Source organism: Adiantum capillus-veneris, chromosome 13 (assembly GCF_014529385.1).
Source record: "Adiantum capillus-veneris isolate H3 chromosome 13, ASM1452938v2, whole genome shotgun sequence".
NCBI classification, from domain to species: Eukaryota; Viridiplantae; Streptophyta; class Polypodiopsida; order Polypodiales; family Pteridaceae; genus Adiantum; species Adiantum capillus-veneris.
This window is the reverse complement of record NC_140943.1, coordinates 123,004,664-123,065,611: the sequence shown is the minus strand read 5'-3', so window position 1 is coordinate 123,065,611 and position 60,948 is coordinate 123,004,664. Positions and strand designations below refer to the sequence as shown.

The window sequence follows — 60,948 nt, the reverse complement described above, 5'->3', positions numbered from 1 at the left end:
GAGTTAAGTGAGAGAGCATAGGAAAGAGTGATGCGGTGGTGGCCGAGGTGAATTGAGACGTAGCAAATGCAGGCTCCCATTTGTAGCAAGCATAGGAGAAGAAATTGGAGCATGCTCCCATGAATAGGAGATCAACCGTGTAGAGCTTAGGTGGGTGAGTGTTCGAGAAAAATGTGTCTCAACTTAATATCGTGCCATTTTCAATTCAAAGATGCCCGTTGAGAGCAAGGGGAAAATGAGAAATTCCGTCCCAAAATAGAGAAAAATAGTGTAAAAACCTGAAAAATAACCCTAATTTCTTGAAAAATTTCCTCTTGCCAAATTCAAGAAAAGGAATTTTGTACGTTTGGAAAAATGAGAGCATTGGGTGGGTGCAACATTCTTGAATAACAGGTCTTGAGTTCAACTCCTCGTTGGCTAGATCTTTAAGGTCTCTTGGGATAGTTTCCTATGACGTTAAAACTCTCTTCTTCTTCTTCTTCTCTCTCTCTCTCTCTCTCACTCACACACACACACACACACACACACACACACACACACACACACACACACACACACACACACACACACACACACACACACACACACACACACACACACACACACACACACACACAAAATTAGTACTTGTTCGGAAAATGCTTTGATTCAACAAGGTTTTTGGTTTTGGAAACATGCAGATTTCGAAGAGGAAGATATTCAGCAGTTGAAAAACCCCTTGTCAGATTCTTTAAGACAGTAACTTCCGTTCGGAGACATCACCAGGAAAGACTTGAATTATGGGAATGAGGTGATTCAGGTTGGAGCAGATGGGAGCAAAGGGGGTGAAACAGGGTGGATATGCAGTAGAGTGCGGCGCGAGCAGGACTCAATAAGAGTGTTACTGTGTTAACAACTATCACTACGACGCACATTGATGCAACTTAAGGAGCAACCATGCTGCAGCCATACGGTAGCTTGAGGGCGAGTAGGGTGCAGCCTGTGTGTGTGTGTGTGTGTGTGTGTGAGAGAGAGAGAGAGAGAGAGAGAGAGAGAGAGAGCGACCAGGTGTTTCGGTTGGAGAAGAGTGATGGCGCTAGTGTAGTCGCATGCCTCACAAGCTCATGCAGAGCGTGGATAGACTCCCACTGTACGCGCACGAACACGCACTGCTGAGGCGCTGAAATTACGAAGACTGCACTATATTTGGACTGCACTGCTGCCACGCTGCGCAATGTGTACTGGCCAGCTTCAACTCGTCTCTCTCTCCAGTTTCACACACACGCACACTGCACGAGATGATGGACAGTAGGCCTTTGCACGCACGAACACACACACGCTGTATTGTCTACAGGTCGTGACTCGTCGAGTCTCTCTCTCTCTCTCTCTCCAGTTTACAGTGGCATACACTCCATGAACATGATGGACAGGAAGTCTTTTCGCATGCACGGACGATGCAGTCTCTTCCTAGCAGAGGTCTCGGGACTGGAGCACATCGCGATTGCTGTTATGCAGTGCTCCATGCGGAAGAAAGGAGAGATTGACACGTGGAGGGCCTCTTTGAGCTTGAAAATTTTAAGCTCAATTATATATAGTATAGATGGTATGTGTAGCATTTCCCAAAAAGGCTTGGTCATAAGCTATCCCATGTGGAGCATTTCTAGAGCATAATATCACATGTAAGAATCTTCTAAGGATGAATAAAACCCCTTAAATATGAAAATTTAAGATTATTGGCTCTTAGGTTAGCTTGTTCTAGGTTTTCATGCATGAGGTAGATCAAAGATGCCTCTAGTGCTATAGAAGTACTTCTTTTGTACTCATTTCAACCAAGTAATTTAATTCAATTTGTGCTTACATTCTAATCAATTTAAGTAAGCAGTGTTGTGATCACCATGTCATTAGCATGAAGGCTACTCTCTTTTATCCACCTTAATCTTAACAACTACATCCACTCTGAGTAACACTCAAACTTTCATTAACAACCTACCTCACATTCTCTCTCTCTCTCTCTCTTCCCCCCCCCCCCCCCCCCCACAAAAAAAAAATCTACACACCTCAAACCAAACTTCATACCCATTATGCCTAAGAGAGTGTGGTTACAAAAGACATGTGAAAGATATGTAGATAGAGAGAGAGAGAGAGAGAGAGAGAGAGAGAGAGAGAGAGAGAGAGAGATATTCTATTATTCAAATATGACCTATGGGACCAAAGAACATGTGATGTAGTATATATGGGGCTGATAAGTGATTCTCGATGCTCCAAAATTGTGGTGATGAGAGTCACAATGGAGAGCCCACATTGTAGTTGGGAGAGGAAACTGTGTAGGTCAAGTCATGGCTGAAAATGTGAGGGAAGCAAGTTTGGATGTGAGGAAAAGCTAAGCCCTCTAGTGCTGTGTGGTACTCAAGACTCTTGAACTTGCAATGAGCATAATGTTTAGAGTCGATTTGACTGTTCTCCATTGTTGCAACGCCCTGTCTTGCATTGAAGGAGTGGGAGCTAACCCAAATGGCTGCGATAGCACATATCCTCGACAAGGGGACAAGCTTAAGCATATATAAGGGTGAGTACGGTTTTTGCTTTTGGCAAAGAACATGGTTTTGTAGTTGGGGGCAATATGGGTGGTGTAATGTATGAAGCGAGACCCATCATGTTCCTCCCAAGCTGTAATACATTGGCATTGTAGAGAAACGTCATTCACTTGGGGGGAGTCTATTGAGGCATCATGTAGCAAGTATAATTCATCCCATCTTCCAAACCACTTCTTTATGTCTTGCATCCATCCCGTGCTCAAGATCTTGCTTTTATGCGTCTTTTGAACTTTTTTGCTTGCTTTCCATGCAATTTTAGGAAGTCGATGTGAGGGGTTTTGACACATCTTTATCATGTACTCCACAACCCTTTTCATGCATTTAACCTCATTAGAAGATATCGCATCTCAAGAAGTAAATGGTGTTTGTGTCTTAACTTGGAGAATTTTGTAAGGAAAAGCTCTTGAACATTCTCAAACTCTTTCCAAGTAGACTTTGAGATGCTCCTGCCCCACACTTCAACTCCATAAAGAAGAACTGATGTCACCAATGTGTCAAAAAGGTACTTCTTGAGAACCCAACATTTGATGTTTCCCACACTAAACATGTTCTCAAATGCATAGTATGCGATCTTCCAGCTTCCAATCGATGCATAGCACATTCATGCCATTTGTGATTGGCCAGAATCTTAAGGCCAAGGTACTTAAAGCTCTCAACAACTTCAACTGTCTCATTGTTGTACACATGCATGGCTTCTCCTTATGGTTGGTTTTCACAAGCATAACCTGTATCTTGGATTCATTCACGATCAACCCACTATGCAAGCAAAAGTTCTCAAGGACAACCGTAAGCGTTTGTGCATTCTCTAAAGAATATGCTAGAAGCACTACATCATCGGCATACAAAGAAAAACACAATTATTGCATTGCAAATAGTAGCCTCTTCAATCCCTTCTTCTTGCATAAAGTCAAGTACCATTTGTTCCCATTGATCAATGCATATATCAAAGAGAGTTGGTGACAACAAATATCCTTGTTTAACCCCAATAGTGCTTACATAAAATCATGAAATTCCTCTTCCCATGCGCAATTGACATAACACCTTCTCATAGGTTTGAGAAATTGCAAGCCTAAAAACACTTGGTACTTGGATTTTTTCCATTCTTCTCCGCAAATTGTTACGTAGAATCATATCAAAGGCTTTATTGAACTCCACAAAACAACAATACAATCGCTTTCCTTTTAACCGACTTTTCTTAATGAGAATACGAAGAGTGAAAAGATGGCATGGTGCTATGACGTCGACAAAAATCCACTTGTCCTTTTGCGGGCTTGTCATTCTTTTCAGCCCAATCACTCAAGTTTATCTGCATTATGCATCCAAATAATTTTTTCATAAGAGATCCAATCATTAAAGTCCAGTAGTTATTAACATTCTTTACATCCCCTCCTTATGCGAAGGCTTGACCCAACTAGTGCTCCAATCACAAAGCATTCCATGTAGAAGTACAATGCTGAATATATCACACAACCAATCATGTGTAAAATCTCTTGTCCATTTAATAATTTCTGGCTTGATACCTTGAAGCTCTCCCACTTTGTGAATGGCCAACTTTTCAAGCCTGTCGTGCACATCGTCAATAGTAAAAAAAAGAGGACATACATGAGAGTGAACCATAAAATACGATCTTTCCAGTAATTGTTTGGTCATATAGTTGCCTACAATGCATGTACATATCCATAAGGCTCAAAGCATTAAAACTCTCAACCCGCTTGCCCTTCAAGTTTCTCCAAAATTGTCCACATGCACATGCCTTTTCTTGGCATTGAAAAAATTAATGCTCAAATTCCCATGTTCTCTTCTTTTGAATCAATGCCTTGTATGTATGCAAATGACTTTGATAATAAACTTTGTTCATAATGGCATTTAACTTTATCAAGGACTTTCGAGCATCTTGACACTCTTTATCACACCACCTTTTACATGATCTACCTTTGTTGATACCATGGACATGCTTTATGCCAAAGAATTATTTGACACAAGAACAAATAACTATCTTAAAAGCTTCCCATTTAGTTTCCAGTGGTGCATCATATTAGTTGTTTTCTCCACATGTAAGGTGAATACATAAGGTCCGATTGTCTGATTTTGGGGTCCGTTGGCCAAGTGTAAAACTCTTTATAGGATACATGTAGGTCAATTCTAGAAGATGTGGAAAGCAGTTTTAGGGGTGCTTACAGATGTGTACCAAAAAGTCAAAGTATGTGTGAACACCCAATGTGGACAAAAGAGTTCGTTATGTCTATGACTTATGTGGCTATGTAGACCAAGGTAGAGATTCAATGCTTTAAATAAGGTTTTCATATGAGAAGCCTCTTAGGACATGCAAGCCAAATCGAGAAGTCAAAACCATGTGGTTAGTGACAAAAAGAAAAGTGTGTGTGGCTTATCTTGACTGCATGAGGAGCACCGAAAAGTTTCTTTATGTAATTTTTTTGCAAAAATTGTTTTTTTGTAGAAATTGGCCGCGTGTAGAAGAAGAAAAAGACAGTTCCAAACATTTATGTGTCTCATGTAAGTTGGCTAATTCCACACCATTTGAGCGATATTTTAGTTTTTGTAACTTGTTGTTTTTGAGGCTACGGGCAGGAGAGAGAAGGAAAGAGGGCTCTGAGAGAGCCTTTTTGTGTATGTTCCACCATAGCCAATCACTCGGGAAAGAAGCAAGCTTCAATTGCATCGTCTCCAGTGTTGTCTCCCCCATCCCTTCTTCTCTTCTCTTCTCTTGTGCAATGTTGTCGGCGTATGTAGGTTGTGGGTGTGCAAAGAGAGAGGAAGAGAGATGTTGTGTGTGCGGTTGAGAATCAAGAAGAAATTATGATGTTTGAAATGTAATTAGCTGTGATTGTGTGTGTGATTGTGTGCTTGGTGTGTGTAGAGTGATTACAATAAATTTTGGTTGTTCAATGTGGTTTTTCAAGAGGATCGAGATGTTGTGATTCCACTTGAGCTAAAGAGAGTCATGTGTGTGTTGTTGGGCGTGTCACCTCTTTTCTCCCCTTTCATCTTCTGGTGCCCCCATGAAGGAGTATCTGATTGCTCCTGGTTGAAGGTGAAAGTAGGGTTTTGGTGATATCGGATGTGCAATTTTTGAAGAGTGGGTGCTATTGAAGAAGATGTAGCCATGTTTTCACATCTTCCACCCCAGTGAAAACCCGACCACATGAGGATTATGGATTATTTCTGCTAAAGAGTAGTTTGTCACACGTCCAAAATATAAAATTCCAAGATAATGAACTATTGGAACACATCCTGTCCATAATCTGACCAACAACAATGAATTGGCTAGCTATCCATAGTGTTTTAGGCGTCTGATTGGTTCCCTGCCAGATGCATGTGCGATTGGTTCCCTACCAGATGCATGTGCATTGAACTCCGACCTACGGGTCCAAACACCAATAACTTGGAACTCCAACACAAGGGTCCAAATTAATAGGGAGCATGTGGTTGCCCCTCTCTGACACTTAGAAGCCTCTCTCTGGCTGAAGCTAGTGGTGACACTTGTCTTTTGACTAGAAATATGACGTTGAGGCCACTGTGGCCACCGCCATGTGTGCCATGCCGATCTCCTCTGTCAACTCTTTATTACCGTAATCTCTGTCTAGCTTGCCTTTATCCTTGTATTTTTGTGAGTTCCTGCTTTTGCCTTTGGCTTCAAACTCTCGAGCCAAACAAAGCGTTGAATCACATTCATGACTGTGGTCATATACCTTTCGTATACCGAGGCAGCTAACTGAGTACTGGTACTGCCATCCTTGTCCAACCGACCTTTGCCACTGTCCTCTAGTGAACTCCTCCGTTTTCTTTTGACTTTACAAACTCAAGCCAAACAAATTTCCGGGTTCCTTGAGAATTGTGCCGGTGCATAGGCCGCTAAATGGATGGTTGACGATCCGTTATCCATAGCTTTTGGTGCGTTTTTAATCGTTGTTGTCGGGTCTCAAGCAAGGGAATGCCTCGTTGAAGTTGCAAAACCTGGTATTTTGTACCTTCTCGCACTCCAATATACCCCAAGAAATCCCAAGTTGAAAATAACTCCTCCAAGCCACACGAACCACTTCTCTGCACTAATCCCAAGCTGCTCCGCACCCTCTGCAATCCCTCTCTTCAACTCCAATTTTCCCGCTCTGCAAGCTTTGGTCCCAAGGTGCAAAATATTTAACCCGGTCCGATCTACTCGCCTCCAAGGTGCTCCTCATGAAACTTGACACTACCTTTGCTAGATCTCCAAGCCTCTATCTTGCTTGCCACTGGCAGCGTTTTAAAACGCTGGCCAAGGAGAGCTTGTCGTTGTCTCCAAAGGGGAAAAGGGGGAGCGTTTCAAAATGGACATTCTCCACTACAAGTGCTTGTAAATCTTCACCTTATTTGTTTACGGTCTTTTGCAACGATATCAAGTATGCCATAATCATGATTTTTGATGTTTTTTGTGGAGTAGTTGTGTTGCTATCTCTATCCTTAAGAGATTTTGGATCATTTTCTACAATGGTTGTAGACCTTGTTGAAGAAGAATCATCCTTGCGAGTGCCAAAAGACATTGTTTGTAAAAGACGGAATGAAACTCAACTTTCTTGAATAGTTCACTTCAAAAATGTTACTTCAAAAACATCTTTCATTGCTAATTTTTTTTCTATTTTTACACTGTTGCATAGAGGCCTTTGTGCTCTTCAATAAAGGCTATAGATAACCCAAATTAGAAACATACTCTTATATGTTTGCTTTTATGGTAGGCCAATAGAAATATGTTTCAATCCCCTTTAGGGTAGACTGAATCCCTCTATGCCTCGCATAAGGAGGAGCATGAGATTCATACATTACTTTCTCATGGAGTGAGTTAGTAATGCATAGTCTATTACCATAGAGAAGATAACCATCTTGTAAAGTAAATGGTTCCTCTTTCTTTCCTAGTGCAAGGGCTGAAATCACATCTCTAAAATCGGGATCAATAGCATACTCATCTATCATAGAAGATAGATCTTTGTGAGTTGCTATGGAAACCGCATTCACGCTCGGTCTTCTTGAGAGTGCATCGGCTACTTGATTATGCTTGCCAGCAATGTGAGCAATATGAAAATAAAATTGCAAAAGAAAGTTTGCCCACCTCCTTTGTTGTCGGAGAGCTTGGTCTGCATCATGAAGTACTTAAGACTTTGGTGATCCGTTCGCAGAATGAAAGGAGTCCCCAATAAGTAATGCTTCCATGAGTCTAAGGCATGTAGAACTGCGGGGAGTTCGTTTTCATATATGCCTAGAGCTTGCTCAATAGGGTCGAGCCTTCGACTTTCATAGCCTATGGCGTGCCCTTCTTGGAGCAAAACAGCTCCAAGGCAATCACCACAAGCATCACATTGGACCTCAAATGGCTTTGAAAGATCCGGTAGTGTAAGCACAGGTTGAGAGATAAGATTTTCTTTAAGCTTTTCGAAAGCATCAGACCATGTGTACCTAGCATTTTTCTTTGTTAGGTCATGTAATGGTCTTTCTATTAGTGAGAACTTTTTTATGAAGCGTTCATAGTATGCACACATACCTATAAAGCTTCTTAACTCGTGAAGATTCCTTGGTTTAGGCCATCCTTTTATTACCTCTAACTTTGATGGATCCATTTGGATGCCATCTTGAGAGATAATGTGACCTAAATACTGAATCTCTTGTAAGAAAAATTCACTTGTCTTTTGATTAACATAAAGTTTATTCTCTCTTAGAACTTGAAATATTACCTGGAGGTGTTGCTTGTGTTCGTCTAATGAATTAGAGTAGATGATGATGTCATCAAAGAACACTCCAGTAAAGGTTTGGTGAGGCCTGAATAGCTTCTCTGTCAAGCGATTGAATGTGGCTGGTGCATTGGTCAAGCCAAAAGGCATGACAATGTATTCGTAAAGACCAAACGTAGTGCGAAATGCGATCTTTACAATGTCTTGATGAACTATCCTTATTTGATGATAGACACTTTTTAGGTCAATCCTACTGAAGTAGGTGGACCCTTGTAGCTTATCAAATAGGTCTTCTACCCGTGGAATGGGAAACCTATTCTTGATAGTGATCCTATTTAGTGCTCTACAGTTGACACACATACGATATGTGCCATCTTTCTTTTGCACTAGTAGCACAGGAGAACAAAATGGAGATGAGCTAGGCCTAACCATGCCCTTCTCAACTAGCTCATGCACTTGCCGCATAATCTCCTCTTGTTGAGCTTGAGAGACTCTATAAGGAGGTTTGTTAGGCGGTGAACTTCCTGGAAGAAGTTCAATCGCATGGTCATCATTGCCTCGTTTAGGAGGTAGCTCACAAGGGATGTCGTCAATAAAGACATCTTGAAACCCCTTAAGAAAATTGGATAACTCTAATTCCTTTTGGTTGTGTATGTTTTCTTTTGCTAAAACATTAGGTTCATTTTGAGAGTCTTTAACAAAAATCACGTACACGGAAATAGAGCTCTTTATTGACTTATTGAAAGCTTGCGTATGTACAATGGGTATGGTGTTACCCATTTCCTTAGCATCTATGTACATATCTTTTTCCCTGAACCTAAAGGAGATTCTCCTTGTAGGGAATTTAACATTGGCATCCATGCAATCAAACAATGGTGCCCCTAGGATTACATCCTCATGCTTGAGAGGAGAGATAAATAAGTCCTCTTTGTCCACATAGCTTTGGACATCGAGCCTCAATTTCTCAACTAAGGGAGTGACTGAAGCTTCTTGCCCCTTGAAAGCACCGTTTGCGGGTAGGACATCTCGCATCTCGTAAGCTTGTATGCCTATCTTGGTGGCGAACTTTGTGGATATAAAATCGTGAGTAGAACCAGGGTCAAAGAGAATAAAAGCATCATGTTCTCTTACCTTTCCCCAAGCATGGCATAGAGGAGATCCTTTGTGGTGAGTTTCCTCCTCTTGGATTTCGACCTAGGTAGCTCTAGGAGGTTCATGGTGGGTGTTCTTTTGGGGATAAGCGCGGTAAGCATGCCCTTGCTCACCGCACTTGAAACAACGGTTATCCTTGCGATAACGCTCATGCTCTTCAGGAGAGAGTTTGTTTTAACCTTTGTCAACTCCCTTCTCCTTAGCTTTGTTGGAGTTGCCCTTCGGAGACTTTTGGACATTGTCCTTCCCCTTAAGCTCATTGGAACCCTTGTTTTCTGTGGGCTTAAAATTTCTTTTAGCCCCCGTTTGGAAATTTATTCGAGAAGCCACCATAGTATGGTGTATAACCAACGATGGTGCGTGGCCTTTGGGAGTTGACATACTTCGCCATTTCTTCAGTTAAGCCCACACAAAATTGTTGCTTTTGCTCTCCAAAATCCAACTTCTTGAAGACAATGGCTTTGAGTTTTAAGTCCTAAAACTTGTATACATATTTGTGAATGGATTTGTAGGGAGAGAGCTTCAAGATTCGCCATTCGGTGAGTACTTTGACTTTGGCATCGGTGGCCAAAAACTGCTTCATAATGGAAGCTCTTAAAGCTTTTCACGTTCGTGGAGCTTCACCGTTGGCCCGTAGGCTAGACCACCATTGTCTGGCGGACTTTTGAAAGTGCATAGCTACATGGCATAGCTTAGAGGACTCCGTGAAGCCCTTATCTCCAAACGCCGCATTGAACTGTTGGATAAAGGCCAAGACTTTGTCTGTAGCACCAAAGGTGCCATCGTAGGTAAGGAAAGAGATGCTCTTTCCTCCGTCTTTGAACTTCTTGAGCTGGGACGACCTCTTCCACGCGGTATAGGATTTCCTATGGCCTCTTCTTTTTGATGGCTCAAAGGTTGCACCATCACTTTCTTCAGAAGGTGAAGAATTTGATGAAGATGGAGAAGAGGGTGACCTCTTCCTCGCCTTTTTCTTGCCTTGATCTTCTTTGTCTTCACCATCACTTTCATAAGAGGAAGAGGATGAAGAAGATGGAGAAGAGGGTGTCCTCTTTCTCGCCTTTTCTTCTCTTGCTTTGTGTCATCCCTCTTTGAAGTATGGTGTGGAGAAGTGTGCGATGGTCTTCTCTGTTTTGGAGGTGATGGAGAGCGTTTAGCCCGCCCGTCTTTGTGGAGCCATCTCCGTCGAGGTGGCAGGAGACTTACTTCTTTCTCGTTCCTTTGGTGGGGGGCTCTTGAATTCTCCTTTGAGAAGGAGATGCGTCATCAAGGAGAAAATTTTGGAGCCCTTCATATGGATCCTCTTCTTATTCCCGAATCGGAGAGAGACCTCTTTTGGAAGTCTCACAAGGAGGCTTCCTAGGTGTTCTCTCGTCATGATATGGAGCTTGGATAATCCCATGAGCACGAAGTTGCCGATGCACTTCACTTTGGAGGGAGGGATTGCCCATGGCTTGTTGAAGCCTAGAAACAAGATAGTTAACAAGCATCGGGGCATCATTAGTAGCCTGCTCATTAGCAAAATCAAAGTTATCAACAAAAATTTCACTCTCTAACAACTTTTAGGTGTACTTTGGCACTTCAAGCCCTAGTTGCTACTCCTATTTACCCCTTTAGAAAAAGCACTCAAGCTACTGTACCCGTGGCTCGAATACCATTAATTGTAAGGAATAGAAGAGAGGGTCGTTCAACACGAAAACAGCACCGACTCCTGTCAAGCTTCTAATAGCTGAATAGTGATTAAGCCGTAGGCAAGCCCCGTAGGACTCCACTATTAAGACCATAGCTCTCGACGGTGATGCCCCGTTAACTGCACAAAGGCAGGCGCACTACAAGGCTGAAAAATCCCTATTATAAATACTCACATGCAATTAATAATACCAACCATTTATAGCTAGCTTGAGGACCTCCCTTCTTGAGCAAGAAAAGAGAAACCTTGTGCTCTGATACCAATGTAACATTCAATGGTCTAGTAACTTGTGTGTAGCGGAAAATAGCATGAACATAGTGAGCATTTCATTAGAATAGATCCTAATGAGAATAACAAGAGTACTTGGGTAGAGAGAGCAACAAAAAACATAACACCTAGTTAGATAGCATGAATAATACTTCAAAAGAGAGAGAAATTATGCAATTGAAAACAGTTGAGGACCCGATTTGCATGGAGCCGGTCCCCCCTCCAAAAGGCTTTGTATTATGGTTTCTCCCATCAAGAGAGACATTTTACAATACAAGTCTTTGTGTTCCTTCAATACTAGCTAGTGCAATGAAGATGGAAACTTCAAGCACTAAGCAATACACTTATCAAACACAACATCAATTCCCTCACGGCCTCAGACCCAAGACCTCACACACCTTCGAAGATGGTGAGAGCTAGCGGGGTATGGGAGTAGATTGAGAGGAAGAAGGAGTAGTCTTACGAGAAAGATGTACATCTCCTCACATAATCACTCATATTAGCATAGCTTAGCTTAGTAATTAGCATGGTAGAGGAGATGAGCATGCATTGAAGCTTGGCTCTTGGTTGGATTTGCATCACAAAGCCAAGAGTTGTTGGTGTAGGTCTCCCTTCTCACAAGCTTGGAGTAGGTGATAAGCTTTCCATTAAAGCTTGAGAAGGAGAGAGAGATTCTTCTTGCTCCACACATAGATTGCATGAGTGTGTAAGTGAATAATTCTCTTGAAAAATCAGCCCCCTCTCTCTCTTGTCGACTCCCCTTGCTATTTGCTCATGCTCACTCCTTATTGGACCTCCCCAGGCTCAACCAATGGAAATTAAGCAGCATAAGTGATAGCCTTCTGACATGTGTCCTCCTTTCCCCTTTTGTGAGAGCTTTTGCTAATTAATTAATGCAACTAAACTCTCATTGGACCCTTTGTCTCCTGGCCAATAGGAATCAGGCAAGCCATTAGGCTGCTGAATGCTCATTGGACCCTAGGGAGACTGTCCAATAGTCTTCTAGAGAGGTTAATTCTTATTGATTCTTTTATTAAGTGTTTTTAAATTAATTAAACTAGGCTTACTCTAGCCTTATTCTCATTGGTCCACCTCCAAGGCCATCCAATAGGATTTAAGTACACCTTGTGGGCATCTGGGCTAGGGAGCTGACATGTGTCCCTCTTTCCCCTCGTGTACAAAGGAAGCTTGTGTGTGTGTGAGTTTCTCTCTCATCCCCTACTTCTTGGGCTCGCCCCATCCTTTGTAGGCCTTGAGAAAGACTTTTGGGACACACACAAAGCATCCAATTTCCCTGGGCTTTTGACCTTTGGACACAACCTTTGAATTTTGGAACCTTAGCATTTTGGAAGTCTTAACACTAGGTTAGTAATGGGACACTTTTATGTCCTGGGACACTTTTATGTCCTGTTAAGTGACCATTTTCCTTGAATTATTTCAAGAGTTCAAAATGGATTTTGAGGTGCTATCTATCTAGAAATTTGTCTCATGAGCTGAAAAAAACTCGACATTTTTTTGGAATATCAATTCCATCTTTAACCTTGTCCTTGCACAACATTTCACAACCTAAACTGTGTGAAAAAACGGGTCCTGTTTTTGGCTTTTTTCAACTTTTTGCAACTATACCACTCTAGAATTCATGTTTGTGATGTCTATAATGCTAGAGAACTATCTTTAGTAGTCCTCAACATGTCCTAATGCTTCTAGGGAGAAATAAATGTTAAAGTTGTAAGTTATGACCAAATTACAAAAATTGTCAAATCCTGTTTTTTAGCCAATTTTAGCTCTTCTATGATTTTTTTGGTGGCTTTCATGATATCCAAATGCAGTTTTGATTTTCTATGTCGCATATTGTAACATAAAGCTAATATTCCTTGAGTTTTGGGGCACCTAATACCCTATTTTGCATAGTAGACAACAATGGTTGATTTTTTCAATTATAGAAGGAAACAAAACATTCTAGTATATCAAGTATAGCTTTTTCAATACTGTTAGTTTCTTGTGACAACTACATGCATTTTGTATGTAGTAACCATATCTAGTCATAAGGATCAAATTTGGCTAGATATTGAATAGTTTCTATGGGATTCTACAACTCATAATGTTGAACCCAATTTTTTCATGTTTGCTGTACTTAGCACTTCATCTTTGTCCCCAAGATTCCCATTGGTAAGAGATGTAATATTCTTTTGACATGCTCCATGGCTCCTTATGAACCTAAAAGACAATAGGGAACTAAGAAAACATGCATATATTATTTGTATTGAGCGTGGCTATAGAAACTTTGATGATAGGTTTGCAGAATGGTAAAAATTCAACTTTTTTGTACCTATTTCTTTTGGCAAAACAAAAAATAGTGAGTGAGAAGCAATCATATATTCTGATCACCAAACCATTGAAGTTAACTAGGGAATTTATTTCAAGTCCTACAAAAATCCCTAATCTTATTTTTATGCAACAAAACGTAAGAAATGACTGTTTTGAAGAAAATGTATTGGTCCATCAACTTTGGAGGCTTGGTGTGACCAAAAAATGAGAAATTTTACAAGTTTCTTATTTTTTACATGTGTAGTAGGCCTTGAACTATAACCTCATGAAAGGATTTTACAAAATGAGTGGATCTACTATGGTTTTGGAGGTTTTTTCCAAAACCCTGAAAGGACACTTTTATGTCTTGTTAGGTTACCAACCTAGTGTTAATGGGCTGAACCCTAAGGTCTTTGGATCCCATTGTTGCACATAGCTCTTTTGCAAAATGGCCTCCCCTTTGGATCCCTATTTTCCCTCCTTTGGATCCCTACTGTGGCCGGTTTGCCAGCTTAACCAATATTCTAGCTTTTTCTCCCTTGGCACTTCCCCATATTAAATGATCAGTTTAACATGAGAAAATCATTTAGGAGAATTAGATATTAGTTATTATGACAACATTTGTAGCCATTTTGTGCAAGTTGACAATGTTCAACTGAGATTAATTGGGTAAATTGTACCCCAAATTTAAAAGTGTTCAATTCCAACATATCCATTTAGCCCACTCTTAGAAGTTTTGGCAAATTCTTTATCAAGATCTTTTTTTTTTGGGTTGTGCAATAGAGTCCAGCATAGCTAAGGAGGCTGAGTCTACGACTACTACATTGAGGGGGTTTCAAATGTGGGGACTGCAAGTCCACTAGTATCTTGTGCTTCTTGAGTCTCTAAAGGTATAATTGAAAGGTTTTCTTGGGTCATATTTCTTCTGTTGTCTCCAAGTGAGGGAGTCTCACTCTCCTTGAGAGTCTTAGCGTGACTTACTTTGCTTATGTCTTCATTCTTGTGCTTCTTATTCTTCTTTATGTTGCTCAATTTACCTAAATATTGAGTGACTTTCTTAAATCCCTCAATATATAAGTCTATGAAGTTCTCACTTGGAGTGTCCTCTTCAAGCTCTTCCCACCCTTCTTTTGACATTGTCACTCCATCGCAATCAAACTTCATGAAGCCTTGAGCAAAGGCGACGGGCTCCAGCAAGTAGGAATCACCATTGAGTAGCTTTAGTCCAAGACATGGAGACATGTCAAGATTTGAACAATCTTTCTTTATCTCCTTAACAATCCCACAGTCTTTGAAGGGCAATTGCTCTTTATCTTGAAAGAACAAATGAACTCTCTCATCACTCTCACCGTTTGGTAAGTGAAAATCTAGATACTAGGAACTTGGTGTTGAGCCTGATGCATCCGCCGACTTTGACATTCTCTTATGAGCCATTTTTTTGTAAAAAAGAACAATATATATTTAGACAAGATGGTCATAAATACACCCATATGGACCATAGAGTCTCCTCTTAGTTATAGAGGAACCCTATGGCCTTGGTTCCAAAGGGTTCCAACAAAATTTTTCTACAAGGGCACCTTGGCCACCATATGGCCCTATGATCATAGGATCTCTTATGACATTAGAGAAACCTTGTGGCCCCAGTTCCATAGGGTGCCAAAGTAGAATCCCTTTAATGGCCTAAAGGTCCCTTTGGAGCCTCTACACTGGCACCCTATGGCCCTAGGTCCATAGGGTGCCCTCTTATTGAATCAATATTCCTATGTCCATAGTGTCTTGAATGCCCTTTAGAGCTTCTACATTGGCAACCTGTGGCCCTAGGGCCATAGGATGCACTCTAATCTAATGAGAGCTCCTATGTACATGGTTCCCATATAGGTACCCTTGCGTGGCATAAATGTCTCTTTAGATTTCCTACATTGGCACAATGTAAACTACCTCACACTCTTTAGTGATGCTCGATCATTGCACACCTTGGTCTAGAGGTACACGGAGATCAAGACCATCGAGTGCCAATGTAATGAGAGATCCTATGGTCTTAAGGCCATAGAGATTACATGGTGCTAATGTAGGTGTCATTAAAGGTCCTAGTAGATGTTCTTTGACAGCTTTTACATTGACACCCATGCCACCCTTTGACCCTAGGGCCATATGTTGCCTTCTAGAGTAATAAAAGATCATATGGCCCTAAGGCCATAGGGTGCCAATGTATAGGCTCAAGGGCCATATGTTGTCTTCTAGTGTAATAATAAATCATATGGCCCTAGAGCCATAGAGTGCCAGTTTCCTATGGCCCTAGGTCCAAAGGTTACCCTCTAGTGTGAAAAGATCTCATATGGCCCTAAGGCCATATGGTGCCAATGTCATATGGCCCTAGGGATGGCCATATGTTTCCCCCTATTGTAATGATACCCTAGATTCAAGGGCCACATGTTTCCCTCCATTGTAATGATATCCTATGGCCCTAGGTCCATAGAAAAGTAATCGTGTCCATGTGGGTGTCCTTGAATGGTATAAATGCTCTTGGAGAGCTTTAAATACATTAACACACTAAGGCCGCCCTTTTACCCTAGAGACATATGTTGCCATTTTTTCTTAATGAGAGAACATTTTGCCCTAAGGGTGAAAATGTACAAGATCAAGGGCCATAGATTTCCCTTTATTGTAACTAGATCCTATGGCCCAAGGGCCATAGGATTTTCATAGTGCCCATGTGGGTGACCTTGAATGGTATAAATGCTCTGCAAGCTTATACATTGATACCCTAAGTCCACCCTTCGGCCCTGGGCCATATGTTGCCCTCCATTATTGGGCCATAGGGTACCAATTTAAAGGCTCAAGGGCCCTCTATTGTAATGAAAGATCATATGGCCCACCATGGTGCCTATTTGAGTATCCTTAAATGATATAAATTCTCTTGGAGAGCTTATATATTGACCAACAAAGGCCACCATTTGACCCTAGGTCCATATGCTGCCCTCTATTCCAATGAGAGATTATATGGCCCTAAGACCATATGGTGACACTTTTTAGGCTCAAGGGCCATAGGTTTCCCTCTATTCTAATGAGATCATATGGCCCTTGGTCCATGGGTCTACCATGGTTCCCATGTGGGTGCCCTTGAATGACATAGATGCTCCTTTAAAGCTTAACAAACTTAGCACATTGAGACAAGTTTGGCCGCCATAAATACAAACTTAAGTGTGCTCATGGAGCCAGTTAACCATTTTATGGTACAAATGGCCAAGATGAGGCGGCCGTAGATTCCAAGGGTGGTCAATCAAGGAGCCAATGGGGGACCATCACCGTGAGAATCTCTCCATCTAGAGTATGATAACCTTCAACCTCAATGAAGGGACCACCACCATGAGAATCTCTCCATACAGGGTATGATAACCTTCATCCTCAATTGAAACCCCCCGATCTACAAAGATGAAGATTGGGAGCGAAACAAAGATTGAATCAATAATTTTTTGTATAAATGGACATGCGTTCACCATCTACATCCAACAATAGATATTGCACGTCCTAGAGAGACAAGTCTAGTCTTACAGGGTTGGATAAAAATTCTTTTTGTAAGATATGCCTAAACTAAACCCACGTCTTGGGTTTTCATGCTGGTGGAATTACCAGTTGTATATCTTCCAATTATATCTCCGAGTATTGTGAAATTATCCTTAAGTTGGATGGGCTACACAAGTTCCACAAAGTTAGAGGTTTTCTTTGTGGTCTCCATCCTAATATCAAGGTTTCACTTGCTCATTTGCATTCAAAGACATTGGTAGATAGGAGTGCATATGCTTTGGTATATAAATGTAAATGAGAAAGGGTTGCAATGGACATAGCCAATCTTAGATATTGAATCTCCTAGGAGGGGCATGTGCTCTACAAATTCTCTATGTGCTGCCACCTTAACAACCTTGGTTTGGACAGACCCACAATCAAGCTGTCAGGAGAATAGACTGAGGCTCCTTCACTAGGTCAAGAGGAGTGTCTGTAGAGGGTGTATGTGTAATCAAAGAAGAAGAAACATCATGAGGTGGTGTCTGATATGCTTCGTAGTGTAGCTAGCCTGTGGGCAGCTCCTCAAAGGGGAAGTCTTCCAACGCAGATGTTGCATTGGAAGAAGGTTTAGTTGCTAGAGAGGTGTGTTGTGAGGGTGATTGATACGAGAGTGACTTCTTCCTCTTCGGGGATCCTTCATGGGCTCACCTAGCCCTAGAGCCTCTACTGTAGTAGGCATGGCTCCTGCATGGCTATTGCTATCTGTGAACCAGCATCAGGGTCAGGGACAACAAGCTGAGGTTCATGGGGAAAACTTGTATAGACTACATCATTGAAGGTTGCTGGTGGGCATCTGTAAGTATAGAGTGGAGGAGGCTGGACAAGTTGTGGAGCCAACTCCATTGACAAAGAACTATGGTGAACAACGTGGTCCATGCTGTGCTCAAGCTTAATCGGATACAGAGACCAAATAATTTCAAGAGTATCACTCCTGGATGCAAAATCTAGGTGAAGCATATCGTAGAGGGAAATGTGTTCCTGGGAATGTTTTCCACAGTAGGCCTACCCATCGTTGCCTTATCTGGTGCCTTGAGTTGCTGTAGATCTAAGTACTATTGCCTCTGGAATCACACCACTCAAGCTCTGGGGCCAGAGAGGTTTGATCTCCCTTATTGTTAGTAGATGTCTTGATAGATTGGGGAAAGGGAGTAGTGGCTTGAAGAGTCAACCCTAAAGCTATGCTCTAGGGCTCACGTGAGGACCGCAACCGGTCCCACTATCTGTTGAAGCTTGTCTTGAGGAGAGACTAGATGGACGGAAGGTGGCCCCCGAAGGTTTGGAGCTGACAGTTGTCAGGTTGATTTTTAAGAATGTGAAGTCAGATTGGTTTTGGCCTTGGCCAGATGTAGAAGCATGCTGCTTAGGGCAATCCTTACCATAATTGTCCTTTGCATTGAGGAAATGTTGGCATGGTGGAGATCCTTAAGGAAGAGGACACATGCTTTGATAGTGCCCATACTAACCACAACTATAACATAAGATAGGGCGGTTGGGTTGCCAAGGAGGATGTGGTGGTCTTTGTGTTTTCTTAAAAATGCCTAGGGAGGAGGCATCAGGTGTGTAGAAGCTCTGAGGTCCCAGAGGTGTGTTAATGGGTAAATGGAAAACTATATTGCATAGGAGGGGTCAACAGCAAATGCCACATGTGACTTGGATGACCGTAGCAAGAGACCATGTTTGATGCTCGAGCCAATCCATGTTGAAGAGAGGAGCTAGGTTTTGCTGAAGGTGTTGGAGCCCCTTGAGGTAGTAACAATCTCTATCCTCGTGCCCACCAATATATCTGCCAATAGTGAGTGCTTTGATCCCTTGGATATGGCTTTGCGTACTTGACATGGAAGCATATCCTCAATATCTTGAGTCCTTTGAAAGATCTTGATTGAGCTCCTTCAATACTGCCAACCTCCCTCCAAATGCTTTGAACTCCAATAGGAGGCATATCTCATTATTTTAAGAGACTTTGGTCTTTGTTTTTTTACGAACCAGTAGACCAACCTGCAAAAATTGGAAGCGAGTTCCCAATAGATTTGCTCTAAATCTGGGCAGTTTTGAGAATGAAAGACCTTTGTTCTGCGACCTAGTGGCCAAAAGAGAGGCATAACCGATTGAAGAGGAGCACAACAAAGAAAGAGTGACATGTATTCATGCCCTCTTATTGGATAGGGAAAAAAATCACATATTAGGTGGATATGAGTCAAGGCAATGCCAATATTCAATGAAATGATATATGTGAGAGCTTTTGAATGATGAAGAACCCATGAACTGAATCTTCAGAAATCAAACTTTTTAATGTCTTTTTCTCTGAGTTTATCATGGAATTAAGTGGAAGTGTCAAAGGCAACTAGTTAATGGTATGCAAGAAAGAATTGTGCCCAAGGACAATGCAACTGTGAGAGGATATGTTTTCTCCATCCTCTTTTGTTTAGTGATAGGAGTTGTTGTAGAGGCCAACCCCTTAGTTCATTACAATGTAACCCTCTAGAGTTTTCACCCATTCCACATCACCAACTCCGGTGTCACTAACCTTGTCTCCTTTCTCCAACAACATTCGGAATCCTGCATTTTTGTTGTTAAGCATCGTTGGCATCATCTTTTTGCCTTGCTCAACAACATGCCATCATGTTTGTGATGCTCTCTCTCTCTCTCTCTCTCTCTCTCTCTCTCTCTCTATATATATATATATATATATATATATATATATATATATATATATATATATATATATATATATATAACTCGCAAAAGTTTCCGAGATAATTAAATTAATTGGAATTTTAGTCAAGCCGAAAGGACAAGCAACAGATCGTCATGTCCATTGGGACGGTAAAAAAAGGTCAAATCTTGATCTCTCTCAATTTTTACACTTACATGCGTGAGAATTTGCCCGTTTGTTGGGACTCAGGTGTCTTCAAGAAAAACTGGAACTCTTGTGCTGCCCACGAGAATTTCACTCAAAGCCAGTTCTTCATGAGCACTTCCACTTGGCTTTCCCGATTTGACCAAGCTCAGGGGTAATTTCATACACAATTCCATGGACATCATAAGGAACTCTGCATGGACATTATAGTGCTCCCAGTTTAAATGCCTTCTCTTCCATGGCTGCATCTGCATAGATGTTTGACATGCCTACATACGGTGCAGCCCTCTTCTCAGGAAGAACTACTGCATTCTCAAAGGCAAGCTTTCCAAGTTCCACAATGCCCCACTTTCTACATGCCCCTATGACACTAAGCCAAAACACATTGTTTGGATGGAAAGGCACCTCATTTATCATGATGACCATGGCGCCTATACACCCAGCTCTGCCAAGAAGGTCCAACATACATGTGAAATGCTCCATAGCTGGAGTGACACCGTACTTATCACCCATAAGTGCTATGCACATATGGCCCTTGCCCACTAGACCCGCATGGTTACAAGCAGTGATCAAATTAATGAAAGTGCTAGCATCTGGCTCCTCTCCCTCTGCTATCATTTTTTCAAACAATTCAAAAGCATTACTACTCTCTCCGAGCTGGGCATACCCTGCGATCAAAGCATTCCATAATAGCACATCTCTAACATGGAGCTTATTGAACACTTCCTGTGCTGTGGTAAGCAAGCCGCACTTTGCATACACATCGACCAATAGGTCTCCAATAAAAAGGTCCCCTTCAAGCCCTTTTTTCACGATCTCTACATGTATTTCTTCAGCTTTGCTAGTAGCTCCTGCACTACTACACGCTTTCAAGATGCACACAAAGGTGACAGCATCAGGTGAGGCACCTGCCATCTTCATCTCTTCATAGTGATTGAGTGCATCCTCAGGGGAACCATGTTCTGATACCCCTTCAATTAAGGCTGTCCATGAGATAGAATCTTGAAATGGAAGCTTTGCAAATACATTCTGTGCTTCGTCAAGCAATCCACAACTCGCATACATATCAACCAAGGTGCTGCCAACAAAACCTTCTTTTTCTATCGCGCCTTTCTTCACAATGTCAATGTGCAATTCTTTGCCCTTGTTTGCGGCTAGGGAGCTACCACATGCTTTTAAGCTGAAAATGTATGTGAGAGGACCCAGTGCAATGCCCTCTCGTTGCATTTGTTCAAGGCAGAAAAGTGCCTCCTCATCTCGTCCAAGGTAAACATATCCTCCAATGAGAGCAGTGCATGAGATCACATTGCGGTTCAGAAGCTTGTCAAACACTTTCCGTGCCTCTAGAAGTGACCTGCATTTAGCGTAAAGATCAACCAGCATGTTACCAATAGGAAGTTCCTTTTCTAATCCTTTCTTGGTCAATTCACAATGCAAGCGCTGCCCCTTGTCTAAGGATCGTATAGCCACACAAGCTTTCAAGCAGCATAAAAATGTGACAGCATCTGCAGAGACCCCTTTATGCTGCATCTGCTCATAACTGTTGAGCGCTTCCTCACCATGCCCAGCATCAGCATATCCATTCGTAAGAGCATTCCATGAGACCAATGCGTGAGCAGGGCTCTTCTTGAACACATCATGAGCTTCAATAAGAGATCCACATTTGAAATAGACGACAATCAATATGCTACCAACAAACAGCTCTTTTTCAAGCCCCTTTTTTATGACATAGCTGTAGACTTCTTGTGCATTCCTCATCCAACCCATAAAACCACACGCTTTCAAAATCTCAACAAATGTGATTACACTCGGGGAAATCCCTTGATCACCCATCTGCTGAAAGCACCTGATTGCCTCATCCATTGCCTGATGCTCAACATAGCCAACAATAAGAGAATTCCACGTAGCTACATCTCGAACCGCAAGACTGTCAAAGACTGAGTGGGCCTCTTCAAGCAAAGAGCACTTGACATGCATATCCACCAAAGCATTTGCAACAAAAGGGACTTTCTCCAGCCCCTTCTCCACAATTTCAGCATGTAGTTCACGACCCCTGCTTGTAGCTCCTACAGTGCTACAAGCTTTTATACCAACCACAAAAGCACTTCTATTGGGAGATATCATTGCTTGCTGCATCTGTTCAAAACACTTCAAAGCAGCCTCACCACCTATATGGTCAATGTATCCAGCCATGAGTGCAGTCCACAAATCAACATCTGAAACTGGGCCTGATTTTAAAATTTCCTGGGCCTCTGCGAGGTATCCACATTTGGCATACATGTCTACCAAGCTACTGGCCACAATGAAATCTGTTTCCAAGCCTTTTTGTATAATGTTGTCATGCATTTCCTGGCCCCTGTCTATGACTTCCTTGCTACCAATAGCTCTGAGAATGCAGACGAAGATGCCAGGACCACATGCAATGCCCTTGCATCGCATGCAATCAAACAAATTTAATGCATCCTCAATATGATCATTTTCAACATAACCTGTGAGTAAAGCAATCCATGCAAACTCATCTCTTGTTGAAAGCTCTTGAAACACTAGCTCTGCCTCTGCAAGCATGCCCCAACTTGCATATGCACCGACTAAGGTGCTACCAGTGTAAGCGTCATCTAATGAAAACCCCTTTTTTATAACTTCTGAAAAGATTTCTTGCCCTTTGACAAAATTAGAAGTAGTACCACAAGATTTCAGAGCACAAACTAGCGTGGTACCATCTGAACAGATGCCCTCATTTTCCATCTGTTCATAACAGTCAAGCGCTTCCTCACCTTGTCGATTGTCAGCATATCCTGCAATCAAAGTATTCCACGTGATTGCAGTCTGCGTGGGGAGCTTGTCAAACACACAATGTGCTTCCGTGAGCAAACCACTTTTGGCATACATGTCCACCAATGAGCTCCCAACAAATAAATCTTCATCAAATCCTTTCTTTATTATGTCCATATGCATTAATAAAGTCTCATCCATTGCTACAAAGGCTTTCAAGCTACACACATAGGTGGTAGAATTTGGAAAACAATGCTGGTTTTGCATTTTTTTGAAGCACGTCAATGCTTCCTGATCATATCCCTGATCTGTGTAGCCCAAGATTAGAGAATTCCACAAAGCGACATCTTGATTTGGGAGCTTGTCAAAAACCTTTTGTGCACTATCCAAGGACGACAACTTTGTATACATGTCAACCAAGCTGCAACCAACTCGCAGATCCTTCTCAAACCCTTTCTTGACAATCTCAGCATGGATGTCGTGGCCCTTTTCTATGGCTCTTGTGGAGCCACAAGCTTTCAACATGCAAGAGAGTGTAATCCCATTTGCAGAGATACCTTCAGATTCCATCTTTTCAGAGCAATAAAGTACTTTCTTAGGCCGTCCACGTTCTGAATAGCCTGTGATCAATGCATTCCAGGAAACCACATTTCGGACCAAGAGCTTGTCAAAAACATCTTGTGATACTTCGAGAAAACCACATTTGGCAAACATATCCACCAAGGTACTACCAACAACTACATTTTCATCCAGCCCCTTTTTGATAATGTCAAGGTATAAACACCATCCTTCGAAAGCATCTCCTATGCTGCCACATGCCCTCAAACCACAGACATATGTGACTCCATCTGCAGAAAGTCCCTCTCGCTGCATTTCATTGAGACAACTCAATACCTTTTCACCATGCCCATGCTCTGCATAGCCTGTGATGAGCGCATTCCACAACACTGCACTCCGGTTTGTGAGCTGATCGAATACTTCCTGTGCTTGTGTTAAAGAGCCACACTTGGCAAACATGTCTACCGAGGCACTGCCCACATATTCGTTGGTCTCTTGTAATTTTGTCTTGGCAATGTGTTTATATACTTGAATGCCTTTTTCTAGATGTTTCATTGTTACACAAGTCTTCAATAAGGCGACAAATGCATGCCCATCAGGCTGCAATGAACTGTCTTCCTTCATCCTCTCATACAAAACAATCACATCATGGAACTTTTCCTGCTGGGCATAATTCACGATTAAGGCATTCCACAGGGACTCATCGGGATGTGGGAGGTGGTCAAAGACATGCCGAGCACGACACATGCTTTTTACTTGCAGCAACAATGAGCCAAGACAGTTCCCTAGAAAAAAGTGGGTTTCCAACCCTTTTTCACGCATGTAGTCATGAATGCATAGAGCATGCAAAAAGTTCCTCTCAATTTGACACTTCAGCAGAATGCGTCCAAGCTCTTCAGCACATGCCAAAGGCCGGCACATGCTATTTCAGCTCACAAAGCATATACACAAAATGGGCATGGTATTGCTTGGAGGACTCTACAAGTCGAGCTCTCTACCGTCACCGCATTCGACACCGTGGTTTTCCTCTCCATACGGATTCCATAAACATGTTTCTTAAGTGTTTTGAAGGTAACCTACAAACGAACTCTGATGTTGGTTTTCCCCTAAAAATCTTCATTATCAGCCACAAGGATAAGGTGGTGTGATCCTGGCAATCAGTTTGACAGTTTAACCAAGAAGAAGATGATGTGTCTCCAAACACTATGGATCTGTTCAAAGCTGGTAAGTTTTTAGCATAGCTACCAGGGCTTCAGGTGAAGGCGCAGGACTCAAACTGATCAATCTTTCATGAAAATATGCATCGGATGGTGCAAGCCATGTGTGAATGCTAGTCATCAACCCCTCTTAATTCCAGGCCTGCACTTCCGATTCTCTTGATCGCAACCAGGTCTTGAGTTCAAGGATAGATCTTAGTTCTCCACGCCCTTTTACTGGGCTACATCCTATCTATCTATAATAATGGGGGAAGGGGATCTCATTCTAGTTACTAATTGACACCTCCTTTTGGGAGGTGGGATCGATCGTTGGTTGATTGTGATCGTTGGATTGTTTAGGGAATGCAAAAGATTCCCGTTTTTTCAGATCCGGGGCTTGAACCGGCTACCCTCTCACCTTTGCAGTTGACTCTAACCGTTAAGCTATCGCGCATCCGTTAAAAGTTATGTGTGTGGTAAGTTTATAGATCACGGTGTCGTGGACAAGTTTATATCTAGTTCACATCTACTTCACATTGAGTTCACATTGAGTTCACACCAAATTTGGTGTGGTGTGCATACCCTCCTGTTAGGTAAAGGCGGTGTGCCTTACCGTGCTTTGCCAGTGTCCGGACGCCCACATTTATCTCCTTATTCTTTATAAAATTCAAAACTCTCACTCATTCTCACACTGTTTTCATACAGTGAGATTTGGGAGCTCCACCCCACATCCTCTCTCTCTCTCTCTCTCTCTCTCTCTCTCTCTCTCTCTCTCTCTCTCCATCTTCGCTGCACACATGCATGCCTATGATCCATTCCTTCACAATTGGTATCAAAGCTTGGTCGGGGAGGCGGCGCACGCATGGTTCCGCAACGCTCTGGTCGTAGCAGCTGTTGGAGAGCTCGGACAGGTGAGCAGTCATACAGAGAGATTATAGAAGCTTTCTAGTGCTTACAAATCAACACACACTGCAGTGGGTTTGCCATAATTTGCTCATATGGACTCAAATCTGCGCAACCCAAGACTATTCGAGGGTTTTGACACGTTTCGCACACAATGGTGGTGTCCACTTGACCTAGTTCTGATTATAGAATTTTTTGTAGCAACCCATGTATTTCGTTTTTCATCGATTTTCGACCATTTTTTCCTCTTCTGGTGTGTGTATCTCGGACTACATGACAGTCTTTTGAGGTTGAGATTGCGGATTTGTGCTAGCAGACACGCACACATGTAGCTGGAGCTTGCAGGGACAGGTTGTCTTTGTAGGAGGGAGATCTTCTTTGCTGGATATAGGTATTCGAGTGCAGGTGCAGATACGGGTTTGATGCTCAGGAAGACTCATGTGATTGCAATTTGAGCTCGGCAATATATGCCTCGAGAATGTTTTTTGGCAGTCATAGGTAGAGCAGGTATTTGTGTACTAGATTTGCAGGTGTTTGCAATGATGTATGCAAAGTGTGGAGATTGGTGCATGCATTTGGAGTGTGGTTTGATGCGCTTTGGTTGCTCACGGTTTTGAGCGTGCAGTCACTTTGGTTACTGGTTTTGTAGTCGTTTTATGCGCATCGTTGGTGCGATTGAGATTGCAATTGCTTGTAGCTCTAAGGATTTGCATGCAGTATTTTCCCTTTTGGGTGGTGCATCGTAGACGTGTTTCACTCTGCATTTTTGGTCTTGAGTTGTGAGTGCTCGGCCATTTGGAGCTTCCAATTTTGACTCCCAGCTACATGTTGAGTCTAGTACTCCCATAGGTGTTCACATTTGCAATTGAGAACATCTTCTGCAGTGTTTTGGCTTGCATACCGGTTATGACAAAGCAGGTGTCTCGAGCTTTTGCTTTGTGTATGCTTTTGTGGGATAATGGCTGGAGGTTACTCGCCATAGTTTGTGATCGAGCTTAGCTCTCACATTGACAGGTTTACAGACAGGTTTGAGGGTCATTTGTGAGCTGAATTTTTCAGCCATTGTTCCCTCTTTGCAGGTGCCTATGTATGGCTCAATTGTAAGCTAATTTGCGACACAATTGTGATATGTTTCTTCAGCTATTTGAAAGTTGAATTTGGGACTGTGTTTGGACTGAGTTGCAGCCATATTTTTCAGCCATACATGAGCTTGTGTTACTCTACAAGTATAACGATCACGACTGACATGTTGGCATTGTGGCCAAGATGGGCATATTAGGCGCCATTGCTTCAGGCGTATGAGACAACGAAAGAGGCAGATGTATGGTGCTACTATGAGGACAAATGCTAGAGAGTATGCATGTGACGAGCATGTCACTTTTGAGTCCAGCTTGCCTTCATACTACTTTGTGTCTTGGGATAGCACATTGTCTACGCGTTTTCTACTAGATGAGCATGTAGTTTTTCACGTGACGCCACGTCGTGATTTGTTTTGCTCTTTCTCTAGTGGGAGACTTTGCTGTGTGCAATTTGCTGATGATTCATCATGTGACATAGAGAGTGTTGGAGACGTATACATGTCTTTACCTAGCGGTGCATTGCTTACCCTACGAGATGTACGTTATGTACTAGGACTTAGCCAAAGTCTCATTTCAGTGCATCAATTGCAGAGTAGTGGACATTGTGTACTGCTTGGAGAGCGGTCATTTCAGATGCATAGGGGATCACTGGTGATAGTCAGAGGTGCTAGGAGTGGTCTAGTATACCCTTTGCATATTTTTGGCACACGAGACAGTGTAGTCCCTGTGTATTTGTAGCCATGTTTGGAGCGAGAGACGAGGCGTGTCTCTTTTGCGGGTGTGTTGAATGGAGAGCAGGTTGTGCATTTTTCTTGTGGTAACATTCAAGCACAACTTGGTCAATCATCAATTGAGGTGACATCAGTTGAGCCAGAGATCGATGCATTGTTCTATGATGCGTCTAATATGTTTGAGGGCAACAGCGTCCTTCAGAAAGTTGTGTGTGATTGCAGTGATGCTAATTTTTTTATTTTACAGTCATTCTCAACAAATATGCCTTTGCCAGACAATGCTGACATGGTGATGCATAGCCACGTAGTTCCTGATGATGAGGTTGCTGACAAGGATAGGTTGGCACACATAGTGCATGTTTCATCGGCTTTTGGGTCTCTCATGTTTGACCTTTTGGTCTCGAGACCTGATCTTGCTTATGCAGTTGGTGCATTTGCAGTGGCAGTTTTCAGTTGTGCAATGACTGACACTGGCATTGTGCATTGTGGAGCCATGCAGATTATCACTCGATACCTGCATCAGAAGTGTCATCGTGGCTCTAGTCCTAGTGGTATGCATATTGCATTTTCACTAGAGCGGTTATAGATGCACTCACATGTTTGGAGTGATCCAATGGGCATAGGTTGAGAGCCGTCTTCTCTCACCTCTTGTATATACTAATTGTAGGCTAGCCCGTGCTTTATGTTAGGTAAAGGCGGTGTGCCTCACCGTGCTTTGCCTGTTATTTATGGAATTGATATTTTACTATTTATTGCAGCTGATAGGTGGAAAAGGCTTGACCAAGCTAGGCTATTGCAAAAGGATATTATATTTATGTATATTTGATATTCAAGTGCTCTTTATGAGCTTTGGCCATTTATGACCGGCCGGCCAGTTTGTACTCACATTAACCATTCAAGAAATCTATAAATCAAATACGTGCAAGAGGGAAATGGTCACTCTTGCAAGGGGGGAGATTGCACCTAGTTTTGTGTCTATTCTTCTCTCCTCTTCTCTCTCGCCATGCCGGGCGTAGCACTCCGCTCTAGGAGGTGCGCCTACATGTGCTCTCTTGCTCTGTCTCGCTCTCAATCTCTCTCTGTTTGCATACGTCGTGGTTTATGTGCTATGGGAATCGCCAGGTATGCAGATTTGTTAGTTTATGATAGATATTGTGTTATCTTGGGTATTTTGCAGGGCAGCCATGTTTCTGTATGTAGCAGTGGTATCACAGCACAAGGCTACGCTCTTGGTAACAAAAAAAAATCAAAGGAATCCACAACTAGACATTCGAGCAAAGTTCCATTATTTGCTTCCCAGAAACATAGATCTTTGCAAATTTTGCACTACATATAAGTTATTTAAATTCTTTTTTTACCCCATTAAATTTTGTTGTTTGGTCTCTCTTTGATTCTAGAAAAATCTTTGAAGACCTCAACGTTAATCTTTCAATTGTGATCAATATAGAAGTAACAATACTTTATATGGTAAGCACATCAATAAATATTTTGATAAAACTAGTTAACGTAATAGTAGCATGCGTAAACTAACTTAGATCAACGATGTGTATAGTAGATATAGATGGAGAAGATAATAATAACAATAATAACAAGGTTGATTCTCTTCAAAATCGGATGGGCCCGAGCACACTAAACACCACACAGTCACCAGAGGAGTTGCCGGGCACCGATGTACAACAATGGCACTGTTGGGATGTGGTCCGCTCGCACCGAGAGTTAACTTCTGCAAAGTGTGGTGTGATGCCCATTTTCTCAATAGTGTGGGAATGAATCCCATTAAATATATATATATATATATATATAAAAGGTAGAGAGTGGGAGTCTGAAACTCCATGGGATACACCGCAATTAGATGTTTGTTCATCCACAGACGTGCAACAATGCAACAATGCTGGGGGCAAACTTGAGGGTGCTGCACAGACGCACAGAAGCGCCTCACCACACGAGCACGACAGTCGACTGCAGTAGGAACACATGCATGTCGTTGTTGGTTGTCGGAGAGGAGCTACAACAAAACAGTCTGAGTAATGTCTGCAATTGGAACCACCCAATGGCCAACCCCCCCCCCCCCCCCCCCCCCTTTCCGTTTCTTACCTACTCAACTGCAGTCATCCAACGACTCTCCTACTCACCCACAAACACGTTGGGACTACGTGCAGGGAGCGCCATCAATCAACACCCACTCCTTTGTGGTTGTGGTCTGCCAACCTACAGATTGCCTACATGCAGCGGCTCTGAATCTCTCTCCCAATTAAAACCATGCACAAATTCTCATACTCACACAAAGTGAGAGCAACCACTCATGTGTTCGCTCTTGCCCACTATCCATGCTTGCATGGAGTGGCAACCAATCAACCAACCACTCTCTCTAGACGGCCACATGCGCACACAGGCAGTATGAGTATCTCTCCCTCTCGTTATCATGCAGACATCAAACACTTTCTCTCTCTCCCTGATCGCCTGCAACAACCAACTGCAGTTGAACTCTTTCTCCTTAGACACTAGGAAAAAAATCTCTCTCTCTCTCTCTCTCTCTCTCTCTCTCTCTCTCTCAATTTTTATTTTTTTACATTTATTTTCTGCCAACCAGTAATCGAAGCACCTCATGCTGCACAATATACCTGCCCATATGGTGCACACTAGTGCTGCTCATAGCATGCAACCAACCCTTCCACATGCGACTTGCAAACCATGGAGTCTATTGCTGCTAGCAGCACCATGTCGAAGTTGTTGCAGCACCTGCAGACGTGCCTGTTGCGGCCATTTCCACTGCCACACCTTTTGTGGGCTACCCTTGTTGTGCCCACATCACATACACTTGGAGCCATGTGCTGCCCATCACCCTTTACCCACCCACTCTCTCTTGATAGAAACCATGCAGTGTATGGCCACTCGAAATGGCGGCTAGTTCCCCTTTTGTTTCTCCAAAGTGGCATGCACACACTGTAGATCGGGTGGTCGCGACTGTAGGCAATATTTCTAAAAAACGTTTAATTTGAGTGGTCATCCACCATTGATGCTACCTCTATTTCCATTGTTGCTGCCTCTGTTTTGTTAAGGTGGCGACAAGGCCTTGACCTCCATGACATGGTCGACCGTGCAGTCCCTTGGCTGTCGCCAGTGCAGCCCGACAGGCTATAGGGGTTTGGAGCTCGAGAATGCTGCTGCCATTGCTTTGATCAGTGCAGTAGCCATAGGGTCACACCCTTGTCAACTACAGGCGAGCTTACAACTGCATTATCAATGGCAACACAAAAAGCAGTTGAGGTCGTGCAGCACAAGCACATCATCTACTCTAATTGCAATTGAAAGCAATTTTTTTTCTTTTCTTTCGAGAGAGTGTCTGTGTTTCACTCGTTCTTCGACCTTATATTGGCAAGAGTGAGCTCAGCTCTCCTCAATATAACCAATGTCTACGCCATCTTTCCTAAAGATCAAGGTAGCTGCTTGCCTAGTGCTGGTCGTCGGACACTATATTTCCGTGGGACACTACATTTCCTGTGTTTATTCCCACAATAGTCTGCCTTCAATTCTTCTTCTACTTCTCTTTATCTATGGGCATTAACTAGGTCTTCAAGATCTTGGGACTTGATGCACTCGTCCTCTCTTCGCACTCTCACAGATTTACGCCTATTATAGCAAACTAAAGCCCCGAATTAATTCATCATTCAATTACATAGATCCTTCTGCATAAGATATCATTATTCAAATTATATTATTCAAATTGCTATTCCTCATGATAATTTGTTGAAAATGATACTCTGCTACCTTGAGGTAATTATAAAGGTTTACTAGAATCATGCTTCTGTATTACAGTCGTATTAGTTATATTGTCGGTCTTTATCCACTTGTACTAGTCAAGATTGAACGATAACGCCCTTTCTTGGGTATCCTCAAACATTGACGGTGATGATGTTGATTTTACTCATGATTTTAGGCTTTTGGTTTAAGTCTTTTCAGTCTTTCACTTTACTTCATTTTATTTTTGTACCCGGCATTGGTTTAGATCCACAAGAATTGTCTTAGTTTGTTTTGATAGGTAATTTTGTCTTTTGCATCTATTAATATAACATTTCATTTCATTTCTCTCTCCCCCCATCGGGTGATAAATCTTTAAGGTCTCTTGGGATAGTTTCCTATGATGTTACACTTCATAGCTAGCAACGATCAATGTGGGCACTAGTGGGGCTTGGCGTGGCTCATTAGGCACAATTGAACTTCTCTACGAGCTTATCCTCCTAAGCATCAAGCATTGTCAAAACTGGTTAAATCACCTTCTTCTACCTTTACTTTACACACATTGGTTGACCTCCCTACTCCTTTGCACTCTTTAGATCACATTTCCTTTCACCATTGAGGAAGGTGTAGACGCCAAGGGCCCTACCATTTTACACGTATGTAGCATTCCTTTATTTTGTTTGTCTCAAATCAGTATGCTTGTAGTTTGCCATCATGCCTATGCCATATACGTAACCACATCACACTTTAAACACACACATACCCGTAAATATTTCACTTCAAAAAGTTGCACTATGACGATCTAAATCATCTTTGTAAATAAAATCCCACTCAGGATTATCATGTTGTAACACCCAATGTGCATAGCCCACACAAGTAGAAGCCCGACACATTTCATATGACACCTACCTACAACCAAGAAACATAATTATTTTTGTGTAGAAACACACAACACGTATCAAACACCCCGTGATAACCACGTTTTAATACAAGTTTACAAGTTCTAATACACTGCAAGCACATCTAACTCAAACAATGTCAAAACCAAAAGAACTTCACAGTATAGATTCTCTTTGTATTTCTCTAGTTCTCACTTTGGTTACTAATTGAATTTTCATTACTCACAAGACTTTCTTATGACCTACTTACTTAATAGTCTATCTCCACTGACTGCCACTCGAATAACCTCTATATTTCCTAGTTTTTCGATCATCCTGCATATATATATTTCACTAATAAGAAGGATAATTTGTCATGAAGCTTTCTATGCACGCACACACGGGTACGTATATTTTCAGATGTAGAATATTGTTAATTGAGTCAATGTCAGTTAACAGAAGCTGCTAAAGACCAAAGACATATGAATGCACATCGAGGATGAATGCAAAGAAGTAGTAAAGATTGGAGTTACACATTTTCCACGTTTTTTCAAAATGGTAGCGTATAGTTGTAATATTTTAATGTGTTACGGGCTCAATGGGAGTTCCAAGTTGTAAAGAATAGGTCACTTACAGTCCCTAGGTTGCAGATATAGTAAGTGGTGAGCCCTAAAGGCCTTGGGCGGCCGGACATTGCATATTTTTACCCTAGGTATATAAGGCAGTGTGTAAATGAAATTAGGGTTCTCAAGCTCATTTTTTGAAAGCACTCTTTGGTGAGAGCTCTTGAGGTGTGTGGCTATGGAGTCCTTGAGCTTCTCCTTACTCATGAGACTTGATTAACACTAATCAATGATTCATTCTCTCTCACTATGCCTCTCTCTTACTTCTTATGATTGCCTATGATGCTTAGATTAACTAGATCTTAACTAATTAGTGGTTAATCCCTCTCTAATCTTGTGTGATTGCCCTCTTTTGCTTGTGTGTGCATGTAGGTTTGATTGGAGTGTGCTGCTCAATAGATCTATGTGTGTGTGTGTTACCGATCAGTGTGTTGCATCATAGGATTAGTGTTGTGTGCGTCTTGCAATCGTAATGTGTGTGATTGGGTTTATTGGAGGTGAAGAGAAGTGGATGTGGAGATTGCCCTTCTGTTAGACAAGGGAAACTAGAACCTAGGAGTCCACCACCCAACCACCCACTATATAGCATAGCCCCTGGCCCTTTGCCCTAGTTGGACTTCCTTTCCACAATACCTAGACCGGCCTTGCCCTTGTCTAGTCCGGCCTTGCCGGTGTCCTGACATTGCTCCCCCCTTAAGAAGAGTTTTCGTCCTCGAAAACAAAAGTGGGGAACTTCTTCTTAAGAACACTAATGTTTTTCCAAGTGGCACCTTCCTCAGGTCGGTCTTTCCACTTGATTAAGGCTTGTTGACGTACATGATGACGTGTACGCAACTCATGATAATCGAGAACACGTTCAAGTTCATGCGGTAAGGTAGGAGGTTCAATGAAATCTACCAAAATTTGTTGGTCAATGACATTGTCGTCCCCATGTAACCGCTTACGTAAACGGCTTATATGAAACACCGGATGAATACGAGAATGTGAAGGTAACAATAATTTGTAGGCACGATCACCTACTCGCTTGAGTATTTTGAAAGGCCTACAATATCGGGGAGATAATTTAGGTGTTGGCCCAGTTTTCAGTCTTTCTGAATGTTCTGGCACACGTAAAAATAATTCCTCCCCTTCTTCAAAGGTAACTTGCCGACGTTTCTCATCAGCATACTTCTTATACCGATCATGTGCTTGTCGGACATTCTGACGAGCAAGTTTTAGCATATCCATGTGGTCTTGGAGAAAATCCTTAACCTGTTGGAGTTTTTTGGTTTCCAATCCCACCGTAATTGGTGACCTAGGTTGAAACCCACACATGAGCATGAAAGGACTAAATCCCGTTGTGACATGCTTACCACTGTTGTAGGCAAACTCGAGAATAGGTAAGTATTCTTCCTAGTCTGACTGTTTTTTGCTGACGTATGCTCTTAGCATATCCTCTAGCACCTGGTTAACTCGTTCAGTCTGACCATCTGTTTCTGGATGATCGGCTGTACTGAGGTTCAGTTGTGTACCCAATCGTTTAAACATAGCTCTCCAAAAGTGACTATTAAACTTGGGATCACGGTCGCTGAGAATGTTACTTAGCAAACCATACAATTTGTATAGTTTGTCCACAAATAACTTGGCTAGTTCTGGTGTCTTAACCGTTGATTTGGTTGGAATAAACTTACATAGTTTAGTCAACCGGTCTACGACCACCCATACCGAATCATGACCTTGTACAGTGGTCGGTAAACCCACAATAAAGTCCATAGAGATGCTTTCCCATTTTCCATTGGGAATCTCCAAAGGATGTAAGAGTCCTCCTGCTTTTAGGCGCTCTGCTTTGTTAACTTGACATTTTTGGCAATGCAAGACATAAGCTTGAACAAAGCCATGTATACCTGGCTAGTGAAACTGTCGTCGTACGAGAGCATAAGTTTTTCTAATACCCGGGTGCCCTGCACTTGGACTATCATGACATTCATAAAGAATTTGGCGCCGAATGTCTGTGTCCGTCGGTACACAAACTCTCCCCTTATGGAGTAGGTACCCATTATCGATGGTGAATACGACTTAGAGCGTCAGCCACCACATTGTATCGACCTTTACGATACCTTAGCTTGGCATCATATTCCTGAATAATCTCGGCCCACTTGGCTTTCCGACCTTCAAATCCGTTTGTTGTGTAAACCATTTGATGCTTTCATGGTCAAACACAATCTCAAACTGAGCACCATACAGATAATGCCACCATGTTTTTAAGGCAGACACTATTGCATAGAGTTCATGCTCATAAGCAGAGTAGTTCTGCTGAGCTGCATCAAGCTTCTTGCTTTCAAATGCAATCGGCCGTCTGTCTTGTAACAGGATTGCTCCAATAGCATGGTCACTGGCATCCGTTTCCAAAACGAATGGTTTCAAAGGATCTACAATAGCCAGTATGGGAGCTGTAGCTAATGCATCCTTGAGCGTATCAAAACTGTGCTGTTGAGCAGATTCCCACTGAAAAGCTTTGCCTTTGCCTTTTAGTTGATCCGTCATGGGAACAGCAATATTAGCATAATTTTTAACGAACCTTTGGTAAAAACCTGCAAATCCCAAAAAAGTATGTAACTCTTCCAGATTTTTAGGAGAAGGCCATTTCCGGATGGTATCCACTTTGGATTGATCCATATAAAGCCCATTAGCTGAAATAACATGCCCTAAATAGTGAATTTCGTCTTTTAGAAAATCACACTTAGATTCCTTGGCATATAATTTGTTTGTTCGCAACAACTCAAACACCTGTCTGAGATGTTGTAAGTGTTCTTCTTCAGAAGCACTATAGACTATGTCATCAAGGAAAACAATGAAAAATTTGCCCAAATACGGCTTCAAGACACTATCCATAAGTGTCATGAATGTTGCGGGCGCATTGGTTAACCCAAAGGGCATCAGGAACTCATAGTGTCCAAACCGTGTTCGGAATGCAGTTTTGGGTATATCGGCAAGTCGAATACGGACTTGGTGATATTCTGACCGCAAGTCTATTTTCGTAAAAATGCGAGCATGAGTGAGTTTGTCAAACACCTCATCTACTCGGGGCAATGGGTATTTGTTCTTAACCGTAACCGCATTTAAGCCATGGTAGTCTACGCACATGCGCATACTGCCGTCTTTTTTCTTCACTGATAGGATAGGAGAGGCCCATGGTGAAGAACTGGGTTTTATATACCCTCTGCTAAGGTAGTCAACAAGCTGACGTTCCACCTCAGTAGCTTAAGAATAACTCATATGGTAAGGTGGTTTACTGACAGGTTTACAGCCTGCAGCCACGTCGATGCTATGTTGCACCGATCATGTCGGCGGTAATCCTGGTGTCAAATCATTAGGAAAAACATCTTGAAATTCCTTTAGTAATTTCTATAACTCACTAGCAACGTTTGTTTGTTTAGAATTAGCCATTGGTGGAAGAGATGAGAGAGAAGCATGCGGCATTGAGGAATGTTTAGCAGTTTCAACGTTAGAAAGAAAATGAGACAGTGAGTAACAGAAGAAAACTTGATCTATTTCAGTATCAGAAACGAGTTGCATAAGCTCAGAGGTACAAATCAATGGTGATGAAGGTATATCCTTCTCTCCTAACAACAACACATGTGCGCCATGGGATTCAAACATCAAGCTGGTGTGCTCATAGCTACGCTTCAGTGATGGTCCTAGGCTATGCAATTACTCCCTACCAAGAACCACATCTGCCCTTTCCATGTTCATAACCTGAAAATCCAAGCATGTGGAGTAACCTTGTACTTCCAATGGAACAACTCGGCATTGAGTATCCCAGATTTTGGTATCATGTCCATTCATCATTGCTACCTTGTAGCGGTGGGTACTCGGAGTTTGAGGCAATTTGAGTTTTTTCACCAATCCATAATTGATGAAATTGTGAGTAGCACCGTCATCTACCAAGATGTGCACCTTGTGGCCTTGCAGAGATCCATGCATACGTACTAACTCATGTGGTCCAAAGGTTTGTTGCCACATGCAATCTGTGAGACAGCATTCATGTACCACCTCTGTGTGTGTTACTTCCACTGTAGAGAAGCGTGAGGAAGACTCAAGAGGTAGTAGTTGCATTGTGTGCACTGCTTTCTCCTTGCCATGAGCAACAAATTTCCCCTTGGGACAATCCTTTTCGCCATGACTGCTTCCTAAACATTGAAAACATATTTTTTCTTTCTTAGCTTTATCAAAGTCCTCAGGAGAGAGAGGACCCCTGGACCCCTTGGGTTTTTTTAGATGCATCTGAATTGGCAATTATAAATTTCCTTTTATTGTGCCTATACCGAGTGCGTGTATTACTATGTGTATTAGCAGGCATGTGACTATTATGTGCTTTCTTTTCATCTGGATCATCATGAATATGTGCTTTCACTATGGCTTCTCAAGTGTTTTAGGATCTTGGGTCTTGACGTACTTCTTAAGCTCTGGTGTCAGACCTCGTACAAACCCCCATACTTGTTGAAAGTTATCTAAGCCTTCCAATTTGAGGATAACATCCCGATAGTGAGAGATATATTCAAGCAATGATAGGTATTGGCTCATGGAACACGTGTCCCAAGCCGTCCAATTCCGATCTCCCTCATTTGCAGGCAATTTGTTTTTGCTAAACATAGCTTCAAAAGCTGCCCAACTCTGTGGTATGATGTTCTTCTCCTAAGACATCCACCATTTGTAGGCCTTGCCTTCCAGAGTTAAGCTCGTTTGTAGAGCTCTGACTGCATCCAGAGTACGTCGTAAGGCGTGAATTCCATCCCATTTGTTGAGAAAAATATTCACTGCATCCTTATTGCGGTCTCGGTCTTCTCCCTTAAAAATCGATGGTTTGGTGTTTTTCAACAATTCATCGATCTCTTTTGCAGTGAGATTATGCAACGTATCAGCATTTGGGCCTTGCCCTAGATTAGAAGGGCCTTGCCCTTGTGTAGCAACGTGCTCATGCATGTGCGTGTCAGCAGGAGCTTTGGACTGCTGTTGCATTAATTGAATTACTAATGTGGATAGTTTAGTAACATTTGCATTTAAAGCTTCAAAATTTTCATCCATGACTGTCATGCGTGTCTGAAGTGCACGAAATTCTTGAATATCGAGCAATTCGTAAGTGTCATCACTTGCCGTAGCATCGCGGGTACTCTCCTTGAGAGGATCCGACTGCGAGCCATCATTGGTAGGATCAGGCGTACTTTGCTCAAAATCAAATGTCATATTGATATCCGAATCCATGGTGACACAGTGCGGTGCAAGGAGTACTAAAAAAAAATACCTGAGATTGAGAGCACTTGTAAAGTGTAATTAGCCTTGCTGATTCCGTCAAAATCGATAGTATCCCGATGGAAATCGATTCGAATTGTCCGCTGTATAGGGAATTCTGCAATTCCTTGGTAGCCGAATCAATTAGACTTGCAATCGTTAATTGATTTTGCAAGGTAATTGTACTTTGAACTCCCGTGGGAAAGGTTTTCTTAAATCTCTGAGTTTCTGCCAGTAATACGCAGAGAATTTGGCGCTCGAAGTTTGTGCCGGCCGTGTCGAGATGCTGCACCTCTCCGAGCCTTGCCGAATCTGCACACGAGGAAGGGGGCGGGGTACCCCACTGTGGGTACCGCCCCTTGTTGTTGAAAATAGGGTGTGGCCACTAACCCCCAAGGGGGTTGGGCGCCCGTGTAGTGGGAAATAAACACGCACACAGCGGCTATGGCCGCTCAGAGCAGCGCACGAGCAAGGAAACCTGCCATGGTGGCCACTGAGGTGCGCTAGGGGCTTCAGTCCAAGGTCGTGAAGTACTCCACCGCCCGGCACGCAGCCGTAGAGCCCGTGAGGGGCGATTTTGACGCAGGTCCGCCTTCGCGGCTCCTCCTTGCAAGGGGGGTACCCATGGACTGCTTGCATGTCGTCCTCCTCACAAGAGAGGTGTTCCATGACTTGGTGACCCTGACATGCAACTTGCTCATGCAAGGTTCTGTGGCTCCCCTCCTCCACGGTTGTGCCTTTCCCAAAAAAGAACCAAGCTCTTGATACCAATGTTAGACAAGGGGAACTAGAACCTAGGAGTCCACCACCCAACCACCCACTATATAGCATAGCCCTGGCCCTTTTCCCTAGTTGGACTCCCTTTCCACACTGCCTAGCCCGGCCTTGCCCTTGTCTAGTTCGGCCTTGCCGGTGTCCTGACACCTTCATTGTGGCTTAGCTCCTCCATAGGCCGAGAAGCTCACCTCATAGAGTTAACCATTTGTGTTGCCACGATTAGCTCACTAACTGTGTGAGTGTTTCCATGGACTAGCTGGTAGCTCATCCCTCCGGATTGATAATTTTGTTGGTCATTGGAGCTATTGCAACGACGCCAAATGTTGGGGGTCCCATTGTTGCAATAGCTCCAATGACCAACAAAATTATCAATCCGGAGGGATGAGCTACCCGGCTAAGGCATGGAAACACTCACACGGTTAGTGAGCTAATTGTGGCAACACAAATGGTTAACTCTATGAGGTGAGCTTCTCGGCCTATGGAGGAGCTAAGCCGCAATGAAGAGCAATCTCCATAACCACTTCTCTTCACCTCTAATCAACCCAATCACACACACTACGATTGCAAGACGCACACAACACTAATCCTATCATGCAATACACTAATTGCAAGCACACACACATAGATCTATCGACACCACACTCCAATCAAACCTACATGAACACACAAGCAAAAGAGGGTAATCACACAAAATTAGAGAGAGATTAATCACTAATTAGTTCAGATCTAGTTAATCTAAGCATCATAGGCAATCATAAGAAGTAAGAGAGAGGCATAGTGAAAGAGAATGAATCATTGATTAGTGTTAATCAAATCTCATGAGCAAGGAGAAGCTCAAGGAATCCATAGCCACACACCTCAAGAGCTCTCACCAAAGAGTGCTCTCAACAAATGACTTGAGAACCCTAATTTCATTCACACTACCTTATATACCTAGGGTAAAAGTATGCAATGTCTGGCCGCCCAAGGCCTTTAGGGCTCACCACTTACTGTATCTACAACCTAGGCTAGTAAGTGACCTATTCTCTACAACTTGGAACTCCCATTGAGCCTGTAACACATTAAAATATTAAAAATTGCTTGAAATAAATCGGGAATTTACAATACGTGACCATATTCTTGGAAAAACGTGGAAAATGTGTAACTCCAATCTTTACTGCTTCTTTGCATTCATCCTCGATGCGCATTCATACGTCTTCGGTCTTTAGCAGCTTCTGTTAACTGAAATTGACTCAGTTAGCAAATATCCTCCAGCTATGGTCAGGACTTACTACTTGCACTGTATGAAATTTTTTTAAAGCTATACAACTATTCATGTGAGCTAAGGTACTCTAGGATAGTGAACAACAGTTTGTAAGTACCCTCATACTCACACATGCTTCATATTGGTCTCACACATGTGATAAATGTTTTATTTTTATGCCTAGCCTAGTCCATTGGTCATGGACACACAGATTCGCCGATTTAGGCAGTGTGTAGATACTCACGTTGGTGCAGATCCACCAATTTATGCAGCACATTGATAAATTGCAGATTCATAATTTTTAAACAATATCAAATGCAGATTTGCCGATTTAGGCAGCATTAGTGTGGATTCACCGATTTAGGCAGCACGTCTTATTGGTGTAGATTCGCCGATTTAGGCAACACCAATCACGAAATCATGATGTAGTGGCTGGCCACCACTGTAACTGGTATGATTTTGTTACCCGGGTACATAATGAAAGTGATTGGGATTTGGACTTATATTGTGGAATTGGAATTGGATTGGACTTTGGTATCTGATGATCACGGTAGTGTTTATGTGATGAGACTTGACATTATGAGATTGATGATAAGTGTGACCAATGATATCCTGATTCATCAGGGTATGACATATACTGCTTATTCTAGTGGTATGGGACACTAGAATAGGTAGTATGTGGATGACGCCAGGCATAAGCAATGTTGTCTAATTTTATAAATTTTTCGTTTACTATGTGATAGTTTTTATACAGATTTCTAATCACTAGTATTGACAAGTATTATTTGCAGAATTTTATCTTTGCAACTGAGGACAATTGCTTTCCAATAGAGAGGTATGTTATGGAATTGATATTTTACTATTTATTGCAGCTGACAGGTGGAAAAGGCTTGACCAAGCTAGGCTATTGCAAAAGGATATTATATTTATGTATATTTGATTATTCAAGTGCTCTTTATGAGCTTTGGCCATTTATGACCGGCCGGTCAGTTTTTACTCACATTGACCATTCAAGAAATCTATAAATCAAATACGTGCAAGAGGGAAATGGTCACTCTTGCATGGGGGGAGATTGCACCCAATGCTCGTGTCTATTCTTCTCTCCTCTCCTCTCTTCTCTCTTGTCGTGCCGGGCGTAGCACTCCGCTCTAGGAGGTGCACCTACACGTGCTCTCTTGCTCTGTCTCGCTCTCAGTCTCTCTCTGTTCGCATACGTTGTGGTATATGTGCTATGGGAATTGCCAGGTATGCAGATTTGTCAGTTTATGCTAGATATTGTGTTATCTTGGGTATTTTGCAGGGCAGCCATGTTTCCGTATGTAGCAGTGCCCATGTCCGCCGACCAGTGTCCAGCAGCTCACATTTATCTCCTTATTCTTTATACATACAAAGAATAAGGAGCTCTCACTCATTATCACACTATTCTCATACAATGAAATTTGGGAGCTCCACCCCACATCCTTGTGTCGTCCTCTCTCTCTCCCTCCCTCTCTTCTCGCACCATCTTTGCTGCACACACGCACGCCTACGATCCATTCTTTCACACCTCCCAAGTTCACACCAAGATCACACTTAGTTCACATCAAGTTGACACCAAATTTGGTGTGGTGCACATACCTGCGGAGTTCCCTCTTAGTTCACACCTAGTTCAAACGGCGATAAGACGGCCCGGATTGCACCCACCCCGTGATGCCTAATGTGGGCCATTGATCCCACCTCCCTAGGGAGGTGTCAATTAGTGACGAGGCCCACTCCCACCCCTCCCCTCGGACACGTGTCGTAAACAAGGAGCTCACTCGGAGGAGTGTGGCCTATAGCCCGTCGACGACACATGCGGAGAGAGAGAGAGAGAGAGAGAGAGAGAGAGAGAGAGAGAGAGAGAGAGAGAGAGAGAGAGAGAGAGAGAGAGAGAGTCCGATGAAAGCGGTCGGCCAGACTAGTAACGCTTAATAAACCATTGCATAACTTATTGATTATTGTCCGATGTCTATTTTTCTTTTTTTTTTGGGGCTTGCATAGAGCCAGTTCACATGCCTAGAAGGTTGCGATCTTTTGTTACGCAAGTAACAACCATTGTTTTTTTGTTCACGCGAAGACCTTGGACATGTGTATTTTTACGCTAATAAATCGATGGTGATCTTGGAATAGTGCATAGCATGTGTCGTCCTTCCTTTGCAGGCCTTAAAAAAAAAGTATAAAACATTTGTCTTTATGTACTATTTTGTACCTGCTTGTTATGAGACTAGGCACTCTCCTGTTGTATGTGGTTAACTACAATTGGGATAGCTAGATCGTAATGGTTAATTATTGTGTTCTTTCTACTTTTACTAATAGTGAGTTGATGATTTGCAGATTGGAATTATGGGAGTTGAGGAAAGGCATCGACAATAAACAATTCCTTGGCCATTTAATATAGCATAAGAGAGAGGGAAGGGAAAAAATGAGAGCATCTACACAAGAAAGGCCTAAAGATTGTAGCCCAAAACTCCACTCCACCCCACCTCTTGTGGAGTTTGGTATTTGATATTTGATATTACTTGTTGGTGCCAAAATTAGAGGCCCCCCTTTTACACTTAGTTCACTTTAGTTATGAGTGGGGCATATCACTTATTGCATGACCCTCTTAGGGTGGATTCTCACTATCCTATTTACAAATCAGTCATAGTGGCTTATTGATAAAAGACCTAGAACACTATGCAATTATTAAAAGGTCGAGGAATTATTTATTGTCTACGCCTTCTCCTCAACTCCCAGAATTTCAATCTACACATCATCAACTCACTGTTAGTAAAAGTAGAAAGACAACATAGTAATCAACCATTACGCTCCAGCTATTCCAATTGTAGTTAACCACATACAACAAGAGGGTGCCCAATCTTGTAACACTACTCCACCCCCTTCTCGTGTAGCACAGCTGCAACCGGTTGCCAACCAGTCGTGAGCTTTGAATGGAAACCCCTCATGGGAACCTAAAAAGTTCGCAACTGGTTGGCAACCAATTGCGAACCTATCTTTGATGAGAACTGGCTCATAAAGGCCTAGAATTCTTGGGAGCAATTGTGGACCATTGGATAAAGCTTGTCAATTAGTGCCACATGGAAAGTTAATGATGGAAAACCTTTTTCTTTCCTTTTTGGCCTACATAAGGCCTTAAGCTGATGTCACACTAGGATGGCTCAAGGTCAGAAGGCTAAGGTGGCGAACATCTATGTGTTGCAGAGAAAAGGGAAACTTGGGCTCATGTCCAGGTCAGAGGGGCAACCTTAACAGCCCAACCAGCATTGGAATGCCATGTCAAACTACAAAAGTGTAAGTAGGGAGGCATCTGGTAGGGCATTGAGTGCTTGCAGTCAAGAGAAAACCCAGAATGCCACATCACTAAAGCTTATTCGATGGCGACAGAGGGCAACAAGTTTAGTATTTTGCTATATGACATCAAGACAGAGGGCGCACCTGCAAAGGCATATGGGTGCTTGCCTAAATGTGATAGGGGTCTTAGTAAAGCATGGAACTCTTGGGAGCAATTGTGGACCATAAAATACAGCTTGTGGATTAGTGCCACATGGCAAGCCAACGATGCTAGACCTTTTTCCTTTCTGTTTCTTGTAAGAGGGGCCAATGAATCCACAATGAGAACTTGTTGGCATTTGTTTTCATATTTCTATAATGAGGGACATTGAATGGTGGATATTGAGAATTTTAATGCTAGAAGCTTTTTACTAATTAGATTGCATAGAAGAAAACCTAGGTCCAATTTTGTTGTACAAAGGAAATTTATTTCCATGGATGTTATCCACAATGCCTTCATTTCTGTCTATCCATACATTTCTTCAAGGCGAGTGTTTCAAGGAGCATTTAGACCTTGGAAAAATGAGCTACTTGTGGTTCGATAGACATCTAAGGAGCATAGCACCTAAGGGTTACATATTTTGAGTAGTATTTTTCTAAAGTAAGGTGATACTGGCATAGGTTGATGAATTCGTTCAACTTAAGGGACTCATAACCAGGAGGAAGATAGCGTTCCTTTACAACAACCTTAATGTCTTCGCAAATTTGGGTGCCTTGAGCCACACCATTTTCCTTGCAATGCTACTTCCACCAAAGCTTAGCATAACTAGTAAGACAAAACATACCTAACATAACTATATTTTTAGTGGAAGTACCAGAAGAAATAAAGTAATCATTCATCTCTTCAAGCCATACTTTGGCATCATGCTCAATTTGAGCTCTTTCCCCTTTGGAAGAGGGCGGTCAAACTTGCTTAAGAAGAAGTTTCTTCTCTTGAAGAGTTGTATAGATCGCATCCTAAATAACACGGACTAACTTAGCCTCACATACTTAGCTACTTTTTCAACTTACTTAAGACAAAATATTTAAACAACAAACAAGAGAGCTCAATGAGCTGAGTTTTATTCATACATACAATTTCTTTAACATGAGATTCCATAAAGGCAATTTCATGTACACAAGTAACATATCCCATGATCCCTATGCATTGAGTCTGTAAAATACTAGGGGTTTTGTTATAGGATCAAGAAATACAAGATATCATGATCCTCAAAAATTGGGAGATACACATTTATGTCTAATTTTACCACCGTGAATGACTAGTAATCTGATCATGAACCCATTGGGTATGAGAGAATTCTTTGCTTTCAACCATTAGGAAGTCTTGGAGGTCATTTGGAGGGGCTTCTCAGAAAAGACATATTTTTGCATTGTCTCTCTAGAAAGTAAAAGAAAATGGGTACTCAGTATAACGGTTTGAAAGTCATACTTACAAGTATACTCTTTCCATAGCCCCATAACGGCCGTGATGATTGAGGCATGTCTCTTTGCAGTTACATTGAATGCATTTCCTCGTCTTGGAGGGAGATTCAAGGATTGTATTCTTCTCTTTGCAACAACTCCACAACTTTTTTCTCCTCTATTTCTTGCACTGAGGAATAATGGCTTTCTCGTCCACGCCCACAAACCTCCCTGCCAAATTTCCTAAATATCATCTACACATTGACTCAAATCCTCAATATAAGCCATAACGTAAGTGAAGAAAAACTAACACACAAGTGACAGTCACAGAGAAAGAAAGATTCATAGCAAAGGGAGCAAAATATGTAGATATTTGGTGACATGGTTCATTCTATCCTTTGTTATGACTAATGACACTCCTACTTTTGCAAATCCAATTAGCTTACTTGGCTATTGCAAATCTCTAACTGGCCCCAAGCTGAAATTCATAAATGTATGGTGCATTGACAAGAAAATGAGATTATATGAATTTTTCATTTGCATAGAAATTACAGGTCCTTCGAGATAAGGTAGAGACCTTACAAGTTTAGGTGCTCATGTGCGAAATAAGAAACATTAGGAAAAGTTTGGACTCAAATTTGGGCCTTGTAAGAAATGCCATGTCAGCGTAGAGAGAGGTAATGGGAAATTCACTTTCTTCATACATGTTTTTTAAAAACTCAAATATCTTTTTCATTACAAGATACGCTTATTAAAAAACTCAAAGAGTAATCTAGTCATGATAACACAACTATCTACGGCCGCCAAGAATTCAATGTCGAATATCTCAAGGTTTTGTATTTTTGAAAACTAAACTCTACTTTCTCAACTCATTCTCCTACCCATTCCCCCTCGCGTGCTGTAGTGCGCGACTATTGAAATTTCTTTTCTTCATTGCCCTCACCTCCTTCTGCAAAAACTTTCAATTAGTCATGTTTCAGTCCACTCTTATAGATTCTCCACGAATAACTTCTACAAGGAATTAGAGAGATGCACATCATAAGCACATAGAGATCTCATGAGAGTATGAGCCCCTTTGTAATTTAAAAAAAAATAGAAAACCATTTCAAAAGCTTCAAAGGAGAACTTCAAATCATAGGGCAAGTAAAATGTGGACCTTTGGCTAGACGACAAAATGTATCCCAACCATCCAGTCACAAACTCCACTCCACCTTTCAAGGATTTAACTTCCTTAGTGAACTTTGTCGGGGATGGACCCAATGGTTTGTATGGCTACTCCAAGCAGTTGGGCGCGAGAAATGATGTTTTGCAACAAGAGAGAGACATTGCATGCAAGGAATATGTACATTTACACTAGAAAGTCATGCAATGTGTTCAGTAGGTTGAAGGCAGCAACGAGACCATGAAGGAGCTTACTCAAACAACTTAGAGAGAAAAAAAACAGCGCTAGGTCTTCAGTCAAGAGAAAGAAGACTAAGGGACATCAAGGACTTGAAAGTTGGCTCAGGAGGAATCAAAAAGAGGGTGCAAGCCATCAAGTAAGTGCATCGATGTATCTATCCTTGCTAGGTTTATATTCCTAAACTCTCAAACATATCTCTTACATTTGATATGCATGCCCAAATCTTTGCTTCACCCTGACAAAGGAAGTGGAGTGCAGCACAGCAATATTCTCGACACCTTATGGCCTCATATTGAATCGCAAAAACATCAATAACGTCTTGGATGACAAACGCTATGGTAAGATCATTGCCAAGTAGCTTGACATTCTTTTAAAGGAGAACCAACTACAAGCATGGGATGTTCAATCAATTTTAAATGGAGCTGGAATATCCAATAAGGAATATGTTGCAATTCATTAGGAAAAATATGAGCCCTCTTGAGGCCCTTTGGGATTAAGGTTAATTAGAGGTCAACCAATGAGAAGAGGGTGGTGGACACACCCTATGCCATCAAAAAAGTAGGGGAACAAAGTAGTTTTACACTTCTTAATGACCTCTTACCTAGTGAGAAGGTGTGTGTGTGTGGGGGGGGGGGGGGGGGGGACACTTGGAACTTCCAAGTTTTCCTCCTTTTTGACCCGATTTTTGAAAAAACCCCCAAAAATGTGAAACTTTTCAACAATCAAATCTTATCTTCTTAAAATTCTCTTAAACTTATTTTATGGTCCAAATAAGGCATTTTTTGACCACTAAAAGTCAAATGTGCATCAAAAAACCATAAAATTCAATTTCTTTCAAAAACTTTTGAAACATCATTTTCTACTATCCAAAGCCCCCCCAAAACTATTCCATACCTAAAAAGTGATTTTCTCTCTTTAGAACCTCTTTTCCAAGCCCTCCTTGGTTGCAACCATCACACTCACCCTCTACTCCAACATTCTCTCTACTACATTTCCATTGTAGCAGCAAGGAAGATCCTCTCTCCTCCCCTCCCACCTCCCATTGCCACACCAAGAAAGGGTCATCCAACTTCTCCTATCTCTATTTCCATCATGCTCCTCCCCTCCTCTGCGACTACCACCTCCCATTGGCACACCAAGCAAACTCCTTCCCTTTCTCCCACCTGCATTGTAGCAGCAACCAAGGTTCTCCTCCTCCTCCTAATTTTATTTGCTCACCCATGGCCAGCTCTACTCCACAAAGACGGCCAAAGGATGAGGTCACGACACTTGCATGCCAAAACACAAGAGGTATAGATGGTGAGTGGGTGCCATAAGAGTTCACCAAAGGTGCTTGGATATACATGCATCCATCAGCTATTGGCCCCCATCGTGTTCAAAACCGTGCAAACTTGGATCATCATTGGAAAGGAAAGCCCCTTGGCTTTAAGAATTGCAAGGACAAGGGGATCGTAGCCATTGTGCAACATGTTTTCTCAATGTTAAGCATGCAATTGCAGCAACTAACTCGATTCCCATCACATTTTAAGTACATGTTTTGAGAATACAAAGATGGGTGTGAAGTCACAGTGGCATGTTTTTATGGCTTCATAGTTATGATTTTCCATGACGTTGCAGTCATATTTCCATCCACATTGGTGGAGGAGCAGCCACTTCATAGCCTCTCTGGCACATTCAATGCTATACATGTGGATATTGGAGCAACAATTTTTGTACACCTTTGCCCATCCAAACTGGTTCAAAGAAGAATTTTCTTCTATTCTCACTCCTATATTGTACCGACTTCTACACAAGGGTATGGGAAGCTTGAACCCATCAAAGATTCTTCCTTCTTAAGTATGGAGTGGTCACAGCCAAATTTATGGTCGGTAGTATCTTTTAAGCAAAAGATGTCCAAAACTCCTTGAGTATTCTAAAGCTTCTGGGTTTGTGGGCTTGAGTTGGTTCTTACCTATTCATTGTTTTGTGCACACATTTTTCACTCCATCAAAGTTTGATGATCATTGCCTACTTATTGTTGAGAATGTATGCAGATTGGAAATTGAATGGAAGACAAAATGAAGGTCCACGATTTTTGGGGCATGGATGGAACTATGCTATCGCTGTTATAGCTTTGTAACTCTTGCATTTTTGGAAACAATCCCCTTTGTAATCAATTTGCTTTGCTTCGACAAATTTTAGACTTTGAATATAATTTTTTATTCTACAATAATGGTCTTGTGTACGACTTGTTTCAGTACCACTTTTAATTATTACTGAAAACTACGCGTCCCAATGAGACGAAAGTCCAATTTTGGTAAAAGTACCTTTTTTTAAAGTGCTTTTTTTTTGTTGAAAAATTCCTTCTTTTAAAAGGCCACCATTATAAAAGGGGGGGCTGGATAACTTAATCTAGCTTTTGACTTTTGTAACCCTTGAGCTCTTCCACTTTCTGTCGATACCCCAAAATACATATGGATGCCTCCATAGCCTCTGCATCTGCACCCACATCCACCCCTTTGTCATGCTTCACCCTCTTCCTTGAGGACACCAACTACAAGGGAAAGTTGGATCTTCACACCTTCTCCCCGACCTTGATGCCACACTTGCCCTCCACATGGATGCATTTCCCAAGATTTCAATGTTCATGGAGGAGCACATCGTAAAATATACCGTAACTATCCCCCCCTCATGCAAGGATCTGGGTCCTTACGATCTCTTGCGCTACATCCACAGAGGTAATTACCCATTATCCATGAAATTTAGACGGTTCCAAGAAATTGCCGCCGATGCATTTCTTGGACGAGTAGGTCTCAGGGGTGCCAGCACTGAAGAAGCGCAAATTGGGGGTGGAATACCTTTCTTGTCTGGCTATGTTCATCTTTCTTGTCAAAGGAACTTGATTTGGAGGAGGTGCACCTTCTTTACCTTTAGGTTGGGTTCATCATCAAGAATGCCAAGGAGCAGGAAGGTGTCCCCATGAACCCTGCAGTGGAAGGCCAGGCACTTCATCTTAATTACCCTAGGGGACTCAAGGAAGTTGTTGAAAAAGCCACAGATATTGCTGGCACTAGTGACAATTCAGAGGATGCACCATTGATAGATGAGGCTATCCCAGAAGTAGAAATCAACCGCTTTTTGCCAGTGGTAGTGTATGGGGAGGAGTATCTCTTTTTGCATGACTTGGAGAAAGCATTTGGCCTATGCATGGATGAGTGCCCGAGTGTGCTATGCGCTAGTTCCTAGTTTCTCCTAGACAATATGCCAGATGCCCTTGAAAGCAAGCTCCTGCCACTCAGTGATTGTTACTGACACTATTTTACTTGTGTGTACGGAGGTCGTGGCAGTAGAGCAGTTGCACGTGGTCGTGGAATATTTCTAGGGCACACAAGCTAAGGTTGTGGCGGCAAGGATTGCTACTCTAGTGCAACCCCCCCCCCCCCCTGTAATGAGCGAAAGCTCGTGGATACTGTGAAGTCATGCATCGACTTGGATGCCAAGGGCAATAGAGAAGAGGAGGAAAAGGAGCAGGAGGTAAATCCTACCCTTTCAAGGTTGTTTGTACTAACCTTAATTATCTTTTTCTTACCCTTAATTGGTTTATGATAGGACCTCCTAAAGATTGATGAGTTTGCAACACGTACGGACGACAAGCGGATGGCCTTTGGACCAAACTCTTCCCTTGCACATTGCATATGAAAACTTCCCCCTGGCGATGTTTCCATTGTACACAATGAGTTTACTTCCTAAGGCCATTTCATGATGTGGTCGTTGAAAGCTTTGAGCAAGGTTTTGTGTTTATGCACCATGGCCCAAACTGCACATCTTGTGTTCCTAGTGCGTAGATCCCTTGTATAAACTGCATTTGGACTGGCTTATGTGGCAAGGTGCTTGCCTAGATAGGGATACATGCTTCTATAGGCTTAACTGACCCTCAGGCAATAGCGCACTCCCTTTTTTCCAGGGAGTTACCTTATGCACAAGAGAGATGCTACAAAATGGCTAAGAAAATTATGGGCTCCTCAAATGAATGATGTAAATTTCTATCTTCTCAAAAGTAATAAAATATATGGAATTGCCTCTCTATCTTGTACATTATTTTCAATGCTGTCTCTCTATCTTGTAAATTCCTAAACTTGGTGTTGTGATTTAGTAAGTGATTTTGCTTTGTGAAACAACTCATTGTAAGTGGAGCCGCTGTCAAAAGGGGGGGATGGGGTTTGGGGGGTTGACGTGCTTGGTGGACAGTTGAATTCAAGTTTTCCCAGTTTGGCTGATCTGCACGTCCTTGTGGCCACCCCCCTTTCTACCTTTTTTTGGCCTTTTTTGCACCCCAGGACACCAAAAAAAGGCAAAAAGGGGGGTGGCCACAAGGACGCACAGATCAGCCAAACTGGGGTTCCAATGGACCCCAATTTGGCTAATCTGTGCGCCCTTGTAGCCACCCCCCTTTTTACCTTTTTGGCCTTTTTTGCACCCCAAGACACCACCATTGGGACCCCAGTTTGGCTGATCCGCATGTCCTTGTGGCCACCCCCCTTTTTGTTCTTTTTGGCCTTTTTTGCACCCCAAGATGCCAAAAAACACTCGGATACATCTTGAATTCAACTGTTTATGTACTATACCCCCCACTCTGCTGGAGCCAACATTGAGTTGGTGCATAAAAACTTGATTTTATACAAGACATGTGCTTTTCTGGTGTCCTAGGGTGCTTTTCGGGTGTCCTAGGCCAAAAAAGGCAAAAAGGGGGGTGGCCACAAGGGCACGCAGGTCAGTCAAACAAGGTCCCAGTTTAACTGATTTGCACGCCCTTGTGGCCACCCCCCTTTTTTCTTGTTTTGGCATTGTCTGCACCCAGTACACCACAAAATCTCAGATTACACTTGAATTTAATGGTTCGTGCACAGAGAAACAACATGGTGGTGAACAACGATACTCTAGTTTCTGTTATTTTTGAAAAGCAGTCAAAATCTGTTATCATAGCTTCTAAGGATAATGAATCTATGCTTGAAGAAGTTGTGAAGGGCATACGTGAGCTGAATTAAAGATAGCAAGGCTTGAAGGAAAGGGGGCAAACATCTGGACAATCGTCAAGTCAAAGACCTTAAAACAGAGAGGGGTTTGTAAATAGATGCATATGATGTGATAGTCCAGACCATCCAAGAAGGGACTGTGAAAGCTTCAAACATGCCTTTGGTAAAGATCTTTTCTTCTTCAAAGAGGGAAAGATGCACCTTAGTGAAACAGGGGAGCCCTTGGCGACCAACTTCGGCAAAGGAGGGATGAAAAAGCTAGTTGAGGACATGGCAACTAGTCATGCCATATCAATGGTTAAAGCGGCATCATTTGGCTTGAAGGTTGGTCAAGTCATACTCTATTGAAGATGTGAGTGAGGATGATGAAGATGTCTGGCCATCTACGATGGAGTTAGCTATAAAGGGAAAGTTAACTAAAGAAATCTTTCATGAAGCTAAAGATTGTATCCGTCTTGAGACTGAGTGGAATGAACATGTAGATGCCTTGTCAGTGCGTGCCTATATTGCAAAATGTCAAGCCAACAAGGCACTTGTTGAAGAAAAATGCAAGAGAGAAATTGGGGATGAAGGTCCCTCAAAGAGGGCTACTAGAGGTGGAGGAAGAAAGGATTTGGGTCCCTCTCAAGGTCTCATGTCAAGGGAACCTCCATCACAAGAAGTACCAATGAGGGATGTTGCCCCAAAGGAAAAGTTGTTGGAATTAGGGTTGCAAGAAAACACACATAGGTTGGAGAAGACAAAGGAAGCTCAAGACACACAACAGAGAGTGTTTTACTTGGTGTGCAATGGAAAGATAGATAGCCCTAGAATGATGGGCATATATACAATGCACGGGGGGAAAAACCTCCTAGTGAGGGAAAAAATGGCTCGGGGGTCCTAAGTGTGTTCACACACATCACTACCACATGTATATGGTAACAAACTCCCCCTACAACTGACGTGGTGAATGAGAGCTGGCACATAGAGTAAAGGGAAGTGCCATGGCCTAAGGACATGATCAGTCCACAAAGGGTAGTAATCCCAAAGCTTTGCAGAAAGCTTCGAACTTCTCACGAGACAATGCCTTTGTGAAAAGATTTACAAGGTTGTCCTGTGTTGGCACATAAGCCAAGTTGATCTCTGCTACTAAGAGCCTCTCCCTGACATAGTGGTAATGCACCTCAATGTGCTTTGTGCGATCATGAAAAATTGGGTTCCTCGCAACTGCCAATGCACTCTGATTGTCAGTGTAGATAGTGTTGGTAGTGTCCTGTCCAGCACCCAAATCAGCCATAAGGCGTCTGAGCCATACACACTCAACCATAGCTTTGAAGACTACCTTGTACTCAGTCTCACAACCTGAAGTGGCCACAATAGGTTCCTTCTTGCTCAACCATGATATACATGAACTGCCAAGCTTGAAACAAAAACCACTTGTGGACACTCACGTGTCAAAACAACTAGCCCAATCTAAGTCCGAAAAAGCATGTAAGTCTGGTGGCAATGATCCCCCTTTTGGGATAAAACAAGCCAAGATGTAAAGTGCCACTCAAGTAGAAAAAAATCCTCTTGACATCCTACCAATGCTTAGACCCTGGGCTATGCATAAATTTGTTGACCTGTGAGACTACAAACTCAATATCTAGCCTCGTGTTGCATACATAAATGAGGCATCCAATAGCAGTTTGGTATAGAGTAACATCTATAGGATCACTAGCATCATGAAGACTCAATTTCAAACCTATTTCCATGGGACTGGCAATAGGTTTGCAATACTCAAGTCCAAAATTACAGAGCAATGTCTCTATGTAACTTTCTTGACACAAGGCAATACCGCCATCACACTGCTTAAACTGTATACCCAAGTAATGATGCAACAGTCCCAGATATTTCATCTTGTAAGGAGCTTTCAAGTCAGCCTTAAATTCAACAATAAGTGTCTCATTTGGTCCAGTGATCAACAAATCATCCACATAAAGAACTACAATGAGAAGTACATCACCCTCACACTTTACATACAATGTGCTTTCTATTGGACTGTTACAAAAGCCCCATTTGACCAAATGAGTGTCAAATTTCTCATGCCAAGCACGAGGAGATTGCTTCAACCCATACAAAGCTTTCTTACATCTTCACACTTTATCCACTTGTTCTTTCTTGACAAAACCACGAGACTTCCTCAAATATGTCACCATTCAAGAAAGCAGTAACAATGTCTGATTGATGTACATCCCAACCAAAATCAGCTGCCAATGCACAACAGTCAACAAGTGGGAGAAAAAGTCTCTTCATAATTTGTGCCTTTTTGTTGTGCATAACCTTTTGCAACAAGTCGAGTCTTATGGCGACCAATCTCACCATCCGGCTTGTGTTTCAACTTGTAAACCCACTTTGTACCAATGGCCTTTTTCCCAGGAGGAAAATCACATAAAGGCCATGTTTCATTTTCTACAAGTGCATCATATTTTGATTGCATGGCAGCCATCCATTTTTTTGAACTTTGTGCTTCATCAAAAGATAGAGGTTCCTCAACATCATGTAAGCTAGACAAAGCCAAAACATAACAATCTGATGCATAACATGCATGGCAAGAACCTGAATGAGTACAACTAGACAAAGGTGCATCCAATTTACTATCATGCAAAGTATGCACCAGCCATTTAGGCATACCTCTAGCCTGCTCATTCTCAGCCCTTTCCTCATCAAGGCTGATCTATAACATTTTCAAAAATTCCCATTGGTTGTAAATTTTCCTTATTGGAATTTACATTCGAGCTTCCACCACTGAAAAAAGGCAACAAAGTGTCCTAAATGTCCTGTGAGCTTACATTATTGTCTCTACTATATGACGACAAGGGCTAAAAGAAATCTTCCACAAACACAACATCCCGTGAGACCAAGATACACTTTGTTTGTGGATGATACAACTTGTAACATTTTTTTTTAGGACCACCAACAAAAATACATTTGACAGCCTTATCATCCAATTTCCTGCGATGTGTTTGTGGCACCAAAGCATATGCCAAACAGCCAAAAACACGCATATGCTCAATAGAAGGCTTTCTATCATGCCATGCTTCATATGGATTCATAGACTGCAAAGCTTTCGTAGGACACCTGTTTAGTACATAAGTGGCACACATGATGGCCTCAAGCCAAAATGAATGCGATAAAGCTTGACTTTTGACCATACAGTGTGACATTTCCATAAGTGACCTATTTTTTCTCTTAGCAACACCATTTTGTTGAGGCATATTAGGCACTGTACATTGGTGTTTTATCCCACGACTAGCCAAAATAGCATTAAATTCATGAGACATATACTCCCCCCCTCGATCAGAACGGACGGTGCCCGTAGTACATTTCGAGACATTTTCAATCATAGCCAAAAATTGTTTGAAGCACATAAACACTTTGGACTTTGCTTTAAGAGGATATACCCATGCATACCTAGAGTAATCATCAATGAAAGTCATGAAGTAAAGGTAATTGCCCAAGGACGGAGTTTGCATGGGCCCACAAACATCACTATGCACAAGCTGCAACTTGCATGTGTCCCTAACTGAAGCATCCTTTGGAAACTTACAACGCTGCATCTTACCCAAGATACAACCTTCACAAACATGTTTGATAGGTGCTTCAAGAGGCGGCAAAGAAGCAACCATGTCAGATTTTTGCAAACCCAACAAACTGGCAAAATTCAGATGTCCAAAACATGCATGCCAAAGTTTTGCACTGAAATAGCCTAAGAATCCACAAATACATTTGAAAAATTCTACCCACACATGTCATACAAAGTGAGCTTATATAGCCCATGGCATAACATTCCACATGCAACAATCTTATCACCAAAATTGAGATCATGTACTGTACATCTGTCATCCACAAATTTGACTACAAGACCAAGTCTAGCAAGTGCAGATACATACAAAAGATTCTTCTTGATCCCATGTACATAAAGTGCATCAACAAGTGTGAAAGAACTGCTATTTGTAGTAGTAAGCACAATATTTCCAACTCCCTGAACCGGATAAGAGGCATTGTTGGCACAAGTAACTGAATTCCCATGAGGGACAAACTCAAGAGAGGTGAACAAATCACTATGTGAGGTAATGTGCTTTGTAGCACCACTGTCAAAATACCACACATGTGAATTTGTAGCAATTGACATGCATGCATCATGGATAGCAGGATTATAGGTACACTCTACACTAAAAGCCCATTCTGCATCAACATCATCATCACAATCTCCTTCCACAGAAGACTCAAGAATAACTACATTTGTAGTGGAACCAGCATTTGCAATGGAACCACCCTCTTTCTTCTTAGCCTCTTTGGCCTTCAACTTAGGACACTGCTTGATCAAGTGATCATTAGCTTTATAGTAATGGCAACGCATCTTCTTTTTTCCCTTATCACCAAAATTCCCAAATGAATTGTCGTCGGTAAAAGCATTTATAAACAGGTGATTTTCCACTCACAAAAGAACTATGAGAAGTGGCTACATTGTTGTTACCACCTTTTCTTTGAGCAACAGAAAAAGCATGTTCAACTGCACGCTATATAGTCCTATTTTTTCTGGAAAGTGAATCTTGCAACAGCAATGTGTACAATGCATCAAACTTGACAACTTCAAGATTTTTTTGGGTCATAAGTCTCCAAGTATTAGCAAAAGTCTTGTAAGAACCTTGCAAGGCATCAAGGGAATTGTCTGAAATGACTTCACCCGCAGAAATAATTTGCTCATTCACATCCTCGACACCAGTAAGGAAAGAGTCCATATCATCTTCCTCATGTATTGAATCTTTGACTCAAGCTCTTTACGCAACAATGCAATTTTTGCCTCATTGCGACTTACATAAAGACCAACCAGAATATCCCAAGCCTATTTTGCAGATTTCCCTAAACAAATGTGGGGAGTAATAGTGCACTTCACAGACAACTCAATCAATGCATGAGCTTGTGCATCTTTTACATCCCAACAAGCTTGCTCAACCGTAGGCAAAACAGCTCTAACAGTAGCAATCCTTGGAGCAAGACTTGCAACATCCTCAACATCGCATGTATCCTCAGAACCAGGACGACAATCAATGCCCTGCATAACGTTCCAAACACCCTTCGACACAACATGTTACATCATGTAAGCCCACATAGGGTAATTTCCCCATGCAATATGTCCTCATCAGCAGCAAACATCTTGAACACATCTGTGTTGTTGTCAGCCATGGTAAATACTGCACCTGATGTGAAAACTGCCCAAAAAGAGGAGAAAGAAAGTGGCAACAACACGTGCTATATAGAACAAACAGTAGAAGAATATAAGGGATCTGTTATGCAGAAAATGGCACTGATAGAATTTTTGCACAAAATGACAAAATAGCCTGCTCAGTATTTTCTATAGTGGAAACGGAGACTATTGATTTCAAATTAAAAATTTTGTCAACCTGCGAATGCTCGCCAAAGCTCACTCAAATTGGAGAAAGTGAGCAGGCATGTGATGGAGCTGCTGGCACTAAGCCCGGGAGGATGCAACCTGCTCTGATACCAATTGTTGGAACTAGGGTTGCAAGAAAACACACACATCTTGGAGAAGACGAAGGAAGCTCAAGACACATAACAAAGAGTGTTTTAATTAGTGTGCAATGGAAATACAGATAGCCCTAGAATGATGGGTGTATATACAATGCATGGGGGAAAAAACTCCTAGTGAGGGAAAAAATGCCTCGGTGGTCCTAAGTGTGTTCACACACATCACTACCACATGTATATGGTAACAAAAGCAAGATAAAGAAAAGAGCAAAGAAAAAAGTCCATCATACAAGCTGTAATCAGATATTGAAGCTGCCACAAATTCAAAGAAAGTTTTAAAGGAAAGGATCTTAAATAGCAACGTGGAGTTTTACATTGCAAGAAGTCCTTGGCATTGAAAAGAGAGAGTTCCATGAGTAAATCATTGATATCAAAAAGTGACAAGATTTAACAAAGTCTATCCAATCAGAGGTTGAAGAGAGTGCTTCAAAGATGCATGTGATACAAGTACAACAAAGGGATGAAGATGAGAATGTTGTAAGTTGCTACCAATAGTCCGGCAGCAACAATAGGCATGTTAAGTTTGAAGTTAATATGAGGAGCAAGCCATTCATAAGAGCCACTATTCTAGAAACCATTGGCAAGGGGTACAACAGAAACCTTGGTTAAGATGGGAGATCTCAAGGAGCCTTATGTGGCCTTGATAGACCATGGTTCAGAGATTAGCCTCATGTCCAAGAGTCTCTATGTGAAGGGAAAGTGGCCGATTGATACTAACCATGGGTGGATGATTCGGGCTGCAAACAACTCATTTGGCGATCTCTATGGTTCTTATCCAAATGTTGATGTAACCATAGGGGATGTGAAAGGTGAGAAAATTTTCTTTGTTCAAGAGATGTCAAGCTATCCTCTAATCCTTGGGCAACCATACATCACCGCATTGTGAATGAAGACAAAAGAACTGGATGATGGATCTACCTATACTAGGGTCAAAAGAAAAGATGGAAAAGGAGTTGTTCAATTCTTCACAGTTTGCGTTGACCATGAGACAAATCATAATAGCTTAAGGGACCATTCTCTACCAAAACCAAGCAAGGAGTTTCGAGATCAAAGGGAGATGGGTTTTGGACGAGTACCATTGTAAAGCGGGAGTGCAATGGTACAAGAAGAAAAAGGTTTTTGCATGATTCAAAGGGAGATGAAGCTTTTTCTATAGGTGCCCTAGTAGCAAAGGATGGATCGGTATCTTTTACAATGCGAAAACCATGATTTGCTAGATGAGGATGGGTACAGAGAAAATGCAAAAACCATGATTTGCTAGATGAGGATGGGTACATTTCAAGTGTTTTTGAAGAGGTTTCTTTTGTAGATACTATGGGTGATCTCAATGCTATAGCAGGTTCTAATTTTCAACATGGAAATGACATGTAAAAGAGTTTTTATGGACATGTATAGAATCATTGAAGCTTTCAAAGATGGTGCTTAAATGCACAAAAGAATCTATAAGTGCGAGTGGAGACAAAGTACAAGACTGTAGCAAAGAAGGTGAAACCAGTGGCACTACCTTTGCCTACAGATTGCAAGGAAAAGATGGAACAGGCTTCTTTGCAACCTAGTCTCCAAGATCCAAAAATAATCGGGCATAAGTTTACGCAAGATTCATTGAAGATGTTAAAAGTTGGAAGCAATGACTCCTTGACACATGTTGAAAAGAAATGCTTTGAGCATATGCTCTCCAAGCATGGAAAAGATTTTGCATTTGAGCCACATTAGATAGGATGTGTGGATCCTTCTATAGTTGAACCAATGGTAATATTCATTGTACCTCATGTGCCTTGGAATCTATGACCAATTCTAGTGACAAATGCACTCTTGTCAAAGCCCATAGACTTACTCAAATGAAAAGATAAAGATGGGCATTTTGGAGCCTTTGTCTGCTCCCTGCTCAAGTAGATGGTTCATAGTTCCAAAGAAAAATGGAGCTCTACGCTTCATTCAAGACATGCAGCCTGTCAACAAAGTCACAATCAGGAATATGGGTACAAGAACAATTGTAGATGAGTTTGCAGAGGCATTTGCAAGAAGGACAATATATTAAATGGAGAATTTGTACTCAGGGTATGATCAACTCCAACTAGCAATGGAAAGAAGTGACTTCATTACCTTGAGAACACCCTTGGGTTTGGTAAGGATGTGCACCTTACCACAGGGTGCAACCAACTTAGTTGCACACATGATGAATGGTATGAACAAAGTCCTATGTGACTTCATACCTCAAATTACAATGCCCTTTCTTGATGACGTGCCAATCAAAGGAAGCGACATAGCAAAAAGAAAAAAGGCTGTAGATTCAAGGTGGTGCTGCAAATATGTGGCAAACTACATCAATGACTGTGAAAAAAATTTAACAAGGTTGGAAGAAGTGGACCTTACATTGTCTAGGCAAAAGTGAATGTTTGGGGTGAAATAATGATAATGGGACATCTTTGTAGTCCTCATGACCGCCGACCTTGTCCAACTAAAGTGGATGCAATACAAAGAATGAAAGAATTATGCGTAAATATCACGGAGGTGAGAAGATTTTTAGGCGCATGTGTCTTCTATTTCATATGGATGCCACATTATGCACATGTCACAAATCCTCTTTATCAATTGCTAACAAAAAACCAAAGGTTTTGATGGAACGATGTATAAGTAAAATCTATGAGAAAGTTGAAGCAGTTGCTGCTGTCTTTACCAACTTTGAGGAAGGTCAACTATGAGTGTGGAAGACTAGTGATTGTGACAGTGGACACTAGTCCAACAAGGATAGGATGGGCAATTGGACAAGACGATAAAGAGAAACATAGATATGTGGTGAGGTTTGGGGCCAAGGTTCTAAGCTGTTGCCAAAGAGCATATCCACAAGGAAAAAAAGAGTTATGGGGGGTGGTTATAGCATTAAAGTGTGACAAAGAGTACTTGATTGGAGCATCCGTAGTTGTGGAGACTAATTGTTTACCACTTCTACAGATGATTGCAAGTTGTTCTACTCCTGACATTGCTATGCTTAGTTGGATTGCTTATATAAAGTTCTTGAACCCAGAATTGAATCACATTGCTGGAAAAGATAATACAATGGCAGATATGATTTCAAGGGCAAGGTATGAAGATGAGGATGATATGATCGATGAGGAAGAAGATGTGGGCACAAAACCCTACACAACTTCTCATGAAAAGTGTGATGATATATGCATTGTATCTTCACTTGAGTCCTTCTCGCTGGAAGTTCTCAAAGGAATTTTACAAGGATGAATGGTTGCTCATAGGTCGCTACCTGAGAACTTTACAAAAGCAAGCTGATTGGACTGAAGCAAAATTCAAAAGGATCAGAAAGAAAGCATATGGATTCTTCTTAAGGAATGGCTACTTATGGAAACATCCTAAAAGAAGAGACGGGGCTCCATTGCGAGTAGTATGTGATAAGCCTACTCACCTCAAAATTATCAAAGAGCTTCATAAAAGCCTATATGTCGGACATCAAGGTGTATGGGATACTTTTGCCAAAGTGAAAGAAAGATATTCCTAGAAAGGCATATGTAAGGATGTAGCAGATTTTGTGGAGTCTTCTGGCACATGCCAAATGTATTCCAATATACACCATCATGATGGATTGCATCCTTCGTACCCATTCGCCATGCACTCAGAATGAATTGTTGATCTAGTCATAATGCGACTAGGACTTTGGCAAATGAGATATTTGGTACTTGCACGAGAAGACTTGACAAATCAAGTGGAAGGGCGTGCATTCAAAACATTAACTACAATATCTGTTTGTTAATGTTTTTCTTGAAGATACAATTTGCCGATATGGCTGTAATGGAAATGGCCTATGGACTTTGAGAATATCGGAATTAGGAGAATTAGAGTGAGCAATTTTGTAAGATTACTTTGAAAACATAGAGGGTGAACTTAATTGATGGTAGAAACATAAACATAGTACTTAATTAACTTGGCATGAACAATACTTTTGCAACAGAGAGAGTACTAGAGAACATGACAATAGTTGAGGACCGGATTTACTTGGAGCCGGTTCCCCCTCTAAAAGTCCTTTGTATTATAGATTCTCCCATCAAGAGAGACTTGATACAATACAATCTTTGTGTTTCTTGTGACCTAGGTGATTCAATGAAGATGGAAAGCTTCATGCATCACAAGGTTTGCAAAAATCATTAACTATCCCAAGCCTCAGTCCCAAGGCCTCAAACACCTTCGAAGGTGGAGAGAGCTAGCGGGGAATGAGGGTAGGGAACATGAAGAAGAATCATCCATAGGAGAAAGAAATAGTTCCTCACTTATCATCACTCTTCTTGCTTAGCATAGCATAATAGCATAATAATGA

The 60,948-nt window shown here is 41.9% G+C and overlaps 1 protein-coding gene across 1 annotated transcript; it reads right to left on the bottom strand.

The window, feature by feature from the left end:
• Positions 1 to 20,024: 20,024 nt before the first annotated feature.
• LOC147444798 (pentatricopeptide repeat-containing protein At3g09040, mitochondrial-like) lies at positions 20,025 to 24,893 on the bottom strand. The gene has a single exon (XM_086527331.1). It carries the CDS (start codon positions 24,376 to 24,378, stop codon positions 20,332 to 20,334), a length of 4,047 nt encoding a protein of 1,348 aa, XP_086383457.1. The 5' UTR covers positions 24,379 to 24,893; the 3' UTR covers positions 20,025 to 20,331.
• Positions 24,894 to 60,948: the final 36,055 nt, after the last annotated feature.

Bases quoted from the DNA above. Each gene is read 5' to 3' on its own strand.
- LOC147444798 (XM_086527331.1), bottom strand. From the start codon at position 24,378: ATGTGCCGGCCTTTGGCATGTGCTGAAGAGCTTGGACGCATTCTGCTG.